The 72,089-nt window shown below is 30.1% G+C and overlaps 2 protein-coding genes across 2 annotated transcripts; both read right to left on the minus strand.

Annotated features, from left to right (window-relative positions):
- Positions 1–1,227: 1,227 nt before the first annotated feature.
- On the minus strand, positions 1,228–42,290 carry LOC119678614. Its single transcript, XM_038090549.1, has 14 exons — positions 42,248–42,290; positions 41,793–42,139; positions 41,069–41,151; positions 40,851–40,997; positions 40,584–40,676; positions 40,313–40,521; positions 40,091–40,256; positions 39,867–40,029; positions 39,747–39,804; positions 39,589–39,672; positions 39,399–39,531; positions 13,807–13,906; positions 9,296–9,977; positions 1,228–2,334 (listed from the first exon to the last, which is right to left on the minus strand). Exons 2-14 carry the CDS (start codon positions 41,964–41,966, stop codon positions 1,400–1,402), a joined length of 3,027 nt encoding a protein of 1,008 aa, XP_037946477.1. The 5' UTR covers positions 41,967–42,139; positions 42,248–42,290; the 3' UTR covers positions 1,228–1,399.
- Positions 42,291–49,053: 6,763 nt separating this feature from the next.
- Positions 49,054–64,053, minus strand: LOC119681381. The gene is made up of 17 exons (XM_038094558.1): positions 63,727–64,053; positions 58,566–58,682; positions 57,574–58,462; positions 57,371–57,477; positions 56,526–56,608; positions 54,808–54,926; positions 54,604–54,748; positions 54,357–54,546; positions 54,069–54,205; positions 53,927–54,004; positions 53,691–53,830; positions 53,554–53,629; positions 52,396–52,548; positions 50,580–52,045; positions 49,599–49,700; positions 49,427–49,533; positions 49,054–49,319 (listed from the first exon to the last, which is right to left on the minus strand). The coding sequence occupies exons 1-17, from the start codon at positions 63,842–63,844 to the stop codon at positions 49,165–49,167; spliced, it is 4,182 nt and encodes a 1,393-aa protein (XP_037950486.1). The 5' UTR covers positions 63,845–64,053; the 3' UTR covers positions 49,054–49,164.
- Positions 64,054–72,089: the final 8,036 nt, after the last annotated feature.

Below are 72,089 nucleotides of genomic sequence, written 5' to 3' on the forward strand. Positions count from 1 at the left end.
CTCGATACATTTAGTCGAGCGTTTTTCTAATTTTATTATTCCCTCCAAATAATAGGTTTTTTCAAAGCTCTCAAAATGCGCGTTTGTTTCGGTAATGCCTTCTTCATTCGACTCAAATCTCTTACCGCCCAGCGATTTCTTTAGGTTTGGAAACAGAAAATAGTCGCAGGGGGCTAAATCTGGAAAATATGCTGGATGGGCTAGCAGTTCGTATCCCAATTCGTGAATTTTGGCCAGTAATGCTTAATCAGCACACGAAATTCACTTTTTTCCATTTTCGTAAAAATTCACGAGGTTGTCTGCTTTGAACGGCTATCAAACATCAACTAAACGACGTAGCTTGCTCAAAATTAGAAAGTTGCCCACTGGTAGATTACAACTGACGGCAGCACTGTTGCATTTGGAGTAACTGCGCGGGAAATTCAAAAAGTCACTGACTTATCAAAACGCCCTCGTACAATGGCGGTGATTTAGAAGATAAGTACGATTGTATAAGATTGGAACAGGTGCCGAATCATGGATATATGAGTATGAACCGGAACGTAAACAGCATTCAAATGTATGGGTGTTTCAAGAAAAAACCAAATCCAACAAAAGTTGTTCGCGCTGGAAGCTCATCGAAACAAATGGTTGCTTGATTTTTCGGGAAAATTGTAGAGGTAGTGAAGCCCACTGTAGGATTGTTGGGTATGAATATCATACATACCATCTTTCTAAATTATACCTACATTTTTAAAAATGTTGCCAAATAAATTTGAAAATGGCCAGTCTCCACTTTATAAAAATAATCTGAATATACATTTAAATAAAAAATTAAATATTTGTATATTTAATTAAATTATTACATATATTTTCAACTATATAAAAACTATAAATGTATGTATAGATTAATAAAACAAAAAACAAATATTGTGTTAGACTTTTTTTTTTTTGTAATCATTTAATAGAGATAAAACTTAAAAACAAAAAACAATAAAATATCAACTCAACTGACATATAAGTACAGTTTAAAAAATTTTAAGGATAATTACATCTCCTTAACTATCTAAATTTTCTTCTTCTTTATCATTTTTGACTTCTCTCTTTCACAGTTCAGCTTTTCTCTTTTGAATTAATTAAATAAATTAATCAAATTAATTTATTAGATAACTAATATTTTAAATATTTTTTTAATTTTGCTTTTATTCAACTTGCATTTAACGTGTTTTTTGTTTTTTAAATTAAATTTTTACAAATTTGCCCCTTCTCAATAATTGGGTATAGGGTATATGTATTTTTGTATATAATATTTTAGTATTCACACACGTATAAGTATAAAATTTTTTAAGATATCATTGGAATACAATAAGACTGTGTTATTGTTTTATTTAATATTTTTTATTTTTCATTGGTGAACATTTTATGTTGAACTGTGGAAATTAGTTAGTAATTTGTTGTTGTCATTATTTTGACTGCTATTCGTGGTTGAATTTGATGTTGCTGCTCCTGCTGCTGCTGTTTCTGTTGCTGCTTCTGTAGTTGTGGTTGTTGTTGCTGATGTTGTTGGTGTGACGGCTATTGATGGTGTTGTTGCTGAGTTGGTACTGTCTTTAGCTTTGTAATCATTTGTATTGCCATCATCAATCATGACAAAGTTTTCATTTTGCCCTGTTCCTGCTGATAGTTTTCTAGATGCCTCCGTTTCAGCTGCAATTGTTGTTGATGTTTGGATATTTGCTAATTGCTGCCTTGTTGCCGCTGGTGTATCTGCTAAGCTTATTAATGTGGGTTGGTTAAGTTTTTGTGTTGCCTGAGTTCTCTCGATTTTCTCGTGGTCATTTTTAAGTATTTGACATGCTGCTTTAAGCGTATCAGCATCAGACTTCGGAAAGCCTTCTAAGCACTCCTTTTTCACACCTGATGCCACCTGCATTTGACAGTGTTCGCCAGCTTGCTGTTGTTGTTGCTTCTGCTCTTGCTTTTGCTCTTGCCGTGGCTGGTCTTTTGTATACGATTTAGTTTCTAATTGCCAAATATTTTGGTTGTATTCATCATTTTTATTAGGAGTTTTGACAGTTTCAGCTGATGCTGGCTTGACTGCTGTTGTAGTTGAGTTTGGATCACCTTCCTCTCCTTTACTATTAGCACCACCTGATTTATCTTCGTTTGTTAAGTATAGCGTGCCATGAATTTGAACTTGTTGCGACAGCGACTTTTGTTGTTGTAATTGTTGCTCCTTCTGCTCCTCTGGTATAACATTTCCCATTTGATTGTTTTGTACATTTTCCGATATTTTTGCTGAATTATTTGCGGATGCTGTGTTTTGACGTTCATCCCCGTGATTTGTTTCGACATCTTGACAAATGCAAATGGAAAAGTAAGAACATGAAAAAAAATAAATAAAAAAAATTTGAATAATAAATAGCAGGAAATAACAAAGATTATTTGTATAATTTTTATCAAAAATAAATGTTTAATTTTTTTACACAAACAATTTTATAACAAAAATTATAAAGTATAAAAAAACAGAAAATTTATTTTATATTTAATATATAATTAAAATATTTATGTGCTATTACAAGAGATCTATTTTGAATAAAAAAATAACTTTTAATAAACAAATTTCATATTTAAAAATTAATTGTTGATCTAGTGGAATTTGTTGCCTAACTATACCTCTGTTTCGGATGTACCAAAAATACTTGATCAGTGGTGTTTAGAAATATCTATTGAATTAATATGACATAAATAAACCATGTTTCAAGCGACAGGAATTAAGTATCAAATTTGAATTGTGAAAATTCAAATAACGATATACTTCGATATTATGTGGAAAAACTCAAAATTGTTATAAAATAATCAATTTATTTTAATATAATTTGATTATGTAGCATACTTTTAGCATATAAAATCATAATTTAGAAATTGATTTTTTTTAATAATGAGAATTCGACACTAAACTCGTTTAAAGATATAAAACGGAAGTAGACTAAATTTGCATTATTCGAATTTCGAGATTCGCAAACAATAATTGCACTAACGAATAAACTACGGCTATATAAATTTACTTAACTATGATATATATTAATTTTTCTTTTGCTTTAAGCCTCTTATTCCACAAAATGCTTTTAAGGCATTCTGTAATTAAAATGCTGTGATAGTATCAATAATCATTACAATAACACCATAAGTGACTTAATATGAAACCCTTTAGCATTATATATTTGATGTTAAATTTGCTGATTTTTATTTATAAACATTTTTCTTGAAAAAATATTGCTTATTACTTTAAAACTATCTTCAGCAATTTTGTCAAACAAATAAAAAACTGGAGAAATAGAGGGTTGCTGAAACAGTTCTGCATATTTTCGGATTCTACGGTCGCTTTAACAAGGAAAAGGTGTAAGGAACATATGTGCTTATATCCTAGTTCAATTTCTAATTTAAAATTATGTGTCCAATGATAAGAAATGTATCTTTGAACTAAAAAGTTGGTAATACTGAGAAAATGTCTTAATCTAAAAATATTATTCTTGTGGTGACGATACAGCTGTTTCGAGTGGCTTTACACCTTTTAGCATATTAAAATATTATTATTATTTGTAAATTGCAAGTTTCTAGTATCAAACTATGTCACACACGCGATAAATATGTGTGTATATATCATATATTTGTATATATATTTTGTGTTTGATGGAATTGAAAGGAAATTCTCCATACGAACACACAATTTTACTGCTTGAACGACACAATCAAGAAAAAGTGACCAGAATTTGCCAACTGAAAAGGAGTTGTATATCACAATGACAATGGTCGGTCGCACACATCGTTGATGACTCGGAACAAAGCTCGGAACAATTTTACGAAATTAGGTTGGGAAATTTGGATGCAACCACCATTTAACCGAGAACTTGTACATCTGACTACTATTTTTTTCGGTGTCTGAAAACTCCATTATTGGTAGAAAATTGGACAACTGAAGAGCTACTGAACCTAATCCTTCGCCGATAAAGTACAGAAGTTTAACACCGATGGAATTATGAATTGGTATCATATACTGGATTCGGTTTTTCTAAAACTTTCTTAATGGTAAAAAACTTGCAATCAAATTGTCGATGAAAAGTACTTGGCTAAGTTTTTCGCCGATAAACTACAAAATTTTTACATCGATTGAATTATGATGCTACCCAAAAATTAACAAGAGGTCGTAAATAATAATGGCATACCTTCTGCTCAAAAAGCACTCGGATTTTGTAAATAAGACACATAAATTTAAATCTTATTCTAAATTTATTTTATCTCCTTCAAAATATGCTCCTTCTAAAGCGATACACATATGCAAACGCTTAACCCAATCTTCCATACACTTTTCGTAGGCCCGTGAAAGTAAGACTATTAGTTCCTTCGGCGAATTCTTTTTTACCGATTCAATCGACTCAAAACGCTTACCATGAAGGGGCAATTTGAGTTTCGGGAACAGGAAAAAGTCGCACGGAACCAGATCTGGCGAATATGGTGCCTGGGCGATGACAGTGGTGCCGTGTTTGGTCAAAAAATCGCGTACAACAAGAATTTTCGATAGTAAAAATCGCTAAATGCACTTGAGGTAGTCTTACATTAACAGCTGCTGTAAACAAACTAATTGACAGATGGCGCTCAAATTTGTACCATATGTCAAGAAAGGGTGTACCAACATAATAAAAAAAATTTTTTTAAAAAGGTCTATTAGTTTAGTAGTAGTTAACAAACAACAAAATCTGGATACTTTTTGTGCAGAAGGTATATATTGGTTTCAATTTATTTAAAACGCTCTTAATAATAAAAAACTGGTCGACTAAAGATTCGATGAAAAACATTTTACCAAGTTTTTAGCCGATAAACTACAGAAGTTCTACATCGATGAAATTATAGACTTACCCAAAAAATGACAGGAGATCGTAAATAATATTGACCAATATAAACTTGTGAAAATAATTTTCAAATAATATTTGTTCAAAAATGTATCAGAAAACCACAGATACTCTGTATATCATCCAGTTATACATTATATAATATGTATATGTACATCTATTTGTGCTTAAAGTTATCTATGATTCATACTGTTATAATTAAAATTCAAATCTGTTGTAATTTACGAATTTTGATATCATTTTAATTATTCCAGATATCAACTTTCAAAAAAGTAATTCCATGTAATTATTCCATTTTGTTGTTGTTATAAAAAATTTCATAACAATGTCCAAATCAAATCAGTAATGATATGAAAAGAAATTATATTTAGAAAATATTTACGTTGTAATTTACATAAATGAAAATTACAAAACATTTCACCTTTTCTCATGAACAGCTTCACCAACCATCGCTCCGTATTTAACCATTCATAGACTCAACAAATTGTTCAATGACTTGAAACTTAAAATTTACTTTTCCAATTGATTTAACACATTAAATTAAAGGGGTTGCTAGTTCGAGAAGAGCCGAATATTGGATGTAATATAGAGAGACAAGTACCCAGCAATAAACCGTTCACATGGGTGTGACTGATACGTTTCAATTCGTTGTAAATGAGTTTGTGTATCCTTTTTAAATTAAAATTGACTTACAATACTTGAGCTTTAAAAGCATTTAATCATCATTACCAGATTAACTTGCAGAAAACAAGCAATTCGTTTTAAACAAGGAAAGAAAAGCAAAGGACAACTAAGGAGCTAAAAGATTGGAATTTACATTTTTTATACGAATTTTTGAAATTCAATATTAACTTTGAAAAGAAAAATAAAATTTCATAGCAACAATATATAAAGATACCTTTATATAGCCCTTTATATTGATAAAAAAAATAAGGACAGGAAAGAATGCCAGTCTATTCAGTGTAGTGCAAAACGGATTAATATATTGTGCAAATCTTTCCTTTGCTCCTGCTCGACAAAGTGCAAAAGTCAACAATACATCAATGAATCACTCATAATCGTATCCAGGAGGAGATTTAAATTCAAGCAAGAAAATTGAACACTTAATCGCTTAATTGCGGATGAGCTCTACCTTTAGTTTTTGTGAATATAGTTTGCTATGGCATCCATGTAGGAGCTCTATTATTAGCTCTTATATAAATATTTAGACAATAATATTATAAATAAATTATTTCAAGTGAGGTCCAAACAATCAAATTTAATAATGTGTTTGGATAGATTTCTTTTCTGATAAACAAGAGAAAACAATATTAAGTATTAAAAAAATATGTTTTTCGATATATATGATTGTTCAAAAAGTTCACAGAGCTTCACATACCTGCCAATAGTAGAAAGACTACTTCATAAGATCATAGCTAACATTTTGTAATTCATTGTTTATAAAAGATTTGAAGTAAACATAGTTCTGTGTTTAAATAATTTGTAAAAAAGATTCAAAGGCTATAGGAATTCATACCTATAAATGTCTCATATGAATCTGCTTTTTCTAAAACAACGGTTTGTAAGTGGGCTGCATTGCATTGAAATGATTGTACAAGCATACAAGATAACTAACGTAAAGAAACGTCAAAATTTGCATTAATACCAGAAATCGTCGCAAAAGTTCAGAATATAGTTTTGGAGAATTACTAAAAAAAACAGAAAATACACACTTAAATGCTACTGCATCAGCAAAATCTGCAGCATTTTAAAAGAGATAAAAATGACTTGTATCATTTCAGTTTCTGAGGGTGCCAAAAGGAAAACAACCGAATATTCATTAGATTCAACGCTCTCTAATTTCTGGCTTTTCTCACACCTGAAAATAGCCGTAGAAAACGATTTCCATCAAAAGAAAAGGTAATAAATGTGTAGAAGAGTATTTTATAAATCTTTTGGAAAACGACTATGTAGATGGAATCCATAAATAAGAAGAGCATTCAAATGAATGCATTAAAATTGTTAAGTTATATGTACTCAAAGACGATACTGCATCTATATAAACGGTTGTTAGACCTTTTTTGTATACAACCTCAGTGATATTAGTTTTGTAACAATAGGTTTTGATATATGATAAATACGAAGACAATAATCGACGAACGCATTGTGGAAGGATGGATCTACTGATGAATCCACGTTATCTTTGCAACACAGAAGGAAATATTGCTTAAATAGTAGTTGATTATGGTCTACTATAAGAAGCATTTTTAACTCTACAAAAAAATCTCTACGAATCTGCTCTTTCAAAATGGTTACCATGCAATGGCAGTCAGTTGATATTCACAGAGCTGAATCGACGATGTAAAGAGTACGGCAGAAGATTTTATTCGTGATAAGTGAAGGTTTCCATCACCAAAAAAAGAGTCAGAAGTGAAAATATGCGCTTATTACATTGTAGGATTCTGAGGTTTAACAGTGGCTATACTGGATAGCACAATAGATATTATAGTGTACCATTGCCCCCGCTAATAATGATAATATTTAGAGATATTAGGTAAATATTGTTAGTCCCATAATTACAACTGATTTAGATCTCGGAGACACTCAATAGTTTATTTAACCACACAATGAGCACGCATTACACAATGGATAAAATATCAATGTACATCTAAAATTGTGTTAAAATAATTTGAATGTAGTATATACTTATACATAATAGAGTATTGTATAATTACTTTTCTTTTTATATGCAATAAACGAGTTATAGCGATAGTTAACAACGTGGAAAACAGCAACAACTGCAAGTGCTAATTAATAGCACCAAAACCAGTAAGACTGAGAAAAATTGTTATTCTACAACTGACAACACTCATACTCAATTCATTCTTACTCCTAAACAATCCCTTCCCTTTCACACCTACCATTAGCTAACCACATCCTAGGTTTCAAGAACGGTTGGGTCTACGTCCCGGAGCCACTCGTCAACCACGACGATCAAGTACCATTCACCATCCCTTCAAAGAGATTTTACAAGCAGACCCCAACGGGTAACAAAAACAACAACTCATTTTCCAACCCATATACGGTTAATATGAAATTCTTTTGATGTTTCATCTGCTTGATGAATCTCCGTGGATAAAAACAACAAGAAAATATGTTAGCTAGAAGCAAGAAGACTCAAACCGGGCAAGAGTATATGAACATACGTTCAGTTATGCTTAAAACTTTTGTGTGGAAAAGCTGTATATAAATATTTGTAATTTTAGAAACTAAGTTACTATTACGAATTAAAAAAGAAAAACAATGAACTACAAGATACTGATAAGACAGATTATCGCATATGTTTGTGAAGGTTAAGTTGGGTTACGTGGAGGGAATAATGAGTCCTTCTCAATTAGCTTAAAAGTTGTCGGTTTCTACAATTCTTCTCAATGGTGGATAGGAGAATGATCATGTTAAAACCAGCCAGAAGCATTGATAAACGCGAGAATCTAGACAACGCTAACGCTGGAAATATTGCTGAATATGTTGAGGAGTGGGACACCCAATAACTGAAGTCTGATTCTAAACAAGCAAGGACATAGACACAGCAGGTGTTCTGGTGTACTAGAGGATAGATCGAGCTTGGTCCAATGCCGTTCTATAGTCCAGTACACTGTTAGAACAAATATTAACCTAGATACTTCCGATTTGCTTCTGTGTATCAAGTCAGAACCTTCACAATTTGAGTAAAATGACCAAGCAAATTTGGCCATTTGCATTTAATACAGGCACAAACAATCTTACTATATTTGAAATAAAAAATCTATTGGTTGTATGTGCCAAAACTTTCAGCTTTTACATATTCATATTCAATATGTTACATTTGCAAATATAAATTTAAAATAAATATGTACATTAAATTATATTCATAATCTTTCAACGCCTCCAATAATATTCAAGTGTTTAATGCACATGAAAAAGGATTACAGAACTTTATCAAAAACACGAGCTTTTGCTTTTAAGGCAATAATTAGTGAAAGTGCTACAGAAAAAGATAAATCTCCTCTTCAAATATTAATTAAATGGAGCTTGTGGATTTTGTTTAAAACAACTTAAGTGCAATAATGTTGCGTTGGGTGGGTTCATTTCATCGGAGCTCGTTATTCGCCTATTCCAGCTATGCGCTGATTTAAAATGAAAATTGTTAAGATCGACTTAGAATGTTCATAAAATAATAAAGTATTTTATAGGAATTTCATCTTATCTTAAAGTAGCATAAAAGCACTAATAAAGCATTATTACGAGTGCAAATTCCACCGACCCGCAACCACTGGAGCCAATTTTCGTTCTACATTTGTTGAGAACAAGATAGAGAAAATAAAAAAATAAGTAAATGAGGAGTGTGCAATATAAAATTTATAACAAAACTTTCTGTTTTAGTTTACCTGATGATGTGGTAGCGGTGAAATTGGTTGCAGTTTGCTTGGGTGATGCTGTTGTTGTAGTTGTTGGTAGTGATGTTGCTGCTGCTGTTACGCTAACAAAATCTGCATTTACAATTGTTGCGGAATTTGTGGTTAACATTGTTTCAGTATTTGCTCTTGTTGTGGCTGTTGTTGTTGAAGAGTTATTAGTACTGGTGGATGTGGCGGGTGCAGATGATCTAGCTGCATTGACGTTGTTGCCACCACTGCCACCACTGCCACCGCCAACATTTCCAATATTAGCAGGATTTTGCAAATTGGCTGTTCCTATGATATTTCCCACGCTATTTGCTACAACTACTCTCACGGTAGCAACATTGCCCAAATTAGCTGGATCAATACGTAGTATACCCCAATTGATACGCTGTGGTGCCATCCAGCCGAACACAATAAACATACGTCGCAATGTCGCCTGTAATCTGCGAACAAAGGAAATTCCACGTTCTGGTTGGTCGCGTTGCTGCAGTAGAGCAAATTGCCGCCGAAGCAAACGATTTAAAATGATAGTTCTTTCCTGTCCTTGATCGCCTTGCAATAAATTTCCTCCAATGTTGTTTTGATTGTTCCTCGTAACGATAAGCACTTGCGCCTGTTGCAGTATGACGGGCAGTTCGTAGTGGTGGAAGAAGTAGAACATTGAATGCTATAATAAACAAAATCATATTAAATACGTATTTGGAACATTAATTTTTTATTATTTATATTTCATAGGGAATGTTCAATAAAACAATTACAAATGAATAATATAGTTGTACCGCAAAATTTGCTAAATATTATGGCCTATAGCCTCTGTAACTGAGGGATACATTTTATGTACTTATGTACCCTAAATTATATAAAATGTATAAATATTTGTAGACCTGAAATATATAGATATAAATACCGAATCAGAGGTCATCTAAAGTATGTTGGTGATTGCGTCTCTGTAAGATATCAACAAAAATGCGCTCAACAGTATATTCCGGGCGCCCTCGAACTATTACAAAACCATTTATGACATTCATTTTTAATTTCTAGATTAATCCTTAACTATTAATTATATACAGATAATTTTATTCATAAATCACAATCTAGAGAGGCAAGTTGCACATCCCTCAGACTATTTCCAATACTACATTGTATAAAAAGCAACTCAACAGAGCATGTATAGATTCTTAACATATTTTGGAGCACAATGTCTTAAGGTCTCTGATGTCGTGGATAAAAGGTTAGTCTTTTCTATGCAATTTGAAGTGGATATCATTGACTGTACATCTGTAGAAATAGTTATGTCAATTTTAAGCCCTGTTTCGAATTATGGTATATGAATAAGTCCAATTTGAAAGATATCAATACAGATGCTAGAATAGTAGTGGTAAACTTTTTAATAGAAGTTGTAATAAAAAAAACTAGCTTCATATTTCAAATAGAGATCAAAACTATAGTGCTATGCATTGGAAGAATACGCGTAGGAGCACTACTAGTACCGGCATATGTATACACTTACAGTCGAACAGTTGTTAAATCGCATAGTAAGCTGAATCAATTCAAATCTTATCTAAGAGGAGTTCTGTAACTCCTATTTGTAAATCGAAACATGAAGACAACAAAATGGTGGACTATTTAGATAATGATAAAAAGGCTAAGAGATAAATACCATTCTTAGCCTACAACCTTTTTATAGGAAATATATGATAACAGCTTCAAAAGAAGTCAAATCACTACTAGAAGACTAACTATCTAATCTATCTACTTGGAAACATACGAGCTTCATGCTTTGTTTTTCATAGACATAACAAATATTAACTTCTAGTGCCTGATCTACCGTTAATATGATTTAGGTTGTAGTGGAAGTGCTATGCTCTAGCAGAAGTTAAGGAAACAGTAAGTAATTCGTATGATACGTTAAATGATTATGTTTATTGGTTAAGTATTTTGCTGTGGTTAATTTAGATCTTCAGTAAATTTGCTCTTGTTTACAACTACTTATGGATTACATCTACATTTCATTGAATTTTTCGTCGTTCGGTACAGTGAGTAATAAGTATTTTTCACAATTCAATTTTCAGAACAAAGAAAAGAAAATGAAAATAATTCAATGAAGCATCGGCACCCTATGGCTAGTTTTCACAACATGATATTGTGGTAACACATTTAAAAGCAACTTTTGTCATGTGCGTCCACTCCTTAGCTAAGTCCATGCCGTATACAGACCCTCGTTTAAGAGGGAAATTTTTAACAACTAATTAAAAATAAATATGTAAACAATTTAAAAAAATAATAATTTTTCTAATATAAATTCGACAAAATTAACAACAGATGCTTACGTAACCTAGCGAAAGATGCGATCCATCTCATCGCAAATATAATCAACTGTATGTTTAGATTAGGTGAATATCCTCAGATCTGGAAACAGGCCACAGTTGTAGTCTTCTCTAAACCCGGCAAGGACCCGAAGTTTCCGCAGAACTGGCGCCCCATAAGCTTACTGTCAGCTCTAGGTAAGTTGGCTGAAAGAGTGATTTTAGATAGACTTAAAACTTCGGTGAACTCGCTGAATATTCTCCCTGACGAGCAATTTGGTTTTAGGGGAGACCTCTTCACACAATTGCAATTGGTGTGAACGGCTCAGATGATACGGTCAGCCTAAACAGAAGAGAATCAACGGGTATGATTACATTTGACATCGCCAAGGCATTTGACAAGGTCTGGCATGACGGCCTGATAGTTAAAACTTCTCATTTTGGTATCCCACTCGGGCTAATAAAAATCTTCCGTAGCTTCCTACGCGGGAGGTTGTTTTGTGTAAGAATCAACAGCACCATCTCGTCAATGCAAAGAATAGAAGGCGGTGTTCCTAAAGGATCTCCACTCTCCTCCTTGTTATACAACATTTTCACCTCTGACATCCCACTGCTTAGTCCCTCGGTGCTATCCTTATACGCAGATGACACTTGCTTGTTATATTCCGATAAACTTGCCAGAAATGTGACCAATACGCTGCAAGAGCATGTTAATCTCATCCTGGAGTTCTTCCAGAAATGGAAAATAAAAATTAACAATGAGAAAACTAAAGCCCTATTTATTACTCGTAAACACAGGCAACATCCACCGAGTGTGAGAGTTGATGACATCACGATTAATTGGGAGGACAGCATTAAATACTTAGGAATCACTTTCGATAAGCGGTTGACTTGGCACAAACACATACAAGTCAAAAGAAGTAGTTGCGCAAAAACACTGCACTGCTTACAATCACTTTTCAAACACAACAACCTTAGCGTGAAGAATAGAAAGCTGATCTACAGCCACATAATTAGACCAGTACTACCTTATGGGTGTGTCGAGTATAGCAAAGCTGCCGACTCTACTATTCAAAAACTACAAGTTGCTCAAAGTCAGGCTCTCCGAAGGTTCTTCAAAGTGCCATGGTACATCCGCACGAAATAGATCTTGAAATATATCCGATCAAAAAATACATAAGGGATAGAGCTCCGAAGCAATATGCGAAAACCGACAGGAAGCCCTACTCAGAGTAATAATTAACCGCACGGGGCGGTACGCAAATCTTAAATCAATCATTGAATAATCACGAAGATTATGGGGAGTACTCAAATTAGTTAGTGAGATGTATGGGACTCTGCAGAAACCACCCCAGTCATCATAGAGTAAAAGTGCCCAGATGCACTACCTCGGAAAAGGCTCAACATAAGACTAAAATATTTGAGTGGGGTTAAAATCTAAACTTGTGTTAAAATGAATCTGTCAAATAAAGAAAAAAAAATTACCAGATGCAACTAATCACTTCAAAGCCAAAGGAATAGAAAAACAATTAATACTTTTCCTCAAACATAATACTACATCTCAATAATATTCATCTACAGAGTTCTTCTAATACCACTTCTACTATTTTTCTATTTTGTTATATTTTTAAGGTGTTGGGGCCGTAATAAATTTAAGAAGCTTAATACAAAAAGTGCACACGAGAAAGCACGACAGCGTTGTGAGTTCCATTAAGTTTAAAATAATCAAATAAAGTAACATTTTAAATTGTATAGCTGCACTGCGTAGGTATTGTTTAATGTGAAAAACGTATAACCTCAGAGCTGCATACGTGAATGTAGTTTAGATACAAAAACGTGAGCCTGAAAAATCAATGGCTGCCACGTGAGTTATGACATGGAAAACTTGCATAAAAATGCTACACGTGAGCTCCACATTGATGTCAATTAATTTGCCATAAAATTGCCAGCAGAAATGTGGAAACAGCATCGCATAAACGGCAGCGATTCCGGCGCTGTCAGGGACTGTAAACGATACGAACACTGCACTGGAAATGTGAGAGCAGCAGTGCAACAATTGAATTCTTCGGAATAGAAAAATTGAATCTGCCGTAAATATTTCAAGCGGAAGTTGCTTGTCAAAATGATATTTGAACAGATTTTTTTAGATTTTTTTTGGAAGATTATTTAAGCAATTCGTTGAACACGTACCTGAATAAATAGCCAAGATGAGACCAGCGCTAAACTACGATTTTGTCCACTGAAGCGATAATGGTACGCATAGAAGGCGAAATGATACAAATAAAAGAACCTGAAAATATAAAAATAAATATTCTTTGTAAATTAGAGTAATCGATTTATTAATAGTTCATTAGAAAGTTATTTTCAGTAAGTTTTAATAAATTTGTTTAAGTTTCAATGAGTCAAAAACAGTTAAATGCACTTGACCGCAATTTTCATTTAATGACGTGTTTCATTTAATTTTAGACCATATTTCTCTATGCTTTCAATTGAATAACCCCAAACAGCAACTTCATTTAATGAAGTTTCTGATTATGAAATATTTATCTTAAACCATAAAGCAATAAAGAAACCGCAACTAAGTGTTGCAACTTGACCAACGGGCGGAAAGGTCTGCCTCTTACACTCTTTGCTGCTGCTAATATGACAAATTCAAAGTTTCCCTTCCATTTAAATCAAATTGCAAGTTATCCTATCAACTGCCCTAAACTTACCACAAGGAAGAGAAATGTTGTTGCAACAAAACTTATTTATGTGGTTGATGATTCTTTATTTGAACTCCTGAATGCTGACATGGTAACTTAAGGATAGGATATTGAATTGAATTAAATTGGTGAATTAAGTGATTATATTTTTATTTTTAAATGATTTCGGAAAATAAATTATTTGTTTGTAATGCAATAAAAACGGAGTGAATTGAAGGCAAAACAAAGAAAAAAATTAAAAATGATAAATTTACCTTTTGTTAAATAAAACGGAAACGCCTTTCAGTTATTCCACTCGTACCGTAATACTTACATGGATCCATTCTACTCAATTCATTGCGTCCAACGGTTTATTCCCTAATGATGGGAGAGGCGAGGGTTGATTGACTTGCAAACAGTGACAACTGACAACTACTGCTGTTAGCAACGAAGAAAAATAATATTTCCTTTTATAACGAATTTTTTGTCTTCAATTTTTCTTTTTTATTTGAAACAAATTATGGCAGATCATCCTTGACATAAATATGAACATGCGTCTAAAATGTTTATCTATTTATGTAACCACGGACACTACTGTCCATAAGTATTAGTACATATTATTTTCTCGTATTTTCTTAGATACTCGTATACTTTTGATGTACACCTTTTTATCGCTATTTTATATGACAACTTCATGCTTGGTACTTTCATTCTTCACTGAAACACAAAATAAAACAAATCTAACAGAAATATTAAGTATTTGAGTAAAAAATAGGATTTCTATCACAAAATGACCGATGACAATAACGCAGTTTGCCAAATGGTTAGGAAGTCATTCAAAGCTTTCAATCTAATGACGTTTTCGATTGGTAAATCTGGATTTAATCTAGATTTACTATCGTTTTGTCAAATTTTATTTTTCACATTTTAATATTTTTATTCATAAAAACATATATCGAATGAAATCATACTTTATCTGTCTAGTCATGTACAACAGCTGTTAATTTTATGGTAATCTTGCTACTCTAGCAAAATCTAGAGTCTTATAAATTCATCTGGAGTGTTATACTTTTCGTTCAAGACTTGATGAAAAAAAGTTACACAACAACATTACAACAGCTAATATTTTTTTGTATAATTTCAATATTCAAAATAAGCATAACTTTGGAAATCCATTAAGTTAACTCACTAGTTCTTTTAAGATTTAAAAATAACTGAATTTAAGAAGTTTCTTTATTTTTCACACTGCTCTCAATTAGAAATTGTTTCACAGAAACATACATAGTCTAATGGGGTTGGTAGACCATCCCATAGAAGACTATAGGTCTTATAGATTAAGCTCATTTTAAAACTAAATAAATTGACATCTCATTTAAAGATATTTGACATTTTAATACTAGTTAAATGTACTGGAAATAACAGTTTTGGAAAAAATGACTGCTTTACTATCATCAAAAGTAGTATCATTTTTGCCTAAGACTTCATGAGAAAGCAATTTAATTGTAAAAGGAATGGTAACAGTTTCTACCTACAAAACACAACACTACTTCGAAAAAAACATTTTTATGTTGACATCGTCAAAAAAATAAACTCCCTTGCCTACAATTTTGTAAGCATTTGATGGTGAGCGAAGCTTTTCTAACACTTCTGTTGTGCATTAGATCACAGCACCCAGTTGACAAATGCAAATCTACATTAAATAAAAATAAATCAATACAGACATTCTATTGTCGAATATATAGGTTTGAACTACAGCCAGAAACACGCTTTCTTTAAGGAGCCCATCTCTATTTATAACAGTCAAAGCTGCATGCACTAACCACACTGGTATCAGATTTATACCACCGTTCGGATGCCCGCAAGTGAAACTCACTTATTCTTAGTTATACTCCAACAGTACGGTGCGATGCTTAATAGATTTTATTCGCCCATTAACATCTATGACTTACTTAAGAAGTCACACATTACTTGACTTACTTAAGGTACATATTCTAACCGTTACACCGAAAAGGGGATTCTTCAGGCATAACATGACCTGTGATTTACGTGATTAGCTCACATCACCACGGTGTTCTCAACACAGCGCCCAGTTGAAAAACATAAAATTAAAGTAAATAGAAACAAACATTCTACCCGAGTAAGGTTGGATTTTAACCGCAGCTACCACGACAATGCCAGCCTCAATTGGTCAGAACAGCGAAAGCTGACTTAACCTCTGTGGTACCAGATTTACACCTCCGGCCCACTAAGAACAAGTGCAGGCACGTCACCACAACATGTTACTACATAGTTGGCGTTAGATTGCGTATGTAGTTTATATTTGTATTAACAGTTTAGACCCGATATCTCGAAAAGTAAACTAAGTATAAGAAAAAGTTGCGCAAAATACTTTATTCTATTAAATCCCATTGTTACATCGGTGTACTCGAGAAATTGAAATCGCACCAATACAGCAGTCAATCTTCTAAACCAAAGTTTTCCATATCCGGTTCATAGCGATAGCACCGTAATAGTAAAATATTTTATTTTCACCTTTAATTTCCGTTCTTTGTAAAGCACACTGAATTCATTTTTCTGTCCGTAGTAAATTTTGGGTTTAGAAATACTACTTTAAACTAAGCCGATTTTTTTCAAGCAGTAAATATAGTAAACAGCAGTTTTTTGTTGATAATTGGCTTATGTGGTTCTATACTTCCCAAGAAATTAAAAAAACCATGATAAATCGGTCATCGTTTAGCAAAATATATATTTAGAATACACATAACATTCTTCTACAGATCCTAAAGATATTATTACTACTTCACTACTTATGGCAATGCAGCGTCATCAGAAAATTGCAAATTTATTAGAGTATTGTACTGAGACGTATGCTCAAAGCTCCATAATACATCAGAAATAAGTACATATCTTCTGCTCAAAGAGTATCCGGATTTTGTTGTTTGTTAACTACTCCTTAAGTAATAGACCTTTTTCAAGATGTTATGTTGGTACACTCATTCTTGATAAAATGCTACAAATTTGAGCGCCATCTGTCAATTAGTTTGTTTACAGCAGCTATTAATGTGAAACTACGTCAAATGCATTTAGCGATTTTTACTATGGAAAATTCTTGTTGTACGCGATTTTTTGACCAAACACGGCACCACTGTCATCACTCAGGCACCATATTCGCCAGATCTGGCACCATGCGACTTTTTCCTGTTCCCGAAACTCAAATTTCGCCTTCGTGGTAAGCGTTTTGAGTCGATTGAATCGGTAAAAGAGAATTCGCCGAAGGAACTAAAAGTCTAACCTTCACGGGCCTACGAAAAGTGTATGGAAGATTGGGTTAAGCGTTGGCATATCTGTATCGCTTCAGAAGGAGCATATTTTGAAGGAGATAAAATAAATTTGGAATAAAATTTAAATTTGAGTTTTATTTACAAAATCCGAGTACTTTTTGAGCAGAAGGTATACAAAGGTTTAAGACTCGAGAGGGTGCGAAAGTATATTAAATACAGAGCGATAAAATTGTTCTGTGAAAGCACACACTAATTCAGAATTAGGCTCTCTCAAATCTAATACAATATATATTATGTCAGGAAGATATACTGGTCTTCAAAGTAAATGTCTATAAAATCATTTGAATAACTTATCAGAATTCAACGGAGTGGATTGCTCTTATTACAGTAAATCATCTCAATCAGGGCTTTTTAGACAAGAGAAGTTCATTTATTGTCATACGAAAAATATTTTATTTTTAATATAATGATTTGCGGCCAGATATAAGTTTTTTTACCAGTTGTACAAAGAAATATACTATACTTAAGTGTTTACCAATTAAGTAAATAATGTGAAGTATAATAAATTATTTAAAAAATGTTGATTCATTTAGTTGGGATATCACAAAAAGAGAAAATAATATAATGTTACCAAAATGTAACAAAGAAAAGTTTGACTAATTGTAGTAGATTAGAAACATCGCGGTCCGCATATAGTATATCTGCCGCGGGTTGCGGTTTTGGACAACCCCGATCTTGAAGTTCGAGCTTTAAACACCAACTCGCGTTTGATTAAGCAAATAAGAAGAAGATATTATCAATATGTAATTTATCAATATTAAATTCATATCAACATATTACGCACGTTTGTATTTTTTTTTTGTACTGCAGTGTAATTTTAGAACACAATAAGAACATATATATGTCCATCATCGCCACAGTAATGAAATCGAGGTATCACACCGCTTTGGGCTTGATTATTTTGCAATAAAGTTCAGTAAAACAAAATGGGTCATTCAACATGACATAAGAGCCATAAGCTTTTTTCCATAAGGTTGCATATTCAAGACTGGTGGCTTTTGTATGTGAAGTGCTGGAGACAAATTGAATACAATAAGTGACCATGTTCTAGCATGAAGTATATGTACTCAATAATATATTTTTTTCTCTCTGATTGTTTGTATTTAAAAATATACTATATTTCTTATTACTGGGTGCGGAAATATATTTACATACGTTTCAGTTCGATACATGCAAAGTGAAGCATAAGCACAGTTTATACGTATATAGACAATTCAACAACAAACAATTCAAGAGGTTTATTAATATAAATAATTGGTGGATAGTGCTTCACTTCGACATTGGATACAAAATGGATAATTCCATTTCTATTTTAATTTACTTACCAAACGTGTCATTGGTGTGTATTGTGTTTTAGACCATGGAAGACACTTTATTTTGTAAATTGTGTGGTCTCTCTGCTGCTCAAGTGAATTATGTTATTGAATTAAATTGCAGTTGATTGTGTACAGACCGTACCCGTAGGTTTTGTCCTACTAAACGGCTTTACAATGCAAAAATATATAAACTCCACCTCTGTTTTGTTAGAGATGGCGCAAAACTCAATGTCATTATGGACACGCTTCCATTTCAATCTCTAGTGTTTTACACAATCTTAGTTTTCCGTGTCGTTTTCTTTTCCGTTTCATTCATTTTCCTAATGTAGCGAAAAAGACGTCAATTCTTGTGTATTTTGTATTTAAATTTGAATAAGGATACCCTCGGGTTAACTGCGGCAACAAATCGAACAACTACAGCAACAACAACAACGACAACTGCGACGACAACAGCAACAGCAACAGCAACAGCAACAGCATACTCAACAGCAGAAGTAAAGAGTAAAGTGTTTGCGCTTGGAATAAGAGGAAACTCAAGAATTTTGAAAAGGATACCGTTTAGCTTTATTGACAATAAAAACTACACATTTTTCACTTAAAAAATGTACAAGAAAATGTGTAAGGATTAACAGGGACTAAATCTGAATGCGTTGTGTTGTCTAGCGATCAGTATGCTACAAACTTTATAGAAATTTAAAATTTCTAAAAAAAAGCTACCCAATAAATAAATCCAAAATGGCGTAAAATAAATATTAACTAAAAACCGGAAATAATTTTTAGTTGCAAATTATTTTCAACAGATAATGTTGTAGTTTTAAATCAAGAGAAATATAGATTATTATTAATCAGAAATCTGACGCAGATCAACAACAAACGAAATCAACAGCCAATCAACACACCTTGGCAGATCATACACCAATATTGTTGTTCTCAGAAGAGTGACAGTAAGAACACAAAGATGGAGCCAATTTGTAGATAGCTTATGCCCAGCATAGAGACAGCTTGGAATCACGTGACACCAAACACGGTTTAATAATAAATAAATAAATAATATTAATTAGAAATAAATGTATTTATGCATCTTAAGTATCTGTGCTTGAAACTTAATCTTATATATATTCATCTTCTTTATATATATGATGTCTAAACGACTACTAATTCAAATTATACAGTAGAATTTCAAAAGGTCATAAGAAAAATACCTCAGTATAATCTTTAATATATATAACTAACAAAATGCTGACATATAATTAATTACTAGTAATTATATCTAAAATTAAAGTAAGATTAGAAGACGTAAATATAATACGACATGCAACATCGTTATTTTAGTTTTTACTAGTTTTTTTTTGGTAAAGAAAACATATAATTAATAAATTAATTAATAATTTATAATTAATTATTGAATTATTGAACATCAGGTCCTACACATTTCACCCATCACTTCTAAATTACCTAAAATTTATAAAAACCATGCCAAAAACTGCTTGTCTTTTAAGGGAAATCATTTACAAACTTCTTCGAAGTTGCTGAAGTGCTGCTCTGTAAGTTCAAATAATGTGAAGAGGACATATATAGATAGTGCAGGGTTTGACGACTACGGCAGGTGTGGAAGGTTGTCCCATCCAAAAGATGTCAAGATGGCTTTCACTAGTTTTGCTGTGTGAGATGACGTATTGACGTGTAACAGAATCAATATAGTCCATTTTCGATCAATATATGATTAAAAATAATCATTTGTTGACGATGGCGTTGTGCATTAATGATGTTACCGGGTTTCAATTATTCATAATACACAATACCACTCTAATTCCACCAGACATAAAACACAGTCTTTTTGGCAAAGCGATTCGGATTTGGTATTTTTCGCTACGGATTTCTAAACAAATCCATGTTTCGTCACTCGGTGTTAAAGGAATATTTTACAACTGTCTTTCCGATTTTCCATTTGACGTTCATTCAAACCGTGTGGAATCTCTTAACCCGGTTTATTGATCTTTTCTATTGCTCGTAAACGTCTGCTGATTGTTTCTTGTGACACAGTGAATGAGTTTGAGTTGATTCATCATCTAAAAATTGAAAATTTAATTGTAATTGCTCGTCTTCATACTTTTGTGGTCTATCAGAGCATAGAAATCATAGAAATAGAAATCAGCACTTTTAAATAATTGAAACCATGTCTCACATGTACTAATCGATGGAGTGTTTTCACCATATGTAGCTACCAGCAAACGATGAGTTTCAACAGGCTTTTTCTTTTGATTAAATAGGAAAGGCAATGCGTGCCGCAAATGTTCGTTTTCAGGCACAAAATTTGATATGGAAGCATTTGATTTAATCACTGAAGATAAAACAGAGACGTTAGTTTTGGTGGACAAAACATGTGTATGTTTGTAGTTTGATTTCAGAAGAATAAAAGGATATATATAATACGTAACGTACTTTTTGCAGACTCCATCTCTTAGTTAAACCGGAAAATATGTTTGAATAACCCTGGTAGGCTCAGAGAAAAATAATGAAGCCTTTGCAAACAAATTTTATTTATGTTTGTAAGTTTGTAAAGTTTGTCAGTGCATAATGTAACGTTTTAATAGTTGTATCAAGTAAAAATCAGGTATACGTCTTTCACTATATTATTCACCATCCCATTTATATAATTTCGTATTGTTTGTTCTTGTGAGAATTATTTTGACTGCTATGCATTCCTAATAATAAAAAATTGACCAGTGCATTTTGTAATAGCGTTGTTGTTGTTATTACTACTACTCTTTGTTCCTAAGCTAAATTAAGCGATAAAAGTGTTTAGCTATCCGCGGAGCATCCTAAGCTGACTGACCTCATTGATACTGGACATGGGAACTCAAAGATAACTCTTGTCGAGCAAGACAGTGGCGCATATATTATGCCAATGTCCAGCACTGACAAGCAGGAAGATGACTGTTTTGGGACTCCATTGGATAGGTGATGATTTGGCTTGGCGTGCAACTTCAAACTAAATAAGGTGCTTGTAACAACAAGAGATGTAGTTATACGAAAGGAAACCACTCTAGCTTTAACACAATAACGACATCCGAGAATCGGAGGACGAAAAAGAAGCCAAGTCGATTCGTGATCTACTTTAGTTAACCCTTCACTTCAGCGGGGTCACTTGTTGGACGGTGCGCTGTCCCAACGTTCCACAATATATATATAAGCTAAATAAATAAATAAATTCATCTATATTTGGCGTCATAATAGGTTATCATAGGTTAAAAAACTGCTTGCGTTTGTTTTTCTAAATCTTTTGTCGTTCTGGTACATGTGCTTTACTGTTATTACTACTGTTTCTAATAGGTCAACGTCTGATTTATTTATTAAATGATATAATAAAAGAAGTGAAAATTATTTGTAATGTCCACTACCAATTCAAAAACTGCTCATTACAGACCATTAGACGTAACACATCAAATACACTAATAATCATCCTAGCAGTCGTAAACAATATCTAAATTGTTGTATTTTTCTACAGTAAATCCACACTAATTACTAATAACACAAAACTATCAAATAAATTTGTCTTCAAAACAGAACAGTATGAACTATCGATTAAACCCATATAGTTGAGAGTCTGTATTGCAATATAACATAAGAATTTTGCAAATGTTGCCAACTCCTCTTCATTTGATCCCAACTTCTTTTTCTAGAGTAAGTTTTTGTAATCTGAAAAGCACAGTAATCGTCGGTAACATCATGGGTACTGTACAACCAAGTTTCTTAAAATTAAGCATACTAATCAATAGGTAATAATTAATTTTCCTGATGCTAGCTAAGTCTTCATAACATTTATCAGACCTTTTTTGGTTTAAATAGTATTTTTTTTTTCTTGATTGATTGATCAAATTAAATTGATTTATCAATACATAAATTTCGTTTATATATATTGTTTTAAAAATTGCAAAATTCCGGTACCAAAGCCATAATAAGCTCTAAGCTCTAAACTATTTATCACACTGTCATGAAATTTTATCATGTATCGTTTGAAGGATGCTACTCTGTACAAATCATATGGATTTATTCACAAGGTTACCATATAAATATGTGTCAGACCTGCGAGACTTATTAAATAATGTGATGTAAAGTTTTATAATATCATCTAAATATACTAAGTGTACTAATATCAGGGATGAAATGAACCTTGTTAATAAATTTCCACTTTAAATGACTTCAAAAAATATAATGACAGAAATTAAATAAATACATAAATAGAATATATCAAATACTTTATATATTATTAATGAACTAATTAAAACAGACTAAATGGAATTTATTGAATTACATACTCGACAGCACTTCCGCTTTCAAATCCTTTAAATTTTATTGTACTAACTTCCCTCAAACAACAAATTAGCTACTTTATGCTTGTTTAATTCTCGTTGAAGGTATCTATACATCAAGAACTTTATTGTTTTGTAACAACAAAATAACAAAATATACTTTGACAATAATGAAGCGATTTTTCAGTTATGTACACTCATCAACTGCACCTCAAAACAACAACTCACGCCAATTTACCGCCACTAGTGACAACACTTTCAAGCTAACAATTCCTTACGACATATACCGTACCTTACTGTACGTACTGTACCCACCAAGCAACAGCGCTATTCCTGGCCTACTTGGAACAACTTTACGTAACATGATCTCAATCAACAAAAACACCAATGAAAAGTCAACACAATAACAACAGCAATGACAACATTAAGAGCACAGGAATCAAGTTATGAGGCAAAAAGTTAAGCAGGCACATGAACAAGGAAGCACATAAGACATATATTCTATAGCTGCGGGCAGATTTCACAAGGACAAAGTATAACCTATAGAATGTCAGCGTACGACTCAAATCCTTGCGTTGTAATGCTGTTAAACGTTGCTGTCGCAAATACCTGGCAACTGGCAACTGCCAACTGCCAACTGGCAACTGCAAACTGGTAACTGGTAACTGACAACAACGTCTTAAGATTAAAGTGAGCTCTTTAAAAGGCACTGATATCGCTCGACTTACATACTTAAGAATGTTTTCGCTTTTATTTATTTATTTTTTTGTAATTTTTTATTCTTCATTTTTTATTCTTTATTTTTATTTTTTATTTTTTATTTTTACATCACAAAATAAACACAGGATATGAATTTTATTAAATTTGGCAACAATTGTTGTTGAAAAGAACAGAAGTAAATAGAAGTCGACCATCTTTAACCTTTATTTTATTTGCATAAACACTTTTATTATTTTCATATGTTTGGAAAAATAAAATTGGCAAATAAATATATTTATACAAATTTTGATTTTCTTTTTATTTGCCTATAAGAAAAGTTTTTAATGACATTTTTAGTCAGGCAATTGAACCTGCCTCTTTAATAGTTCCTAAAGGCTCCTAAAAAATTGAGCTGTTCCTTGAAATCTTAAGATTATTAGGTTAAGTAACTAAGAGGTAAGTAAATAGATAAAATTTTAAATTTATGTTGCGTATTTGATAGGTAAGTTAGACTATGTTAATCTGTCTAGCCGTAATTTATGAATACACCTATTGATATCCCTACGACATCAGATGGTATAAGTAGTAGGCTAGTAGTAGATAAGTTCTAGTAGTAGTAAGTATAATATTAATGCTTTTTGCAAATCTTAGAAGTACTTGCAGCTCAATTCCTTAGATGTGGTTCAATTTTCCAAATTATGGACTATCAAGTATTTTTAACGTGTTTACGACAACCAGTACTTAAACATAAGAAATATTCCAAAACCAAATTTCTTTCCAGCTCTCTGGAATTCTTGCATTCGTTACTTGATACTCTGTAGTAGTAAGTAGAATATGAATGCTTTTTGCAAATCTTAGAAGTGCTTACAGCACTTCCTGAGACGTGTTCCAATTTTCTGAATTATGGACTATCTAGTATTTTAACTACTCCACGACAACCAGTACTTAAACATGAGAAATATTTCAAAACCTAATTTCTTTCCAGCTCTCTGGAATTCTTGCATTCGTTACTCGATATTCTGTAGCCCGTCAACATATCCATGACAGTTCTGCAATTGTACAGTGACATTCTATATATAAATTAACCGCCCTTTTCTTCTTTTGATGTGCCCACGAGTTTTGCAGATTAAACTACTATATTTCACTATCATAAGCCTTTTCATATTCAAACGAATTTGATTTTGAAGAATTTGAAGAGGTTCTTTTTACCGGTTTCTTGTACAAATGCCAGTCTAACAAGGCTTTTGGCAAATTCATCTATTATTTCGTTTCTTTCAATGCCCTTATGGGCCAGTAACCAATAGATAAAGAACAATCTTTCTATTGCTTTGTTGCTTTTTTCAAAATTTTTTGATATAATTTATAAGATATATGATGTATGTTATTATATGAAAATAATATGATATAAGTTTAAACGCAGTAAATGTGAACGTTTCTTTTGAAGTTACTTTTTGTTTCAGTGTAAACTAGCTACATGACTTTTCTTTCTTTCATGCGCGTCTATATTAAAAACTCATTCAAATGGAGTTATAAATCAAAATTTGTAGACGATTCTGAGGACTATACCATAAAGTGCCATTATATACTATTTCCAAAAATAGAAAATCTTTAAGGACAACATATAAATATAGATGAATTAACTAAAAACTGATTGGTTTACATTAATAACAAAAATTGAATTCGGATATCTACATGTCATTAGTAATTCAAGTCCCAAGTTATAAACTTCATAGCAGGACTTTGAACCAGAATTTTGTCAGTTCCGGATCAAACTAAAAAAAAACACGTCGGTTCGGTTCGGTTTTCGCTTCGACAAAAATATACTTTTTTTCGGTTTTCGATTCCAGTTCGAAGCCCTGCTTCATAGTTCAATTATTAAACACTATTAATTACTAACATAGACAAAATATTGTTTGACTGCAGCAGATGTATACCAGTAGTCACAACTCGATTAGGATTTTCGGTTCAAGAAATTAACATTTGAAATTCACAAGATACTTTTAATGATCTATGATCTAAGGTGAATATTATATGAACATTGACTTGTTCGAACATTATTGGTTTGTACGAAGATAATAGTTCATTGAATTCTTGATTCTTTATTGGTATTGAATTGTGGACCCAGAACATTATGTATTATTAACCCTATATTAAATTCTACGGAATTTGTGTAAATTTCACAACATGGCTCTTTTCTTTTACTAACACCAGTATTAACATGCAGAAGAGCTATAGAACATGAATCAAAACATGCAATATATCGTTTTAATATAAAAATATTTCTGTCACTCAACTCTTGAAAGACTTGTTCAAATTGCAGTAGCTGTAAGTTTTAACTAGGTTAACAGAATGGCAATACTATAATGATTTATTTGTCTTCCAGACTTTCTGTGTAGAATATAGTTATAACGATGTATCTAAAAAATTGTGCCAAGTCTAAATCTAAATGCAAAAACTTTGTGACTTCGTAGTGAAGAAGACACGCCAATTGCATTTAATTTGCAAATCTTGTGGGACAATTAAGGAAATGTAAAACATCTTGTGAGGTGGAGTTTCAGTTTTTGCACACATCCGGAAAAAAATAGTTTGTTACGTATGTTACGTATTTATTAATCAAATTATATTGTACAAAGTTACTCCAGAATAGTTCTCTCAATACTAGGCGGTTATAGTTTTTCGTAGGAAGTAGTTTGGGTTCGTAGAAGATACTGGTTTAGAATATACGATAGGAAATTCTTATGTACAGTTGACATATGAAAAAATTAACTGACGAATGCAATGTGATGAAGGACTATATTGGTCATAGCATCATTTGTGCAGAGAGCACAGATAAATTGCTTCGGATTGTAAATTATTTTATTCTCTACCAAAATACATATCAGATTTGCTATAAAGGCGACATACCCTAGGTACAGACATTATAGCACATAGTGGTTTTTTGCCAATTTCATACGGTCTCATGAACAAAAATTACAATTTGTGAAATTTATTAACTGACCTCTATGCACTCGTAAAAACTGATATTTGAACTCGTTTTAAAATTAAAATAATATTTAATTATATAATGAAGGATAAAATACAAATATTTAAAAAATTGTATTCAGTAATATATTTATTTTGAATTTATCCTTTTTTAAATTGAAATTTTTTATTTGCTTAAAAAGGAAAAAAAACTGATATGTATATTTATAAAATCATATACATTAATATAACACAAAGCAAATATACACCCGAATTCAATTATAGAAAGTAACGAAACAAATACACATTAAAGGTAAAGGGTGGGTTGAGGTTGTATTGTGGTAGATAAAAACAGTAAATCTTATTTTAAGATTTGGTAAAATTGTTACTGAAACTTGTTAATAAAATGAAATTGATATCGTAAAGCAGTAAACAATTTAAGCATAACAAACCACCATCACCAGCAGCAAGTCCATCATTACGAAACATCATTGGCATCATTGCCAACATTACTTAACAACAACAGCACAATAACCAGGAGCAGTTACAGGAGTAGGAGTAGCAACGGCAATGCTGCCAATAACAGAAACACCACTGCCTACAATAACGTTTGCCATTAACACCCTCTCACCAACATCACTCAGACCACAAGCAACAACGCCACCAACACCAGCAACAATTCAAACAAGGTTAATATAGAATCAACTCCTTTTCCCTTTACCACTCAGAACAAAAGCGAATTGCCTGAGGTTAGAAAGCACCAAATTTAACTGTGCCAAAACGCAGCATTAGGACGTCTTTTTGCTCTTTGAAAATTAAAGATCTCAAGTGAAACACACTTTTTGCATTTTGCAAAATTATTAGAAAATTGTAAGCGCAGCAGGGAGTGAAAACCAAATTCCATACTGCAGCAATTGTACGTGGAGAACAACACTCCAAAAGGCGCAGCTACCGACAAAAATTTAAGCAGTCCGAAAAGGGGTTTAATAGGTTTTCAACAGAAAAGCCTGCGGTTCACCTCTTCTACTTTGTACGGTTCTTTTATAGTAAAGCTAATATGTTTCGTTTCTTAAATGCTTCACTGTTTCTGAAATATGCTTTGGTGAAAATTATCCTCAGTAATACTGGGTGTATCTTCAATAGAGCATTTAATTAATACACTTAATTAGTTATAATATTTGAAATTAGTGATATTTTTTTTAATTTTAATAATCTTTTTAATATTATTCCAATACTCTAAATTTTGATTACTAGTATTAATCACTGGAGCTCTGCTGAAAAAGTATCCACCATACCTGCACGGGCCTACGAAAAGTGTATGGAAGATAGGGTTAAACGTTGACATATGTGTGTCGCTTCAGTAGGAGCATATTTTGACGAAGATAAAATAAATTTGGAATAAAGTTTAAATTTGTGTGTTTTATTTACAAAATCCGGGTACTTTTTGAGCTAGAGGTACTTACACTTAATTGCATAATCATTATTATTGGAACGGATAAGTGGAAATCACGACTTATAGGATTAAAATCTGTACAATATGAGATTCTACTGTTTCCATATAAAGAATTCACTAAGGAAATTTAGGACCTAACGATCCTGGCAGATATCTCAAGCACAAATCTTCAAAAAATTATTTTACTCATCAACATGACAGTTTAGTTTTAGAACCCAAATTTTTATGAATGGGTGTGTGATATTAAAATAGTACCTATGGACTATTTGGACAGAATAAGAATCTCTGCGTCACTAAAATCAAACAATACACAAATAAAAACATAGTTTAATAAATAACTCCCTGAACAACAGGGTTCCCCTGAATTCGAATTTCTGTGGGCTGCGATTTGAGAATGTGGTTTGGTTGATTTTAAAATTCTGATCAATATTTTCACTACAGTACATATCGACATAGTTTGATTCTCGAGATAACAACTTTTAAAGTTACACATTCTTACACGAAAACTTCCAGATGGCTTGTATAGTTGTTTTTTATTGCTATTTGGGTAACCAATATAAAAAATTAAACTCCGATATGCTGAGTTTTAACCTATATAGGCGTATAGCCGATATATAATAAGTTGCTGAGAATATTTGTACTTCATAGTCAATAGACTAAAACCCAAATCTTTCTATAAATTTAAATGCAATTCATATATTGTACTTAATCATCATCATCATCCGCATTATCCGTGACTATACAGTCCATGTAGGACCTAAGCCTGTTCAACAACAGTCTTCCATTCTTCTGTTTTTTGCTCTTGTTTTCCAATTTCCTATGTTCATTTCTTCTAAGTCCTGCTACACACTGTTTTTTCATCTTTTTTTTGGTCACCCTTTTCTTCTGCTGGTTCCTACTTCGTTTTCATAAGTCTTAAGCGGTACTCTCATATCCGGCATTTTTATCATTTGTCCAACCCATCTAAATCGCTGCTTTTTCATAAATTTTTTGATTGTATATTTGTCGATTTTTTTTATTATTAAATTTTTCGATAAAATTATATAGGTCTTATTAAAACTAATTTTCTATACCCTGTATATTGTCGCTCAATACATATACACAATAACTGCTTACAAACAAATACACATTGTGCTTAGACAGCCAGGGCTTGTGATCCTAGCAACCAGGACAGTTTAAATTAACATAAAATAGGCAACGCTTTAATAAAGAACTCAACATGTAACATTGACAATTTATCAAATATATTTTGGTCTTTTGTCAGCTTCAAAAACTTCAATTGGAACATTTAAGATGCGTTATTGACCCATTTAAAGCACACTCAAGTGTATTTACTTTGGAATATTTTGTTGGGTTGCGTTGCTTTAAAGTCTGTTTGCGCATAAATGCCAACATTCGTCCTTTGAATGTGTTATGAACAAAGTAAATAGAGTTGAAGTGGCTTACGATATGACGAAGTACACTAGTGCTAGTACCAGTGCCAGCAATCTGAACCATTGGAATCACTTAACATTTGCATAAACAAACTGCTTAATTCCTGTAAATGGTCAATCAAAATTGTATCAGTATCCCGTACCAGTACCAGTCCAAGTGGTGAAAGAGAATTCTTTAATAGAGAAGAATAATTGCTGTAAAAGTGATTTTTAATATTTTCAATTACTGTTAATTTCGAGGATACCTAAAGGACACGTACTCGTACGTATGTATGCAGCAGCAACTCTACTACATACATCTGAGCTTTTATTCAGCAATAATTTATGCAAAATGAATGAAATTATGTAAAGCAAACCTAAAAGGATACTTCGACCCATTTGATTGAGTTTGTCGGAGAGTGCGGATAGTCATTAAAGTGTGCTTCGTTATTTGCTGAAGTGAACGCATTTGTGTACTTTGGCGTTGGTATATTGGCCTACCAAAACGATTTCGGGATATTTTTTCACTTAAATAAAAACAAAAATAAAAAATTTACATAAATGTTTGTCGATGGTGGAGTTTTAAATGTTGACTTAAATGATGAAATGCGTGGCCATTTGCTCCCATAGGGTAAGTTTTCAAGTAGAAAATTTAAGCAAATTATTCAATACGCTTAATTTTATATAAATATCAATATATTGCCAATATTGTACAACACACTTATTGAGTATTATAATAATAATAATAATTATTTTGATTTTTTATTTCCAGTTTTAAGAACTATTTTATTAAAAATATTTATTATTTAAAAGAAAAACTCATTATACAAAATAATCCATGATTTTCTTACAATTTCCATAGTTATTTATTGACTGTTTTTTTTTATAATCAATCAAGAGAAAATAGACTATTTAGTACTGTTTATGAATTGGTCGGCAGTTCATCAGCTTAGAAAGAAGCAGACATTTCTCTGAGGCACACAAGGAGTTTAAGACAAATTGCAAGACGAGAGCGTCCTAATGCTCTTGCAGTACAACGACCTAAAATGAAACCCACGTTGCAAAATTGAGGAAAAATGGTTATTTGGTTAACGATTAAAATGATGTTAATTTCGTACCGATAAAAACAAGTCTGCTCGTGATTTGTATAGTGTAACTAGCAAAGAAATTGGAAGGTTTTGCTGTGTATTTGATGGGATTGGCAGGGAATCATCTACTATGAACTGCTCCCCTACATCAAAACTCTTAACTTAGGACTGTACCGTCAACAATTAGATCATCTGAAGGAAGCTTTGGGCAATAGGAGAGGATTATGTTTCATCAGCTATACATATAGATAATGACTCGCTAAAAGTTAGGAAGTTCCAAGGTGGATGCATAAATCTACCTTATAGTCCAGACCTGGCACCAAATGATTATCATTTCTTTCTCTCCATGGTGAACGATGAATGATTTGAAAAATTCGCTTCAAGTAGAATTCAAGTAGAATAATGAAATTATTTTCAAAATGACAACAAGTTATCGAACAAAATGGCGCATATTTGACTTAAATTGGATCATTCTAACTATGGTAAATAAGTAAAAGTAATGAGTTTCTTTTTATTACATCTATTATATATAAAGCATGCAACATATTAAATATAATTATATTAAATGTAAATTTATGTGTGTGCACTCCGATTTACTAGACGCGCCAATTTGACAGCAAATGTAAGTATGGTCTGTGTATTTTCAGACTAAGCTCTTACTAGAGCTAGAAGTAACGAACATTATTTTTACGCAAGAGAAACGAGACGAAACACCGTAAAAAAACCCTGGGACTAGCAGAGACCAAAACAACCTTCTATGATTAAATGAAAATCGACAACGAAGAAGGAACTCTAAGATCTGCTTATTTTAAAATTTTATGATGTAAAAGATCTAATTGCATCATTATATGAAAAAATGCCAACTACTGAGAGTTTCGATGTAGGGTTTTTTCTAAAATGTGTGAATCTGAACTGTTTGATGTATTAAATAATTTACGAATAATTAAATATAAAAAATAAATCCAATACCACTGATGATGGGTATTTGAAAATACACGAAATATCTGTATGGTGAGCCAAAAACTCAATTAATTAATATATAATAAAATTTTATTGTTGTAATATATTACTACTCAATATACCTCTCTATTAAAAATAATCGTTTATATTAAGAATTCAGTATCTTTCGTTATAACGGACGTTAAAAATCAATTTTAAAGGGTTAAGACATGTAGAATGGGAAAAGATATTAATTTTATAAAAAAGGCTATTTAAGTACTACAAACAGATGGTACAAAATAACCATTTTATATTATACATTTATATATGTATATAGTAATACAATTATTCTTTTTGTTATAACTCTCTACCCTAAGACTATAAATAAATTATAATATTGGAAAAATCTAAGTATAACGTTCTTCAGGAGACATCAAAGTTTAAGATTGTAAACTACACTAGGGTAGCCAACTAGCGTAGATTGACTTATCTTTATTTAAATCAATTTTTTTAAATTTTTACATTAATTACAGAAACAGCGAGCAATAATGAATACCAGTTGTTGATCATTTCATATCAAAATGAAAGCCCAATATCTCAATAACTAAACTCTATTGTCATACTTCTTCTGTAGCGGAAGAAGGAACTCAGTAGAGCTATTTACTAAAATCCTGGGCATGCTAGGGAAATCTGAATAATCCCACGCTTTTGTATTAATGGAAAAATTTTGTTTAAGTTTTGTGTAAATATTTTAATGATTTAAGTGAGCTCGAAGTTCTAAAACAAGCAAATGCTTTCATCCGCATTAGGAATAAAAATCATATAAAAATATACAAAAACATTGAAGTGTGTTAATAATTATGTGCGTTTACATATATATTTAAATATTTACATTTACATACGTAGGTAAACACATAATTTCATTTAAAAACTAAAAAAGTTTTAATTTGGTTTTTAAACTTCTTTTCATCTGAAATATTTTTTGCTTGTTAGTTATTTGCCAATCGGAAAATGTGTGCTTATTTATCTTTCTTCTTTTTATTTTTAATTTTTTCATTTAAGAGATTTAACTTTTAACTGCCGCATCAGAAATTTTTATTACTAATTAATTAGAAAAGTTTTACTGTCACTTGGCTTTATAGAACGAACACACGATATAATTGGACTTTATTATTTGTTTGCGATTAAAATGCTGATTATTGCACGTAGGTAGACATGGTACAGGGCATTCGAGTTGTAATTCTGCATTGGAAAAATCCCCGTTCATGCAAGAGTGAGATAAAATCTCAAATAAAACAGAACAAAAAGTATTTCTAAAATTAATTAGTTAATAAGCACTAGCAATGAAAAAAAGTTCATCAAAGTTGTTTTCATAAAAATGTAATTAATTTATATATTTATAATATTTACTAAGAGACATTAAATAAAAAAGGAATTTCTATTAATTGCACATAAAATCCTAACATCATTTTTATATCATATAGTTCAGGTCTGACATGTTTATATGTTGGATACTTGTGAGTATTTATGATTATCTATTTATAATGCATTAACTCAATGATTTCATTTATAAATGAAAAATGCAAGCAATATGTAATATGAATACTAATTAGAAAGAAATTTTTGTTCGTTACTTGAATGCTACAGAGATGTATTCTCACTAGCCGCGTTCAGTAATATTCACCACCCAAGTTGATTAGCAACTGTCGCCAGTTAACACCTAGTCACGTGAACCGTACTTTCCGCCTACTTGTATTAAATAAACATCCATTTAGCAGAAATATTTGCAACTATTCGCACGATATACCCAATCCATCGAAGTTAAGAAATTTTGAGAACTTAACATGTCAGTCTCGCCATTTAACTCACATAGCTTAGGTTCCAATATCCACAAAGCATAACTTATTCCTACCATAGTCAGTTTACTATTAATGAACCAGTACTCTAGACACATAACTATTCCAATTATACTGTGGTGTTCTCTTTGATCCAAATACGACTATAGATCAAAGGGAATCAATTTATAAAAAATGATAATGTTGTTCGAAACGAAACATTATAAAAGAAACTTTTAGTTTAAAAAAAAGTGATTGATTGCATTATATATTGTCCATTCTAATCAAATACTGTTTGTTATCTTTTTGACGGTAGCCAGAGATTGGAATAAATAATAATCAAAAAATGCCACATCTAGAAAATATCCTGAGTGCAGCAACATCCTATTCAAGATGTTAAAACTTAAATTGAATTAACAAACTTGTATGACGTCTTGCATTATTTTAGTGGAACACTAAATATTTTTTTTAAATTAATTGTGGTGTATTAAATATTCCCAATTTTATTATTATTTTATTTGAGATATTCAAAAAAATGGGAAAATTGAAGTTTGGGCCCAAATTTGAAATTCCGGAAAACTGATCGAAATACATTCGAAAAAAAGCTTATTTCAAAAACTTAGCCAAACTCGTTTATATGTAAAAGGATATAAATGACATTTTACGTTTTATAAAAGTATGAAAGAAACATGCGATCTATTTATTTATTTATTTTCTACTTTAAAATTCATATTAGTTTATAATATTCTCTCTTGTGGATTGCCATTTCTTGTAGATTACTATCTACTATACAGTTATCAAATTTACACTGTTATAAATAAATCGTATATAGGTTTTGAATAATAGATATTTTTTGGTATAAATACTCTATATAGGTATATTCTTATTCGGTATGAAAACACGTATTCATTTAATGATATCCATATGTTTGCTAATTTGTGTCTGTTTCTTATTATGCCTATCAAGTAGTAGAAAAACGAATGAAATCGTTCGACTGTAGTATATCATAAAATCCTAGAACAGACACCGAAACTATATACTTCTAATATATATAAATGATACAATATAAAATATATATAATATAGTTTTTTGCATAATTTCTAGTATTTCTAGTATTAATATAATTTTTTAGATATCTAGAACATCTTACGACATAGGAATTCAAGTTTAGTATTCAAGATATAAGGAACACATTCATGAACTTTTCATCAGTTAATAATTATTTTATATTAAATTTGATTCCGCAGAATACCTAACACACTCACTTATCAAATCGTTCATACTATTTATACATTGTTTGAAGAGCTTAGAAAAAAGTGATTTTAAAATGCACAGAAGTGCTATATAACATTATATTATTTAAACTTAAATGATTTTATGAGATGATGAAAAGCATTGTTTGTCATATAAAAAATATAAAAGGAATTCATAATCAACCAAAAGTGACAATTTGAGAATAGGATATATTGTTATAATTACTGATAAATTCAATCATTTAGATTCAATATAATCGAAACGTTTTATTATAATCACGTTATTTGAAACATGGATTATTAAAGAGTTTAATAAATTAAAGATAGAAGACATTTGAATTATTGATATATAGGGGACTGCTCGCGAAACCTACATAATCGAGCTTGAGGAACTAAAATTAAACACCAGACTTACGAAAATAATCTTTAATGCATACCATTTAAACAAAAAAAGAACGAGAAGTTAAAAAAACACGCAAAATTTTAATTTTTAAAAATTTTCTTTATTATCGCCTTCAAAGTACTCTCCTCCTGCGACAATACATGCATGCCAACGCTTGATGCAATTTTACATACAAGTTTTATAAGCCGCCAAAGGTATGACCTTTAGTTCACGCAACCAATTCTCTTTTATGGCCGCTATGGTCACAAAACGCGTTTCTCACAATGGCAATTTGACTCGGGGGAAGAGAAAAAAGTCACACGGGGCCATATCTGGAGAGTACGGTGCTTAGTTGATGATATTGGTGGAGTTTTTGGCCAAAAACTGCGACACAACCAACGCTGTGTGAACCGGTGCGTTATCGTGGTGTAAAATCCATGAATTTTCCTTCCATAAATCTGGCCTCACGCAAACGACGCATAACGGCAAAATAATACTCTTTATTGACCGTCCGGAAGGAATTCATAGTGCACCACACCACGAATATCGAAAAAAACAGTCAAAATCAAGGTTAGATTTTGGACCGACTTTGGCGTTCTCTTTTCGGTTTCGGCTCACCTTCAAAGCACCATTCGGTCGATTGTTGTTTGGTGGGCATATGAAATTCATAGACCCATGTCTGATCACTAGTTATAATGCGTTCGATAAATGTAGGGTCACTATCTGCGTTGGAAATCATCTCTTTGGCCACATCACAACGAGGTTTTTTTTTGAATGAAATTCAGCTAAAAATCGCCACATGAAAATTTTTCGACTTCTTTGTATGCCATAGACGCCAAACAAAAACTAATCGTACGATATTTTTCGACTTTTTGGTATAGACGGTAAACAAAAACTAATCGTACGATATGCATTAAACTTGAACAGAATGTGTATAATAGCGTTGCCAGCGTGAAAATAAAAAAAATTTAGTGCGGAAATTCCAAAAAACAACGAATAAGTTCTTTATTGGTCACAAGGTATATAACTATCTTTGGCTAAACACTAAACAGTAGATTTGCGAAAATAACCACCATGCATATGTGCATCTTTCGATCAAGTAGCTAGACAGTCAGGAACCTTAGAACTTATGTAAGCAAGGTCACGTAGTGAGATAATCAAAAACTGTGAAAGAAGTGCTTGTAAACAGCAAAGTCAGTTAAAAACCAGAAAGATTGTCTGCTCGATAAGTGAATTAATTGTAATATTTCCTCAGAAGACCGATGAGTAAAATCATAATACACCACTACGCAGTTTCAAGTCTAGGCTGGATTGGAAGACCAAGAATGCAGCTATACAATATTAATTGAGTACATGGTTTACTTATAACATAAATATCGATGTGAGTAATAAGTTGTTGAGTTTGTTGAGTTAATAGATTGTTGAATTTCTTATTGTTGAGATGTATAATAATTCATTTGTATTTACCATTGTAAATACTATTCAATATACAATAAAATACTCCATAAAATTATTTGAATTAGTGGAAAATTTTTAAATACAATACGGACATTAACTAGTCGACATAACGATAATTTCAGCTGAATCTTCTACAGACGATAGATTTAAAAAAATCAAGCATAAATGAACAACGAGCAATGGCTTTAAAGAAAATCTTATTATTACCATAATCACAATTTGAAAGTGATGACTCACAGCCATAAAAGCTTTTAATAGCCATCTTATCTTATTATTTTAAAGTTTTGACATACGCAAGTCATTAATTTAACAAAAGAACAAATAAATTGATTTAGATTTATTGATTATTATTATTATTGATTTTGATAGCAATACCTTTAGAGTAAAAAGTTTCATAAAATACACTTAAAAAAAAACAACCAAATAAGTTATTAAATACTTAAAATTTAATCAACATATATACTAAAATAGCACTATCCTTTAATCAAATCGGAAAGTGTATATTACTAAACAAATATATGTTAACCCTCCCAATATATTATAGAATAATTAAAGAAAAGTTTTATAGATCTTCGTAATTACAAATTTTTTGTTTTTAATAACTGTTTTGCAAGAATCACTAAATTATATTGTAATATTAACGTACATATCTATATTGTAGTTCCAATATGTTTTTGTTATAGAAATACTTTTTTATATGCAACAGGTTCCAAAGACGACATAATCTATGTTGCAGAACCACATATTTATATAGATAATTGCCGGTCATTTTTTCAAGCAGAGAAAATTTCAGAAGCTCTCCTCAGATTACGTCACAAACAACAACTTATCGCAATACATTCTAAATTATCCAGTAGAATTGTTGTTTAGGTTTTATATTAAAGTTTAGACGATTTTTATTTTCTCTGAAGAAAATAAGTGTCTATATACGTATTCTCTACTTTATGTCACAATAAAACATAGTTCTTATATACATTATTAATAATTAGTATTCGACCAGTGGTTAAAATTTAGCTCTTGTTGTCTTACGATTGTACGCAGTAGTGAGCGTACAATTTATTGTGAGCGTGATTTATTATTCTTTTTTATCTAAATACTCTTCTATTAAGTGGTATTGAAAAACTTACATGCAACTCTATCTGAATTTGATGGAGAGGAATTCGCTGCAAAAAAACGAGGTTAAAGCAATTAAGCTGTACTGAATTGACAACAGTCAATTACTGTTAATCTTAAAAAATTCCGTTGTTCTTGGTAACATGACTAATAAATTAAATTTGAGATCACAAGTCTACAAAGACCATCAAGTACATTTAGTAATTAAAATTCGCAAAAGTTAGACAAAAGTATCTTAACAAACTATATGTCCACGTTAATCCATTAGCCAGAAAATTTGCTTCTACAACCACACTCCCGCGCCTAAAATGATCAGACCACATATTTCAAATCCAAACTAACTTACCTAATTATTAAACATTATTGTCATTACTAAGCTTTTTATTTATTTCTACTCTTAAACCTTATTTCTATAAGAATTGGTCTTGCAAAAAAGATGTGATCTCCAAACAATCTATTCATAGAACATGTACCTCTATTATTCACAGCCTAATTATAAATAAGTAGAGGTCCGCTAAATGAGAATTACGTATTACAGTTGAATTGTAATTGTTTATATCTAACATAATTTTGTGACGTAAGAATTTTAAGATTTAAATATTAATTGTCAGTTTCTAATAGAGAAAATTCAATAATATTAACGTCTAAAAGAAAAAAAATATGGACGAATTTTCTTGTATTACTTTACTTAAACAACAGGGAATGGTAGCCATAACAACACCTTTATAAAATTTATCGTCAAATTTTTTATTATTATAAAAATAAATATATTTTTGCATAAAAAACGTAAATGAATCTGTAAATATGTGATGTGTTTGTTAGAATTTACGTTAGTGAACACTTGAACCATGTTTTAGTCATCTTAAACACAGATATATTGTCTCCACTGCTCCACTTTCAAACAAAAACAAAAAAATTTAACTAGTATATTTGTTCAGTTTATTATGTTGTTTAGGTAATATTTATTTAGGCTTATCTGGTGTCGTTATAGGGATATAAACACCTATTCATATAATAGACTTATAATTATTTAAATTAAATTGCATTATCACTCATTACTCCTTAGACTTAGGAAAGTAATTTTACTATATATATATTTAATAATTTGCAATTATTATTTTTACAGTTTGGAGCTCCTATCCTTAACTCATAATAAAAACTACGCAATGAGAAGCGCTTTGGCTTTTATTCGAAGAACAGATTATCTTATCCTGTTTAATGATGGTTGGTTGCTACTTTTAAGCAAAGATTAATTATATTCGTAGAACCATGTTCCATTGCGAACCTAGTACCACACTTATTTCTTTTCCTTAAGTTAGTTGTGTTTATAACCAAAATTATGTTAACACTTGGTACATTAACACTATTGTACTACCTTATATTAAGCCATAACAGAAGGTGAACAATTAAATTCAAGCGATTGTGTAATTGAATTAAATTGTTTTCGTTTTATCTAATAATTTAACCCAATAAAAATTATTATCATGAAATAATTTATACCAATGCGTTAATTAATTATTTTTATAATAACTTACCTTAACCAATGACGTTTTGTTATGCTTGTATGACAACAAATAGCGTCATACTGATCAGCTATCCATACAATCAGTATAATATAAAACGCTGTGGTTGTATCGTTGAAGAATTCAGACATAATAGCTTCCATACCTAAAATCATAGAATACTAATACTTCTTGATAGTAGTTAAAAATATAGAATATTTACCAACTAAAGCTAAAATTACAGTTAAGAGGGGAGCAATTGGAAAACGTGCGGTTACATTAAATTCCAGCATTTGTAATAAATCAACTGATTAAGAAAAGAAAATATTTAATATTACATATTAACGTATTAAAAATAAAATATTAATTAATAATACATACCAATAAACACAAATATTTGATGATGAGAAAAACGTAACAGCATTGATATTGAAAAAGTCTAAAAAATTAATAAACTTCGATAGCATAAACAGTATTAAAATTTTTAGCGCAGTGACTTACGAAAAGCACCATCACAACCAAAGCTGTTGGATAGGAACTCCAAGCGGCCCACCACATTGACACAAATCTATAGTGTTCTCCAGTAATAACATTACGTAGGTACCCTTTATTATCTTCCTTTTCTGCAATAACACGGACTGATGCCATTAGCAAATCGTCATATCTATATGTGATACACAAAAATTAGATAAATTTCAAAACTCATGTATTTTAATATTGTTTACCCTAGTAGTTCCTTAAGTAAAAATTTACTTATTTTATCGCCAAAACATTTGTTATTCATTGGATCTAATTGTACAATACGTACAGGTATATTTAAACGCTTCCGTGTCGCGGGTGACAGCCGCAAATGTCCGTATTCCAAAGAATACTCAACAATGTATTGTTCATCTATAACAAATTTAATGTGATTTCGAAATATATAAACTAGTGACTTGTATATATACCATCATCATTTGCCTCAATAACTTTTTCTGTTTTCTCCGGCACAGCATTTTTCTTTGTCTTTATAGCTTCAGTTTTGAAATAGTATATAAGTGAATCATTCGCATAAGTAATCGTTGGTCGCAAATTATAGCCAGCTCGTGTTAATTTCTTTTGATATAATTTGAGGCGATCATCATTCACTTTTGTTTGTGGACCAATGCCGTAATGACTAAAAATTTGTATTATTTTAAATTTAATAAAAAATATTTATATTTTCATTAAGTAAATTACTAATTGTTTTGTAAGTCTCGTACTAGCTGTTCGTCAGCTTTAGTCTGTTCATATATAGCACGTTGTATATCCAGATTAGGTATAACCTCCACCCTAAAAATAAACATAATCTGAATTATCAAAGCTTTAAGGTCAAGTTTTCAATGCACACTTAAGTTAAGTAACCTTTAAGGGTTCAATATTGGGTATAGAGTCAATTAAAATTTAAAGAAATCTGATTTTAGTGGCATTTTAAAATTGTTCCCAATAATAAAATAACAAATATACCTTAAAACTCCATCCCTTGGCCAATCTTTCACATGCTGTAAGCAAGTCGCAGGATTTTTAATAAATGCAGTATGTATATAAACCAGAGCAGAAAAAAACAATATAGCTTTGATTAAAATAAAATACTCCAAAGCACGCTGTAATGGCCTATAGGATAAAATTGTGATAAAATTAAATAAGTAAAATTAAAATTAAATTAATTTCTTTTGGTTGCTTACTTTGGAAATATTTCTGCATACATAAGTGCAACTTTAAAATAAATGGCATGGAACAAACGATCTCGCATATTCAATAAATTATTCTGAAAGAAGGTATTAAGATAATATTTAGTAATTAATTAAAATAAAATGTATATAAGAAGGAGTAAAGTAATAAAACAGTTTGGTTTATATCTGAATAATTAATCTCAAAAAGGTTATTATATATATGTATATACCACATCATCTTCCATCACATCATTTAGCTCCCTTAATCTCATTTACTACTGAATATGTTTAACTGACGTGGCTATTCTACATTAAAAAGTTTAAGTATATATTAACCGTAATAATTAAAATTAATTAAAAATCATAAAATGTTAGTTATTGTAAAACTTGAGCTCTGGTATTTTGATGAAAATAACCAATTAAATGCTCAACATTAGTTTACAGTCTATCCGATATACTTAATATTGATATTTATATTGACAGTATATTTAATTCAGTAGTTGTTTTGTTTGTCATTTTTTTGTTTAATCAATAATAATAACATTGGCAATATTAATGAGGACACCGCTTTTTATACTAATGATTAAAAATAAAATTTATATATGTAATTCTGCAAAAAAAAAAATATTTTTTTCACTCAAAGATTCTTATAAGATTTTTCGTTGTTGCTTTAATATATATATTAGATGCTATAATTTAATCTTATCAATATTCGCAAATATGTTGTCAAACTTACTTGACCACCAACACGATTGTTAAACCCATTGCCTGCAGCGTTTGCTCCAACATCCACTGGTGGTATTATGGCACCTACATCAGCATTGGCACCACCAGCGGCTCCAGCAGCTGCAGGTACAGGTCCTACCGCCGCATCTACCACGTTTCCAGCATTAGCATTAACATCAGCCATATTTATTAATTAGCAAATTATATGTGAAAAGATTTCCGGGTTGTCTTTTTGGTTTATTCAAAAACTGATAAACCTTGAAGTGATGTTGTTATGACTCCAAGGTATTTCTTTTTGTTTTTTACTATTTGTAATTTTTAGTTATCAATAGTTGGTATCCACTTGACAAACATTTTCTAAAAGTATATGCAATATGTAAGGTATTATTAGTTTATCTACTATTGGTTTTGTTTTTAATTAAAACTGTTATTAGAAGTATGTTTTATAAATTTTATGCATGTTACCTATTTTTGCGTTTTGCTATTTTATACAAAACTACAAAGGTAATTTTTAATTTTATTTTATAAAAATTGATTTTTTGACCGCCTTATTATATTAACATATTTAAGTAAATAAAACTAGAGCTTATTTGTTAACAAACTATTTTGCCATAAATCTGATCAACTTTTTCACGAATTTTGACATTTAATGATTGTCAGATGCAAAACAATGTTTGTTGAACATAGCTATTACTTCATCATATGTTTTACACAATGAACATAGCTGAGTGTGTTCATGGAAAGCATAATGGAATTGAAACTATAAATCAGGTTTTGCTTGTCACATTTTGTACTTTTCATACATAAATTTAATTTTAATAAGTATTTTATATAATATATATACATAATATATATGTAAATAAATAATAAATATATATGAACTGAGTAAATAAGAAAAATGAAAATCTTAGTTCACATTATAATGAAATTATGAATCACTGGAGAATGATTGGAGTGATATAATCAATCTGAACAATCAATCAATCAAGAACAATCTGAGGAAGATAATGATGTCAACAACCACATCCCTTTTAGATCAAGTATCGTTAGAGATTCGATTTGGAATGAATTACAAACAGAAAATAACTTGTATTAAAGTGTTTATTTGTATATTGCTTACTTTTCATTAATTAATTTTATTAATATTGCAATAAAGAACTTAATTCTAATTAACATATTAACATCACATTTTATAAATATATACTTAATTCTATCTTAGCTTTAAAATTACATTATTTAAAAAAATTTTAAATTCTAACTAAACATAAAGACTATAATATTAAAAGTAAATATGTTTTTAACATAATGTGTCCTAATAATAATAATATGTAATATATTAAAATAAGTTTAAAAATAAATAAATAAAATATATTAATTATTTTATTATTAATGTGTTTGTCTGTTATTTTTCAATTTCTATTTCTACTGTTTTGTTTTTCAAAAAACAGCTGTTTTCACCAGACTTCACACAAAGCTGTTCCATGAAAATTTGTGTAAAGAGCGTAATCTGGCACTTTATTTGTGTTACGCTCTCAGTTTGTACTTTACTTCTGTTTTACTCATGGTTTACTATGTGTAGCTCGTGGAACAGACCTAATATTAAATAATTATTAAACTTTTGTACTAATTTTATTGGCAACAATTTTATTTTTAATAAAATACAATTTATTTTTATTTTTATAATTTATTGTTTTAATAAATACAAATTATTTAAATATTTTCTTTTAAATGAGTTAATTAGTCAATGTTAAATAATTTAGAACTTTTCAAATTAGTTGTAACAAAACATTTTATTCTTAATTTTATTGAAATAATTATACGTTCTGTTTTTAGAAATAGTGTCAATAGATATGTTTTTTTAAATTTGTAAACAGCCCTTTTTTTATTGCAGTAGGGGTAAAGCAACGAAAGTCAGCCACAGAGTGAGACTTGATCCCACTAAAACCAATTCTTAGGAATGAATGGAAAAAACTTCCACAACATTGTGGAAACTTCATGCCAGTAATAAAAGAAGAGAGATTGGAACAAGAAAGTTATTACCTAGATTAAGCCTAGATTTATTTATGGGCATAAATTAGGTGTATTGGGAATTCGTGAAGAGGGTGGGGTTATTACGCAAGTGTGGGGATACTAGCGGTAGACTCTGTGATTAGGGCTCTCGTGAAGAGGCGGTTATAGAGAGCGATGACGGATGGTTCAGATTCGAAATAAAAGGAGAGGTGTTGGAATCTTTGATGAAGTCCGAGGGGAAGGTGCTGAGGGGATTGTGGAGCCTGGTGAGATATCTTCGGGCGATTGACAGGAGGAATTCGTCGAGTAATTTTGGCTGAGTCAAAAAAGGCAGAGATGGAAAATGTTTGCCGTCAAGCTTACGCTTGCGCTCGATAAGATGGATTCTTTCCATTTGGGCGGTAGAAATTGCATATCAAATAAAGAAATCGTACGTGAGTAGGGGGCGAATGAGCTATTTATATACTATCAACTTCATTGACAAGATTTAAAAAACAAGCTATATTAAATGTAATACAATCAGATATATACAGTACAGTGTAACTGATGTATTAAAAGAACTTAATCCTAAATAAAGAAACAAAAGAATCTTGTGCTCTTTTGAAATGGTTTGCTTATCCAAGTTATTGAACTTAGCCTAAGAATTGTATTTTCTTTTTAGGTAGTCTAAACAGATACCATTTATTAATGGTATCTTATACTTATTTGAAGAAGATATGGTATTGCTATCTATTATCTTGACACCCATATATTAATATATTATTTAGTACATAAATCTATTACCCTTCAATTTATTTTACTGGCGTCAAGAAATATTGAATTTTAATAATTATATTCGTCTCCAATAGATGGGTTTCTATGCTTAGGTAGTATCGTCTTTCATAATTTCAAATCTAGATTCTTTATAAGTCCTTAAAATTTCTAGTAAATCAGAATGAATCACATTTACAACAGTATATCATAATTCAAGATCCAGCAAGTAGTTTATACAGATTATCATCTTTCTTATAAATCGATTAAATTATAAGCTATATTTTTTCATTTTAAGATACATATCAGGTGTTAATTATTTATTTTTAAAAAGAGATTATAATCAACCCCAACAATGGGGAATTTAAAAAGCAAATTAAATATTTAATTACCATAATTAGGTAATAACGTTAGGATAAGTGACTCGATTATTAATAAAATCCGCGTATATTTAGCCGTAAAATGTCCATTGCAATTTAACATAACCTTTTAATAAAAATACTATTATTCAGTAAAAACAAAAACCTTTATGATGTCAACGTAGTGATGTAATTGGTGCTCGGTTGTATCATTTTCCTCTTCCTTACAACAACTCTAAAATAAATGATTTGTAAGTAACTCGTTCTAATTGGATGTCTACCTAAAATGGTGCTTCGTTCAAACTGCTCTTTTAATGGCAAGTTTCTATCGTTTCTAGGCTAGAACAACTAATAATCTATTAAGATTTTATGGTATCTGTGTCTTTTGATAACTTTATATTTATAAAACGTTTATGTCTGTTAATTAAATAAAAGTTTTTTAAATAAAATAAGTTAATTTTCAAATATACAACCAATTATTATGTAAATTAAATTGAGTTACTAAAGTATATAATAATGCTGATAGTTATCAATATTTAAAAGTAAAAATTACAGCAGAGATACCCCCATTCTAATGATGATGCTCCAGCGAAAAAGGTGTTTGAAATAGCAGTAGGGGCAAGAAACTGCAAGGGAAGACCGCGCTTAATGAACGAGACTGGAGAAGGTTCGTACGCCACAAAGGCGCCTGCAGAGGAAAGCTTCATCAAATCAAAACCCGATTGTGGGTATTGTAAAAAAGTAGAAAAGAGCGTAAGTAAGTAAATAAATATCTTATTAAGTGGTCATTGTAAGGTGTCACTACCTAGTAGTTGTCCACTCACTTTAATTATAAAAAACGTAGAATACCTGAAAAGTACTGGTATTATAGTTATAGATCAGAGTAGATAGAGTATAATACCACTTGTCTGTTTGATAACAACAAGCATTATAGATATTCCCTCTTTGATAAAAGTGATACAGTGAGTTCCTGGTTCATAACACTGGTATCTTTACATCTCTTTTATAAAAAATCTGTGATGTTGCAATGGATTCCATTATTTAAACTTTAATGAGATATATCTTTGCGAGATTGGCTGTGACTGATATTTGTCATCTAAAATATTCATTCTAGAGTCGCACTTTCTTAAGTGTCTGTCCGATATCAATACATATTATAGATACTGCCTGTTTGATCAAAACAAAAAAGTGATATTCAAAATCTAAACATCTTTGCCTCAGAAGAAATTAATCTAGTAATTTGAAAAATTACCCACGTATCGTAATAGATCCACTACTTAAATTTGTATGAATCGCATCCTTTGTAAGACCGGCTGACTGAAATTTGTTATATAAAATAACCTTTTTAGAGTTTCCCTTCCTTAATTGTTTGATATTAACAGCGATTAGAGATATTGCTTGTTTGATTCAAACTACAGTTTCATTTCCTTATCTAAAACAATGGTATCATTACAGTTTCTAAAATTACTGTGATATCGCAATGAATTCACTAATTACGATTTAAATGAACTACAGGGTTATCTTTAACATGAATTTCTAAAATTAGTTAAGTACCGTAATAAATCGAATAAAGATTCAAATGAACTATATCGTACTAGATAAGCTTTCTAAAATGTCTGCGTGATGTCAACAGGAATTGCTTTACTGAAGATTTATTTAATGACTGCATTATTGCAAGAGATCTATTATTTAGATCCATTTAGATAATTATTTATTTAGATTGCATCTCTTTCGAAAATAGTACAGTTACAGCCATTTAAACTATTATAGACCGCGAAAATGTATAGATAAAGCTCTTATAGCTTTAATATGAAAAATGTTTCTATAAAGGTTTGCTGTAATATAAATCTTAAACCTTTAATTGCTTTTTTATCATTGTTACATTTTCCATCCTATTATATGCTTTCTCTGTTGAATATATACATTTGACTTTATTTGTGAGCTGATGTTTTTAAATGTAACAAGAAAAGTAATAGAAACAACATACATGCAAAAATAATGTAAGAAACCACAAATTCGCAACAACAACAATGTTGTTTTGTGCAGTATGGAAGTTTGTATGTACAAAATTCTTTTAAGGGAATAGTGTGAAAAAGTGAACTAATTACTGTAGTTGAGTTTTTGAACATTTATAATTTAAAACTAGTTATTGACTTATACCTAAGTTAACTATTTGTGAGTAGGGTATGTCAGAAAGTATAAAGAAAGGAAGTCCACCTAATAATGATTTAATTACTTTAAAAAATGATTTTGAGAGTTTTTTTTTATTTTTTGCAGTTTATTTAAAATTGTTGTTTTCCATTTAGTTCATAGCAAATTAGTATATGAAATTATACATTTATTTATTTATTTTCATAATAAGCTACATTGAATGTGTTATATTTTAAATTTTGTTTAGTTTTTTGTCTTAAATTTGCTTGACATTGATTGGTGGTTGTGATTTCATTTTTTTTTGTTTTTTTTTTTTGGTTTTTGGTTTTATTAATTTTGTTTTTAAATATAACTTTTAAGCTTAAATTATATCCATAAAGTTGAATATAACTTATAGTTTCATATAGTTTTTATTTTTTTTTGTTTTGTTTTGTTTAAATTGTGTACATTTATTAAATATGCTATGCTTTTCGCTATTAGATTGTTTTGGTTTTGCTTCACTAATTACATTAATTTAAGTTTTCGTATAAATTTTTATAATTGATCTTAGAAAATACATTTTCAATTTTTCTTCTATTCTTTTATAAAAGTTACACACATACTTTTATCTAAAATTTTCCATTTTTATTTGCATTCACAAAAAATCTTGAATTGAATAAATTTAAATTGTTGCTGTGTTGTGGTTTTTTGTGTCTCATAATTATATTCTATAGATGTGGGACTCACAGAAATGAAAGTGGATAGAGGTAATATATATTTAATTTTTAGAAAAAATAAAAGGAATACGTAATTAATAAAAGCACATTTTAAGGCATTTTAATTTCTATTAACGAAAAAATATCATACAGTGATGTTCAGAGCTTTGTAAATCTGGCTGAATATGCTATTGAGATATAACGTATAACATTTGCTTAACGCTTTTGCCATTGAAAATATATTGAGCTAGTGATTCAAGCAAAAAATGTTCTAGAAACTAGAACAAAATTATATTTAAGATTTATGATATTATCATTAGTGTCTGTCCGATATTGCCCTGAAGTAGCATAATAGGTCATATACTACATAGCAAAAATCAAACTTTTATGTTTATATACATGATAAGCAAAACGATAAAAACATTTTCAAGTACGAGCAAAACTTCTAACTGTTAGGATGCGAACATCAATATAATACTAAAAGATAACAATTGTCCATAATAATGAACTCAAAGTTGTGATGAGGAGTCGAACTAGACTAACCATTGTCTAAGAAATTTATATATTATAAATTATGACAAAATCTTCTTTTTAGTTACCAATTGGGATTCATAGTTCTCTCGTTGAAAAAAAATTCTTGACTTTATCTTTTACATCAACCATTTCAGGATAAACAGAGCATTACAAACAAAACAAAATAAAATCCAATATTTGTGAGCACTTGAAGAGGTTCCACTGATATGAAATGTATTAAAACGTGGTCTTCATACTGTCTAGTTTCTGTTTTTGTTTACTGCCATCGTTAGGTGATAAAGCAATAGGTTTGCAGTTCAATTCTTCGTAGTTTCTTGTTTTTCTAAAGAACATAGAAATTCTATTTAATTTTTCATTTCATTTTAATCTCACATTTAAATTGTTTTTATATTTTAACTCACAGTTGGCTAACACACACATTTAATTCGTTTTTGTTAAAATTCTATAATATTTATATTTTATATTGATGTGTATAAATATTATATATATTTTTTTTCAATTTTAAACTAAAACAGTGTAAAATTAAAATAATTTTTATTTTTTTGCTATAGAAAAAAAAATTAAAATGATGCTTGCAAATTAATGCCTATTTTAGTTTCTTAGTTTCATCGCAGCAGCAAATTATCTTTATTTAAATTTAATTATTATTATTATTTTTCTCATATATAATTCTATATATATATTGACAGTCACAGGCTTAAGTGAAGCATGCCTCTTTATATATATGTATATAGTATATAATTGTGTATATAAAGTTTGTTATATACTAAATATTAATTTAAGTTTTGTTTTAAAAAATTTAAAAGCGTCTTTGTACAAAATAATTATCATAATTAAACGAAACATTAAACTAATGTCAAGAGACTTGACCATGGATGGCGTTTCAAAGTATGCCAGTTTCTACATTGTGTGACGTCCCCAATGTGTTAGGATCAAAATTGAGTTTGAGTTCACCCCCCAATATTATTTCTGATATGCATCCAACAATGCCACTTGTGTATTTCCGGCGCGTAAAATAGCTTACATCAGGCATTCCTCCTGCAGGATGAAATAAGCAATAATTATTAGAAAAGATTATCATCTAGTCATCATTTAACAATTTTAATGATACTGTTATGTGTACATATGCAGGAATAATCTCTTACCAACATAAAGTCCAGTGTCTGTATTCAATTGACGCAATTTACCAGGTGAACGTTGTATGGTTGATTTCCTGCCATCAACCTCCAGGTATCCTTCCTGTGAGTCCCTGCTGTGCATAGAATTTGGAGTTGCAACATAAAAAACTTTTTTTCGGTAAAAATTAATTCAACATACCTAATAGCACGAATGCGATGCCACAAACCATCACTGACTTTAGTGGTATTAAATTTGATGTCAACTTCACCCGAACCCAAATTGTAACGCAAGTGTAAGTAGCTTAAAAAATATAATAAAAAATAGTTACTATTAAATACAGATATATTGAGATAGATATATATTATATTAATAAAAATAAGTATAATAAAATTATTTAGTTTCTTTTATGAACATAAAATAGTCTTGAGCTTGAGCCCACTAGTGTGGATAAGACCGCAACCCATTAAAACAGTAAGTGTCCTTCTCCATAGTTTCAACAATACCCTAATAGCTCTAAGCTTTATTCAAATAACGGATAAAGAAATAATAGAACGAAATTTCAAACTCAAAAGTTTTGAGTGCCCTTTTCGATACTTACGTCCTATGTTAGGCACATAGAATGTGGCTATTTGTTTATAGTACTATAAGGCAGCGTTAAGATAACGTAAAAATGGGATTCTTTTTTCGAGCAGTTGAGGTTGCGATCCAACTTACTGTCACTAACTTAAAGCTGTTTATGAAGCGAATAAAACTAATAAAACAAAAGCTAATAAAATAATCCTGATGATGCCACTGATCTTCGTATATAGAATACATTGACACCTTTCTCAATAAACTAATGTTTTAATGTTACAAACTACCATATTTAGTTTCTTAAACATGAGAGAAAAAAGTTTTAGAGATTAGCAAATGTAAACCAAGGTACATATAGTATGTGAGGCTGTAATCAATTATCCATAATGCTGTCACCTTCACAATATTGCAGCAGTTGTTTGCTGATATGGATATATTCTGGAATACGAACTTCAGAAGTGTGTGCAATAAATCTTGAAAAGTCTTTATAATGTCAATGGCAGTTTTTTTGTTAAAAACTGCTTTAAACTGTTTTAAACTTCTTCAAAACTTTATATAATAATCTATCTCTATTTAAAAAAATTTAAAGGTATTTTCAAAACTCACCCATCTTCAATACCCAATGCCAAAAAGTCGTCATTCTCTTCTGTAGAAGTTTGACGACCAGACCAGAGTATAACACCATTGTATGAATGGGTTTTTATACGCAAATTCAAATCAATGTGATAGCTAATAACCTGACTCATGGTTTCTGCATCATTGTAGTGAAAGTAGCTATCCTCTCCAGCAAAGCAGGCTCCAAAATTCTTCCGTACACCAATATGACTCTCGTGGTCTGCGGACAAATCTAGTTTTTTCAGTAAACTCCAATCAGTGTGCGTTTGTGGTGGTGGTGTACGTTGCGTTTTCTCTTCTACGATTTCCTTAGCAACAGGCTCCAGGAGATCATCGTGTTTGTTATCATCATCATCTGCTTGCCTTACGCTATCATAATCATATTCACTAATTACCAATTTGGGTGCTTTTGCATGTTGTGCAGGTTTATTTGCCATTATACGTTGCATATCCTGCGTCAATTGTTTGCGGTGATATGATTCTGTGTCGTCGTTATCATCGAATATGGTTTCATCCACAATGAATGGCTCGGATTCAGTTTCACTTGGTTCAACATTTGAATCATAATTATTATCATTGGTATGATCATCATCGTTATCAGTGTCATCATAGTTGCTGTTATTGTTGTTGTAATAGTCTGAAGGATGGTCATCATCCATGTCCGTTGTTTCAAAATCGAAATTATCGTCAAATGTTAGAATATCACTTTCGGGATTTGTTTGAAAACTTTCGTAATGTGTTGGTAACTTGCTTAATTTGAAAGGAATTGTGTAATGCTTCTGGTAGGGGTCATCCTTGATGCCATAATAACCGTCTTGGCTTTTATCGTTTTGTTGTTGGTGTTTTATTGATTGATGGTCTCTTTTGTTGGTGTTTTTGTTTTCGTTTCGTTGTTGTAATTTTGCATTGTTGCGTTGTCCTTGTTCATTGTGCTCGTACTTCTTGTGCATGCCGTGCACATCACGGAATATAATATCATCCTCGATGTCATCGAAGTCGACTCTGTGGTGTATTGATGTTGTTGGAGTTGGAGTTGATGCAGTTGTGGTAGTCGTGGTGGTTGTCGTAGTATCAGCTTTAGTTGTGGTGGTTGTTGCTAAAGTTGTTTTACCAATTTTGTGCAAATATCTTGCGTGTTCTTTGTTGTTGTGTATCTTTGTTTGCTTGGCGTATGATTTCTTAGTTTTTGTGTTCTGTCCGTTTACAAAATGCTTTGTCTCGAGTGATTTGCTTTTATTCTTAGCCTTATTCAATTGTAATTCCTCAAGCGGCACTTCAGCTGCTTTATTGCATTGTGCGTTGAAGGCATTGCAACGGCACTCGTAGTTCTCCATTTGAGGGATGCATTCAGCGAAGGGTCCACATGGACGTGCAACACAAGCATGCGGACAATTGCCAATGTTTGTGCCACCCAAAGCTTCGGAAATGATTGACAAAGAGTGTTCATTTATGTCAATCTGGAATTAAAGAATTTTAATTATTCATTTTATGATACGATAATCAGACAAGAAAAGTATATTTATATTAATTTTTAACTTAAGTTGTAATAATTGCTGATTATGGTTGTTCAGATAAAAAATAATTGCTTATTTGAAAAAAAACATAAATAATTTAGTATTATTAATCAGGAAATAGTTTAAATAACTTTAATATGATTTGTTAATAAATATGATAATATAATAATATGAGTTAATAATACAATAAATTCAACAATTTCTAAGACATTCATATGTAATATAAGTATTTTTCATTAGTAATATATGTATGTGATAAATTTATTTAATCACAAAATTTTTTAAATGTATACCTTTTGTATGCACCCAATGAAAAACGGTTTATATTTCAAATCCAAAGGTAACTTGTCAACGTGATTAACACCTCCCACAAACAGGTTTTCAGACAGAGAAAGATGCCAAAATCCGTTTGAAGATATAGTCATTACTTCAGGTGTTTGATCAACCTAATTGAATAAATTTAATATTATTATATATGTTATATTTCATAATATTAAATAAATTATATTTTAAATGCTGTTGAATTATAAATAAATTATATTTTAAATGCTGTTGAATTATTTTACACACAAAATGTTAAATCAAATTAAAAAAAAGATACAACAAAAATTAAATAAAATAAAATCAAAATCACAAAAGAAACAAAAAAAAAATAAAAATGTATAATATATTAAAACAAAAAATTATGTGAAATCATATGAAATAATAAAACTACTGTATATGACCGTCAATGAAATTTACACATAATTAGTAATATAATAATAATTTAAAAAATTAAAAAAAATAAACTAAGAAAAATTAAATAATTAATTTAAATTAATTTAATTAATAATAAAACAATTTTTTTTGTTATAATTTCACTGCAGTTCGATAAAAACCTCTTTACAGTAAATAATAGTTTATATTAAGAATTTAATTACTTTTTTTTAACTCCAAAGTACAAAATGATAATTCATTAAAAGATTTAGGCGAAAAATAAAATAACTATTATTTAAATATATTATAACAAAATAAAAAATCACTAAATAGTTATAATTTATTATAATGAATGTAATAATAGTATGCATAACATTATATACATCATATAAAATATTGTTTAACAATCATTTAACAGAAAATTTTGCATTTCAAACATAAATAAGTAAGCATTCACACTATATTAAATAAAATAAAAAAATAAAATACTAATAAACAAATGTTACTAAAAAATATTGTTGTTATAAAAAAATATTATTAAATTTAGGTCCAAAAAACAAGTTAAATAATAAACACATATTAAAAAGAAACAAAAATTTGTACAAATTTAGTCATTAAAATTAAAATTTATATTTAAAAACGTTGAACATCTAAAATTTAAATTAAATTAATATAAAAACAATATATATATTTTTAAAGATAACTTTAGATAACATTTTTTAAGCTAAAATAAAAAGATTTTTGAGATAACATACTTTAAGCACTGCCAAACGAGCAGTTCTGGAAATTTTAATCGTATGCCATTGACCAGTAGATATTTGATATTCACTCCTGTTACATAGAACATAATTTTATATATAGTTTATGAATTATTATACACAAATACACTAACCTAACAACAGCCGGACCACTACCCAAATCAAATGTAAATTCCACGAAACCATCATTTAAAGACAATGCAATAAAGTCACCATGCTTCTTAGGTCCTGAATATAAAATCAAACCATCTGGTTGTTCTGGTTTAAGAATTACCTGCGTTCATACATAAAGATAAACATATTTAAAGGTTTTAATTTTCAACAATGCTTATTTTAAATAGTTCTATTGTTAGTTAAATTTTTAGCTCACCTTCAGCTCTAACCAGATAAGTGCTTTGTCACCAAGTGGTGCATATCGCAAATACGAAGAACCGTTAAATGCTGGTACCTATCGATTAATATAGAGGCAATTATAAATATTATATAAAACAATGGTATATGTTGATATTTACTTGTAAGTCCATACGTATCTCACATAAATCCCCTACATAACCAATGGGGCATAAACAAACTGCACCTTGATCCGATGGCAAACATTTGCCCCCATGTTGACATGGATAAGTATAGCATTTATCTGATATGCAATCATCTGTGACAAAAAAAAACAATGTTTTTTAAAGTATTTTTTATTTAACTTTATATTATATTAAATAAACAAATAAAATTAATTAATTATACATTTTGAGATTAACTAAAATTAATGCAACTCCATATAATTAAAGCAATAGTGATGGACCTACCAATATCAAATCCTTTTACCACATCACCCAACGGATGCTCATCAAACTTATATTCATGTTCATTAGCCACAAATCTACGTATGCAACCCATAAAACCACTAAATACTGGCAATCGTTTGGATAAGCCAGTTATGTTTCCAGTACCACCCAAGAAAACAGGTTCTCGGAATGTTATGCGAGAGAAAAGACCCTATAAAGTGTAATATTAATTAATTATGTTCGTTTTATTCTGTCAAAAGTAACAAACATTAGAGCGTCCTTGCACTTTAGTGCCATGATTTAAAACCAACCAAGCATCCCAACGATGACGATAAATTATAACTGAATTCCATTCATTTAATAAAATGGTTTCACGTGAACGTACACTACCAACTCCAGAACCACAATCGAACCTAATAGTGTAGATGCGTTAGAAAATACTTGAAAAAGATATATTTATAATAATTTTTACCAAAACTCCACAAATCCTTTATTAAGTAGCAGTGCCATGAAATCACCGGTTAAATCGTCTCTTTCACCACTTAATAAAATGATACCATCAAATGATTCAGGACGAAATTCAATCCTTATCTAAAAATGAAAGAAAAATAATAAACTTTTTATTGTGAAAATTTAATTTATTCACTTCTTATATCTTTTATAAATTTTTTAATTTATAATAAAAAATATTGAGTGTTATTATAATTAATTAAACATTTAAAATCTTTGGTTCTTGTGATTCTTTGATTCGAAATATCTATGGTTCCACTGTGAAAAAAATTATGGATTAATTTTCAGTGAATAGGTCTCTTTAATTCTTAATACCTTGGATTGACAATTTTCATTTAAGTCGTAAGATTTGTAATTCTCCAAAAAATCAATAACTAATATTTAAATAACATTATTCTCACAGTTCCCAAGACTTTCCTTTAGTACATTTATCATGTTTACTATATGCATCGAATAGCCCAATAAATAATACTCCCGCAAGAATATGGAATGTTGCGTCCATTTGCTGCTAGTGGTCATAATGAACACTTTATGTACTATTTTTATTTGTTTGTTATAGACTTGTGTACTTTTCCTTAAGCTCTTTTCCTAGTATGGTTTATGGTTCATATACCTATTATTATTTTTGTTGAAGACAATTCAAGTTTTTTATTATCATAAATTAAAATATGATTATAAAATAAACATATTAATTGAAATATGATTCGACTGGAAATGATCATATTATTGAAACTGCCAAGACTCAATTTCAGCAAAACTATAGAGTACGATATATGTTTATTAACAAAAAAATATTATTATATCTAAATAAAACGAAGTAGTTTGAAACTCTATTACTTGGCAATAGTTGACGTAGAGATGATCAGAATATAGAGGCTATTATTGTAGATATTTCATAAAGTTATATTCGCCAATAATTTGTTGATTGATTTTCAGGTCTCCTATTATCGCCATCGCGTTAGTTCGAACCCACCGTCAACAGAGCCCAGATATGATTAAGCAAGACACCAATTATTTCTACTACTGGAACATCGAAGCAATTTAACGTTATTCATCGCTAACAACAAATTGAGTCTAACAACGCATTAGGCCATCGTTTTTTTTTTTTGTCATAATATATCAGACTATTCCTTATTTTCGCGAACCATCATAAAGGTACATAAATAGAAAAAAGACACATAAAGGATCTTATTTCAAAAATTTGCTTAACGAGTTAGAATTCGTCCAGCTAAAAAATTATAAAAAATCGGAAAGGTCGGCTTTTATTCTGTTGTTAAAATAACTTGATAGACACCTAAGTTATGTATTTTCCGAAATACTTTCTGTGTTTTAATATTCATTTAACTATAAAAGTTTCTGTAATATCCATCAGTTATATTCGTAGATTCCCTTTATCGAGTGGAAATTAAAGTAATAATCTTAGTCAACGTAGTTCTTCCTTTCGATTAAAATTTGATTGACCTTTTTAAAGTTCCTTCCGCTACTACTAATGTACACATATATATGGAATAGATTGAAGTTTAAAGTTTATGTCTATGAGTTTACTTATTGATCACTTCTGTTATTATTTTAATAAGAGTATTTCATATTGAAATTAATATAAAGTTATATATCTCAATACCTCATATATAATATATTTCGTATTAATAAAAATTAAAAATTAATAAAATTTATACAAACCTGTACGTGTTTATATGCACCACGTAATGCTGGGAAAGCTAACCATGATTTTTTCGAGAACTTCGGTACACGTATCTTCGATTCTATAAAACAGATTATATTTTATACATAATAAAATATATGATAATAAATAAATTATTAAAAGAAGAACATTGAAATTTTTTTTTAACGTCACCAAATTAATACTTTTAAAAGGATATTAATTTTAAATATGTTAATTTAACTGAGTTTTTCAAAAATGACAACCGAGACTCAAAACTTCAAAATTTTAATAATTACTATAAATATTTGAAATACCTAATCAAATTAGTTTGTTATGGAATTAATATATAATTTAAATCACAAAAATAAAAAGTATTTATAAAATAAATATAATGAATATAAGTTCATGATGGAATAATATGTGATTCAAGTCCTCAAAGTCAAGAATTTAGACCAGGAAAGGAGAAGCAGAAAATGGTGAAAAGGTGGAGATCTAGTGACAGATCAACAGAGCATGGCTTGCAACGCCAATATAAAAGAAATGGTCCGAGAAGTAATACAAAAGTTGTTCCGGGAGGAAATAAGTCTCTCTGAAGAGAGAATGCTTTAGACTGTATACTACATATTAATATGTTAGAAAGTCGGGCACACAATTTCGATAACCGTCGGAAAAAACTAAATAAAAAGTGCTTTAAAACAAAGAACAAATTTTAAATACTTTTAAATGGAATGTTATATTATAATAAATAAAATCTTTATTATATAAAGGATAAATTTCTTAAAATTTGTTTATATTTTTATTTAATTCAACAATAAGATGAAATATATCAAAAAAAAAAAAAACATTTAACAATCATTCTCACCTTCTGCACAATTCGAACCCGTCTTGCCAAAAGGACACAAGCACCTCATCTTTTCTTCAGTATTATCACAAATGCCATCTAAACCACAATCCAAATTGCAGTTATCACTAATTTAAATAAAAAAAATTTATATATTTTTTTTTTATTTATAAATAGCTTTTAATTTAATTTTAAATTTGAATTTAAATATGAAAAGTCTTTACCTATTAACCCACGCAGAGCTTTCATTATACATATTTGATATGTTTGATTTTTCTGATATTTTATTATATTGACCAACAATAGCTTCATTGACTGGACCACCTGCGGTTGCCGTTTTATCCTTATTGGTATAAATGATTTTTTTATTGCTTTTATTATTAGTAATCTTTGATATTATATGTTGCTGTGAATCGGTGTTGCTTAACAACTGATTCTGATATGTTTGTTGACTGATTGGTCTTAAGTTTAATTGATTATTATTGACATCGTCATATATTGACATATCCTGCTTGCTATAGTAATCATCGTCGATGTTGACACCATTCATTATAGCATCCGAATTGATGAATTCAGGTTTTGTAATTGCTGCGCTTGTTGTTGCTGCTCTGTGAATAGGTTCCTGCTGTTGTTGGTGCTTGACATTTATCTTTTTCAGCTTCTTATCGAGAAGAAATTTAATAGGTTTTGAAGTTGTTATCACAACTCGTTTCTCTTCATTTTTCGCATTGCTTGCTTCGATTGAAGTTGGCATTTCCTTCATTTTAAACTCAGGTACTTCTTGGCTATTGCTATTGTATTCTTGCTGCTGTTCACTGTTGAAATTAATACTTTCGGATGATATGTAATAATCATTGGAATTGACCTTTTGTTGCTGTGCAAACCGTTCGAGTTCATCATCGCTATAAAACGTTGCATCCTCCTCATCAGAAGCAGACGCAAAGGATGTGCCTGATGCTAGTTGCGATGAAGATGAATAGGAATATGCTGATGTAAGTTGATTATCACGTTCATTATCGTTAGCTAATTTAGCACTGAACGACGCGCCCTTCTGATAAAGCACATCTTCGTCTGATTTTGAGTGCCCATCAGATGTCGATGTTGAATTTATAACTAAAATTTTTGTACAAAAAAAATTATTTAAATGAAAACTACTATAGTTTTTTTTTCATTTGTTTTAAAAATATGAAGAAATGCAAGCAAAAATTGCTTTTACCTTGACAGCTATATCCGTTTTTATTAAGTTCATATCCTTCGATACAATCGCATTCATACATGCCATCATGAATTTCATAGCATAGCTGCTCGCAAGGACTTGTGTGACCACAGTGGCCTGTAATAGCAAAATTAAACAAATTATGGCTCGCTATTGCATTGTGATTAGGACTTCGATTAACTTAATAGTTGGCTTATGGTTGTTTACCCTCGCAATATAAATATCATGAAAGCATGTATGCATACATGTAATATTTCATTTTACATCAAATTAAGGAGTGGTTGGGTTTTTTTTTCTTAATTTATTCACTTTTTTTTATGTTATTATCTAAATGACTTGAGTCACGCATTTGAGTTTTTTATATTGGAAAAGACCTTGTAATTTTTACATAAAAGCTTTTTATATACTTCAGATTTACTCAAGTACATATCCTCGTATTCTCGTATCCTACTTGTGATTGGGATAGTAGCTCATTAATAATTCCAAAAGGAGATTTCGTAAAAGGAGGAAGTTATCAAAATAAATGAATAAATTAAAAACACATTTTTTCAAATGCTTTCTAAACAAAAATAAAAACCTTGAAATCAGAAATATATTTATTTTATTAAAACGTGGATACATTTATCCAAATCGATATCGTAAAATTTTTAAGGAAAAATTGATTGGATAGGTCAAAAGTATTTAGACACAATGAAGAGTTTTTACAGATATCAAAGATTTGTAAATAATAAAATATAATAATGAAAATTCATTTATTTAACCACATATCTATAAAATCACAATAATTCGAACGAACGAGGTAATGTATTTTATAGAAATCACATTTGGAATAATTTAACAAGTGGTTATTGCTAATCTGGAAACATATATATGTATATAAAATAATAAACCTATTGCATGTTTAGTCAGAAAACTAAGGACTAAAAAAACTTAAAAGACTGAAGATTAATACACGAGTCGGATGGACTTGTAGTTTGAATTTCACATTATAACTCACAAACTAAGATATTTGATAAGAAAATTATCGCGAATATTTATTTTAAACTTATTTATTTAAAATTTGAATCGTTAAGTTTTATTCATTCCTATTATTGTTCTTACAAATTCCATTTAAAAGATTAAGTTATTTTCATACCATAGATAAGATGTAATCCCTAATTAATATTAAATGGTGTTTACACTCATATTGTTAAAAGTAATTATAGCTAAACTTTGCAAACACATAGTATGTGAATTGTATATATACATAAATATAATTTTATTAAAAATTTATATATAATTGTGTTGCTAAATGATGTCTTAATTTATGTTGAAGTTGGATATTTTGTGTTTTTGTCTTTATTTTACCGATATGTATTTCTCATTTTAAGTATCCTCTTCAATTCTATGTGTTTATACGAAAATGTTAATATCGAAATCTAAATTAAAACGGCACTTTGTAAAATTTAATTAAACAGAATATGAAACAAAACTATACAGTGACCCAATAATCCTATTGGTCTAAAAGGCCATACATATTGATAATTCTATTTCTTCTATATCTGCTTATGGTAGGAATCTCATTTTCATTGCTTTCTGGCATCGGTATATCAATAAACAAACATTGAACGAGCTCTCGAACATGAGATTAACTGTAGTTTCGGTAAATACTCCTATGACTGAAATCAAATAACATCATAATTCTCCGAATATGAGATGTACATTAATTAAAAATTTCTAATAAGGATGCTAGAAAATAATTCCATATCATTGAATCTCATATCGACGCAACGGTAAACTACAAGTATGCAAACAATCTAATAATAAATGAAGAGATATTTTCGATATAAGTTTTACTCTATGTTTTGCATTTGTAGAATTATTGTTAGTATCTATAAAAATACTAAGTGTTTTTTGTTGGATTTTGCACCAAATTTTTAATAAAAAAACAGAATTTTAATTAGGCTTTTGTTTTTAATTTGAACCAAATATTAAAACTAACTTTTATTAGTTATTAAAATCAAAAGAGCATAACAACAAGCTTCTATAAAAATTCTAAATTTATAATAATAATTCTTTCAAGCATATAATTAGTAGTATGTAATCTCAATTTATTCAATCAATTAATATTTATTTTTACGACATTTCAAATAAACCAGTTGGATTATATGACAACTATGTCAGATTAAACTATGACCTTTGACTCCTTCCGTGACCCTAGTTTTATGGTCGCAATTGACTCAAAACGACTTCTTTAAAATGGCAATTTTAATTTCCGACACAGAAAATAGTCGCATAGTGTTTTTTGATGCGCAAAGACAGTGTTGAAGCCAAAAAAAGCATTATAGAAACTCTGCAAACACTAAATTAACCCATATTGACTGTTCTGCTGAATTAAAACACGATCACACAATCATCGATTATACTGAATACCCACTGGTTGCCCACAATAGGTTGTGGTTCCAGAAAATATAAGAAAGTCCGCAAAATAGCTTAGAAGTACCGTAAACCGAAGTTACAGTGTTTGGTGTTGTTAAGAAGATCGAGACTAGACTTTAAACTTTACTCTTGTGGAATCACCTGAATAACTCATTATCATAAAAACAATAGTTTAATTTAATGAATTACACTTTAAATTGCTCCATGACCGCATACTGTATTATTTAAATCAGGCTCCAAGCCTTTACTAGCTTATTGCAGACATCAGAAGAATACTCCAGGAAAAGAAATTTAGTTTCTTATTATTATTAAATAATAAGTTGTAAATACACCCGGAACTAATAGATCTATTGTGCGCCTAAAGGCTTAACTAAAACAATTCAAGACTATTTATAAATATATTCTGATGTTTCATTCTCCTCATGACAGAGTCGATCGGAATCACTTTCTACTGCACCCATATTCTATGTGATAATTGAGTCTAAAGTGTTCTGTAAGATGTTCAGTGTAAATTTTATCATCGTTTTTACTAAGGTTAACGATATCATCAACTTTGATGTGTTCAGGATTTATGAATCTATTTTCTCCAGTGTTCAAGTAGATGTTGTTTTTCCCGTTTACATAGTAAGTTATTAAATCTGGTTTAAATAAAGAAGTCATTGAAATGATTGACTGAAACAGAAGCCTATTTTGATAACAAAGCCTAATTGTTGTGCATCGACAAGTCACAGGATCATCAAAATGAAGGTATGACTTTTGAAGAAAAGTATGTCAATAAGAATAAAGTCGAGTGTCTAAAAAAATTTCTTTTTCTTGACTAAACTGGAGACTTACTGAGTCACTCGGAGTACTTTAACAATCTGGGCATATCGTTGACATCATGAAAACTGGCACTAAGTTTTTTCTTTGTCAAATTTTTTTACAAAAGATGGAAAGACTCAACGATATGCTGGCATCTGTAAGCAATTTGCCCACGCTTCAATAAAAGAGAATCAAATTCTCTCATCGGAATGCTTCGTAGAAATATCAGTCTTGTAGTACGTATATTTACAGGTCATTGAATTCTAGGTAACCATGGTAGGAGACTAAATTTCCCTTTCAATCATACTTGCCACAGTTGTGGAGAGGAAAAGCGCCTACCATCCACTTTGTTTCTGTTCAGCACATGCGCAGTGCTGCCTTATCACTTTAGGGGCTTTTTTTGAGGATCTTGACAAACTGCAAGACCTCCATCTGAATATCATTATAAGCTTTGCCCAAGGTTTTGAGTGGTTCTAACCCTTTTTTCTTTGAAATCACCGGTATAACCTCATTTAAACTATATATTGATTTATTTACATTTTTATACATATAATTTTTATTTTTCTAATGTCTGATGTTGAGCGTTTTCCGGGTTAGTGTATCTGGACACTTTTACTCTTTGATAACTGGGGGGTTTCCGCAGAGTTCCAATAAACTCACTGATTCTTCATAAACTTCGTGATTATTAAATGTCTGATCTAAGATCTGCGTACCACCCCGTGCGGTTAGTCGCTACTCTGAGATTAGATTGTGCTGGGTAGGGCAGCCTTTCGGTTTTTGCATATAGCTTCAGGGCTCTGTCCCTTATGTATTTTTTGACCGGAATTTCTATTTTTATGAAATATATTTACGCAATATGAAAAATAACGCCTGCTGCTCAAATATAATAAGTTTTATGAGAGTTTATGAAACTATAAGTTCTGGATACTTTAATAATTAAATGTAAATAGAAAAGACAATTAAAAATATTACAAGACAATATTTATATTATAAGAATAGGTAATTTTAGAAGATAATAATATTTATATTACAAGAAAAGGTAATTTTAGAAGATTACCTTCTTATTGCAATTAAATTTCAGTTTGTTATTCAAAATCCTTACGTAAATAAATCTCTTTACTTATCGAAATTAAAACATAAATTAGTAAAATAATTCAAAATTATTAAATTTTAATTATATTAATTTTGTGATATCTGTGCACACTCCCCCTTTCCAAACATCAGTGTTGCCCTCATAACTTCATTGTGCTTGGAATGAAACCATAATAAATTTGCCAATAATTAAATACGCTTGTGATATGCAATAATATTATAGTAGCATAAATCCTCATAAACAGACAAGTAGACAGTGATCGGAGGAGGCATTGTTTGGGCCGAGTTAGTAGGTGAACATACAAATATATTTGTCTAAATATTTAGAGGTAAACGTGTGTAAATATTTGCACAAATAAATTCAAATTTTTGAATGTGTAAAATATTTGAATGATAAAATACTTTTAATTGAATACTTAATTATTTCAAAACGAACTGATAAATATGCAAAAAAGCAACTGCCTTGGAAGCGCTTGTTGAACTAATACCTAAAATCATTGATATTCGAAATTCCTCAATTTGCATTATTCAGAACTGAAGAGCATTTCTTTGTTCAATTTGTTAGCTTGTTTAAACGTACGTTTGAGGATGTGTACGTGTTTGTTGATATAACAATTATTTGAGCTTACTAATAAATTATGATTATGCTCATTAATGTCAGAACATTAAAACGCACTTAATTATTAGTACAAACAAACAGACGCAGCAGTGCGAGTGTGTCAATGCATCCGTACTTGGGGCCGTCAGTAACAGAGCCAGCCACTCGTACGGATTCGTACGGATGTGAATTTTTGAATTTTTGAAATTTTTCGATTATTATTTTTTGTCGAATAAATCAAAATTCAATTACCTTGAAAAGCAGCTTCCATGGTAATTTCCGCTTCCGCACTCTTCCCAGTTGCCAAAATAGTCACAAGTATGAAAGCATGCATCAGCATATTATTGTTTTTAGTTCGGTTCTCCTTCATGTTCGAAACTGGATGGATGGTGTATCGATGCTACTGACAGGAACTGCGAATGTCGCAGTGTTGATGCCTCCGTTGATTATGATAATGACAATGAACGGTGTGCGATGTGCGGTGGAAATGGGAATGAAGTTGCGATGATGATTTAAAAATTCAACTGTAAAAGTTTATTAATCCAGAAGGACATTCCTCTAAAGCAGGCATCGAGCTTTTTATTTTTCTGAAATAAAAATAATTAGGTTATAAATTTTATGTAGCAATTTCATTTCGTAGATTCTCTTAAATTTATACTTTTCAGATATTTGTTCTCTCAAATTTTTAGATGAAAATCAGTTTCTTTTTAATTTAAAATTTATTAGTTTTTTTATATCCAAAATCTAAACTCTGTACTAAACAAAATTTAATTTCGTTACTCGTTAGTAACGTTATTCGTTAGTACAATTCGTTAGTATAATTCGTTAGTATAAGTTTCAGAAAAAAAGTGTATTTATATTTGGATTTGAAAGAAAATAAAAAATCCATGATTTTTAAATTAATATTTTCATTTTTTAGCACGTTTTCCGACAGAATGAATAAAAAAATTCAATTAATTTTTATTAAAATAATTATTGACAAATTTAATTACGAAATAACACATCCGCGTAATGTATTTACTCGATTTTAATTTAAATTTACCTTTCATACTTTTACAGATTTTTATAATAAATATGTGTATATATATATAAACTGTTGATTGGTGTTGAATATTGATATTATAGATATGGAGCGATGTGTAAGTACAACAGTTAAGAAAAATAACAACAAGAATATATGGGAATATGGAATATATATCAAATTTAATTATTCATAAACAATTTTTGAAACTAAAACTAAAGACTATATCAAAGTCTTTATAAAGTCGGCATAAGTGAATCATGTAGTAAAATTAGTATGACCATAATCTAATCTATAATCTAATTTATAAACAAGAATAATAAAATCATGCAATAAATTATATCTCTACAATAAAATAATATTGAAATTTAACAATTAAAAATTAAAAAATATAGTTAATTAACTAAATTATTTCACAGGTTTATGATTTCAATCTAATACAACACAGCAAGTCAATTTGTTAATGAACTTTCTAGTTAATTAACAAAACTCCAAATTCGAAAATACAAGTCAACTACAGCTTTGGGTCAATTGGTTAATGAACGTTGACTCTGAGCTTCAAATTTGGTACGGCCCTTCATATGCAACTATGAAGGACCGTACCAAATTAGACCGTCTAAAAAAATTATTTATAAATAATTAAATGATAGGTATTTGATAATACTCGAAACAGGTGTAGAATTAGCCAAGAAATTAATTAATTAAAAATAATAAAAAAAATTTCTATTGTTGGAATTCACTACTGTCCGATAAAAGCCTCTCTATTGAAAACAATAGTTCATATTAAAAATTAAGTTCCTTTCGTCAGAATTTATATTTAAAATCAATTTAAAATAAATATATCATTATGCATAAAAAATATTTCCAAAAACACCACAAATAATGAGTATTTGAGAATACTGGACACAGCTGTATAGTTAGTTTAAGTAATTTAAAAAATAAAATTTTATTGCTGCAATTTGACCAATTTACTAATAAAATTTACTAATATCTCATAAATGAATTTAAAAAAAGTTTTATTTATAAATATAATTTTTAATTAAGTTTTTTATTCATCCATTCACCTGATTGTCAAAACAGTAGAGTCTGAACAGACTGGCAACCTCATTGGAACATTGTTTTGCTTTCAACGCTGAACATACACAATGGTTTTAATAGTGTGAGATGGGGACTGACATTCTCGATATGGTAAAAAACGAATTCAAAGTTCTCCGGTATCTGATGAATTAAACGTAAACTATTTGGAAAAACGTGTGCTAATTTATAACACTCGCAATGAACCAAAAGAAAATCGAATCACATTAGGAGCAGCGTAAGGATCTGTTCTCGGACTTAAACTGTGGGATGATAATGACAATAGTGTCTTAGAATTGGAAATGCTAAATAATATATACTAGGTGGCATTTGTAGACAACTTATCCGCAATGATAAGGGGTCGACACACAGTAGATACGTAGTAGAATGCTCGACAGACATGAATAAGGTAATGTTATGAACGCAGGTATGATTAGATAATCACAGACTCAAACTCGCAGCGGAGAAAACGTAGATGGTTTTACTTACAAGGAAGTACATGCAACTAAGATCCGAAATCAGAGTAATTCAGAGCAATACTATAATTCTACAGAAAACGGTGAAATATTTAGGCCTTCGACTAGACTTCAAAATAATATTCTGAGGCCAGATAGAGGAAGCGGTAACTAAAGTTGAAAAAGCCACAGCAGCATTGAATAAACTTATGGCAAATATAAAAGAACACACAAAGACAAAATGACAGCTCCTTATAATGACGGTGAACTGGAATTTCCTGTATGGAAGGTGAGATATAGGTGGATGCACTACAAGCACAATACCGCGTCTGACAATATCCCCATTCATCTGTAGGCTCAACAACAAAATGCATATTACCAAGCGATACATATGGGGACCAACAATATCGACAGACTATCGATTATGCGCCAGATTATAGCAGTATGGTAGCAACGTTATGATTCAGGTAATTGTGAACGATTTACAGCAATGCTGATCCTGGAGCTCAAAGACCAGCTTACAACGGATTTTATAGAGCTCAATTACTACCTCACTTAGTTCCTATCTGGTCATGGATACTTCAACAGCCAACTCTATCGCATATGCAAAGTCGAGTCACCAAATTGTATATATTATGGAGCTGAGGATGATAACGCGGCGCACACGTTCTTTGACTTCAATAAGTGGTTACCCGAAAGAATAGAACAGTGAGAAAAAATGATTGAAAACAAATAAAACTGGGATCGCATAGCAATATTTGGTAAAAAGATGCTTAGGTTGAAACAAGTAGACCTCGACAGAAGGCAACACAAGCAAGTAGTTGTATCACGCCAAGACGAAGTGCAAGGCTAGTCATCTAAACCAATAGCGTGGCCTGAACGCAGATCACACTGATGTAAGAATGCCTAATAGAGTCTCCATATAGGGTCGAAGTAATACTAACATAGTCACGGGGTAAAACAAAGCCTTTACAAATGAGTGAATTATGGTCAGTGCGTAGGCTTTTCACACTCACCGCTGAACAAAAAAGAAACAGAAAAGCTCAACTAATCGAATATCACCAAATATTCAACAATGCTCTGAATACATTTGTTGCTTAAATAGTTCCTATATCCGTATAATTTTTTAAATCTCAAGTCAAGTTTATTTTAAGTTTAACACGTTTAAAGTTTAACTTAAAAAAAAAATTATTTTCTTGTTATATTTCCTTGATATTCAGTATTCACACTTAAAAAACTTAATATTGATATACTTTAGGTTAATCAGACGTATCTTACCAAGTCGGTAACTCTGTTATCGGTAAAGTATTAAAATGACAAACGTTTTAACGTCCATTTTAAATTCTTTATCGGTAAAGTTGCAAAATTGAACTACTAAAACTAGTGAACAAAAAAAAATAAACACTACATTATCATGGTGTAGTGCTCATGTCCGAAACACATCAAATAATTTTTAGTGCACAAAAAACAAGCAACCACAAACAGTACACTGAAAATGTTCCTTCAGGATGTCAGTAGAAATCTTTTGTCTTCTGTGTCCATAAAACTTTTGTTTTCATCGTAGAATACATTTTTCTGAAAACAGATTTCGGAGGATATCAAATCAGATGACTACGGAAAGTGTTTGAAAGTTAAAATTTTTAGTCAAAATAGAACATATGTTATCGTCACTTAAACGCAAAAACATCTTTTTATCCAAATGCCATTAAATATCTATAGTGCATCAGTAGAAGATTTGTATTATCTATGTAATATGTTATGTATGTAATATCATATATGCAAATATATACTTACACTCTAAATATCTATTTTACAAAAACCGGTTGATTGTGGAACCCACCTTGTATTTTCAAAATATATACAAAAGTAGAATGTTGAAATAGGAGTTGATTTTTTAACTTGTTTAGTCGGTCTGAATACCACTTTTTGTTAAAACAGATTAAAAGACTTAAATGTAACAGTCTGAATATAGTTTCAGTGTTATTGTGGAGCTAAATAGTCCTTTAATTTTGTGTTATAGAAAAATGCTATACTAATTACTAGTTCTATAGTTCTACTAGCCTATACCACGGGACTAATTCTGTCCCGTGTTATAAGCTGACAATATTACCACTTTTATGATAAAATTGTGATAATTACTAAAAATTTGCTTTGGTACCAAAGATCGGACCTTATGTGAATTTTAACAGCTCACCCGTAAAACTGGGCTATTATAATTTGTATATTCTAATCAATTATGTTAATATTAGGTATTACCTGTTATTTAATACTTGTTATAACTAAAATACATTAGTATACATGCTTTATTATATATGGAAAATGTCGACTTTTTTCTTTAATTCTTGTTTATTAGTACAATGATAAAATAAATTAATCACTTCATTTAAACTTCTATAATGTCATTTTGAGATAATTTGATAAAATTTAGTATTTAGTTAGGTTCAGTTTATAGTTTCCTTAAGATATATGTTTAGTAGAGCTAGAACCGGTTTCCTTAAGATATATGATTAGTAAAGCTAGAACCGGTAATTAATATATGCTATGTATATTGTAACTTACAATTTGTAAGTCGCAGTTCAGTTTCTTTTAAGACATAAAGATTCTATCAGGAATTGAGTACAAAATGTTTGATTTTGAAATAATTTTTTGAGTAAGTATTGCAAAATATTTTATGGATTCTTCAATTTTACTTGTATAGAAAAGTTGAAGATGCCGTACCTTATCAAAGTGCTTCAATAAGTAAGTTGAAAATAGATAAGCAAACTTTTCTGCAATATTGTGTCCAGATCAGATAATCAGGTTAGACGGGTGCAAAAATAAATGCATACGTTCATAATTTTTCCGAAAAAAATTAAAAATGCGGCGATAATGATAATTTAGTTAATTAATTCTTCATTAATTTATATTTTATAATTCTATCACTATCAGCATTATTAATATTGTTTGTTGGTATATGAAAAATAGTTTATTTATAATGTAATTTTAAAATAATGTTGTACAAAGAAATATATACTAAAATTTTTGTCTATTAAATTAAAATTAACGTGAAGTATAATAAATTATTTAAAACATTTTAATTCATTTATTTGGGATTAATTTATTTATTTCGGATAAAAATAAAATAATGTGATATTACTAAAATATAATAAAAAAAATTTGCCTAAATTTGTGGTAGATTCGAAATAAATGAAGTGCCGCACGAATATTAGCCGCGGGCAGCATAGATATTAGTCTCGGAACGGATGAGGTCCTTGGGCCACGTTTTGAACAGCCTTGTTCTAAAGGATAGTGTATATCTCCTCAATAATTAAACAAAATCTTTTAGTTTTAATTTTAATTAATATAAAATATATTTTCTTTAACAAGAAAATAAAAGTAATATTAATTTAAAATTAACAGAACTCCAAAAAAGTTTGCGAACCTAAAACCCAAGTACGGCTTTGGGTCAGTTGGGTAAAGAACCCTGACTTTGTGCTTCAAATTGGGCAGGGCACGAAATCAAACCCTGGTATTTGCAGTTGTCTAGGAATTATTTCTAAAACCACTGATAATGGGTATTTGGCAATACTCGAAACAACTGTATGGTCAGTCAAAAATTCCATTAATTAAAATAGTAGTGTTGTGTAGTTCACTACTTTTCGAAAAAAGTCTTTATAAAACATTTATTATATTTTTAATTTATAAATTTAAATTTATTGATTTGTTTCAATTATCAACAATTTTAATATAAATTAATTCAAAAAAAAGTGGTAATTAGATTGTTAATATAGCCATCGAAAATGATTGATATAGTAGAGAAATTAATATAAATCAATAGAGAAATTATTAAATTTAAATTTATAATATCAATAAAACGAACATACTTTTAAACAGATTTATTTAATATTTTCAAGTGTATATTTAAATTGTAATATTTATTATAAAAGAAAATCTCAAATAATAATATAGAATTGAACACTATACTATACTTTTACAATAATAAAATAAGCATATTTTACTCTATTTACTTTTAGATTTATACAGCAGTGGATATTGAGTTTTTTTTTAGTATTTAATAAAATAAATGAGTTAAATGAAAATGTACTCAGGTCAAATCAGGTTGAAAAACGCAACAAGGTGCATTATTTAAAATTCAGGTAAAGAAAACTTATGCTTAATTTGCCTTTATACTGAAAATAAATATGTCTTAATACCGAATAGTTAAATAGAAAATAAAATAAAATAAAATAAATTAAAAATATAGTATGTATTTATTAACATTTCAATCATCTTTTTAATTGTACTTATAATTATTGTCCTTGATGCCTGGTTTGAAAGCCAAGCACAAATAACAAATCAGTCACACTACAAAAAAAAACTATATTTTCTGAAAAATAATATCTCATGTTCGCTACAATTCGCGTAATATTACTCATGTTTAATCTTAGCAGGTAGATTAGAACACAATCTTTGTTTTATAGTCGAACTAAGTTAAAAGAAAAATAATTTTTAAATTTACTTTCTTTTTCAAAAATGAGTTACTTGAGTTGTTATTCTAGGTAAGCGTTATGTCGGAGAACTGTTTTACAAATTAAGTATGTAGCTTTACCGAGGTTTCCTATAAAGTGATTTGCAAACAAATATTATTCTGGTCTGAGTTATCAAGATAAACAGTCAGTATTTTGTGATTTTCTGCATATCTTTTAATAAAGTGAAAAATACATAAAGTGTATCATCCGTATTGTATATATTCAGTGAAATGGATGTGAGTATGATTTAGCATATTTAAAAGTAAATCAAATTTCTTTCTATAATCGATTAATTCGAATTTCAAATTACTTCATTTTAGTCTCCATTAAGTGCTTCGTCAACGGATCTATCATTCCCTTTCATTTCAACTAAATTCAATGATATTAAAGCAAAACTGATCGCAGGACAATATGCAATAAAATTTAATGAAAGTACCCCCGGAAAGGTGTGGGAAATATTCGGCTTCATAATCGATGAAAATGCTATGGAACTTCAAAATCTGGTAGCATGCAAAAACTGCTACAGCGTTTTTAATTTATATTCAAACTTAACCTTAAATTTAACAAAGCATAAATGCTACAAGGATATAAGAGACAGTTTAGCAAGCAGTCCTGACTGTAACATTGATTTCAACACGAGAGAAGAAGCGGCTCGTGTTGTGACAGCTTGGACTATAGAAAATTGTCGATCAACCGAAACAATTGAAGACAATGGTCTTAAGAAATTTGCTGAGTTAATGATTTCAATTGGGGCACGTTATGGCGATAATATAGACGTCGAAACATTGTTGCCACAACAAACTACGGTTTCAAACAACTTAAACAATCTATATAAACAAGTTTCAGAGAAACTCAAACTTGAGCTTAGAGATATGAACAATATGGAATTTGCATTAACATCAAAACTATGGACCGACCGTGATTTAAAGGAGTCATATCTTGCCATAACAATGAACTACATTAAGGAAAACACTTTATTTAACAAACTCATAGGACTAAAAGCAATGGAATATGAATCTTGTTCATGTAAGTAATTTGCTTTTAGTAATGTATAAAATTAAAAAAAAATACATTTTATTTCAATTTAAAATATATTATTTAATTAAATACTTATTTATGTATATTGCTTCTGCAAGATAGTTTTTAATTTGAATGAAAAGTTCAAAAATTAATCAACCCTCAGGTTAGCAACCTAGTAGGTAGAACAAAATATTTGTTATATGCAATGCATTAGTCTATACTAATTTTTATTTCAAAAAACAGAAAATAAAATTAAATCCAAGGAAATCTAATCTGATGATCTGATAATGTGATCTTCATCAGACGTAACCAATTAGACATTTATTAAACATTTAATAATTTAATTGAATTAGTTTTATCTATAAAATTCTTATTCTATTTTATTGTATTTTATTAATACAAAATTCGGATATTTAATAACAATACATATATAATATGTCTCCAATTAATATTTTACAGGTTATCCAGTAGAAGATAAAGTTAAAGACACTTTAATGGAATTTAATTGCTACCTCCACAATGCAATTACTGTAATAG

Source organism: Teleopsis dalmanni, chromosome 2 (genome assembly GCF_002237135.1).
Source record: "Teleopsis dalmanni isolate 2A chromosome 2, ASM223713v2, whole genome shotgun sequence".
Lineage (NCBI taxonomy): Eukaryota > Metazoa > Arthropoda > Insecta > Diptera > Diopsidae > Teleopsis > Teleopsis dalmanni.

Bases quoted from the DNA above. Each gene is read 5' to 3' on its own strand.
- LOC119681381 (XM_038094558.1), bottom strand. From the start codon at position 63,844: ATGAAGGAGAACCGAACTAAAAACAATAATATGCTGATGCATGCTTTC. The intron at 54,749-54,807 runs GTAAAAATTATT...CTACACTATTAG, and splicing joins AAAGGATTTGTGGAGTTTTG to GTTCGATTGTGGTTCTGGAG. The intron at 54,547-54,603 runs GTTTGTTACTTT...TACACTTTATAG, and splicing joins AAGTGCAAGGACGCTCTAAT to GGTCTTTTCTCTCGCATAAC.
- LOC119678614 (XM_038090549.1), bottom strand. From the start codon at position 41,966: ATGGCTGATGTTAATGCTAATGCTGGAAACGTGGTAGATGCGGCGGTA. The intron at 41,152-41,792 runs GTAAGTTTGACA...ACCTTCTTTCAG, and splicing joins ACAATCGTGTTGGTGGTCAA to AATAATTTATTGAATATGCG. The intron at 40,030-40,090 runs GTAAACAATATT...TATCACATATAG, and splicing joins TTACTTAAGGAACTACTAGG to ATATGACGATTTGCTAATGG.